Source organism: Cuculus canorus, chromosome 3 (assembly GCF_017976375.1).
Source record: "Cuculus canorus isolate bCucCan1 chromosome 3, bCucCan1.pri, whole genome shotgun sequence".
Lineage (NCBI taxonomy): Eukaryota > Metazoa > Chordata > Aves > Cuculiformes > Cuculidae > Cuculus > Cuculus canorus.
In genome coordinates this window covers 74,033,153-74,091,430 of record NC_071403.1, presented here as the reverse complement: position 1 = coordinate 74,091,430, position 58,278 = coordinate 74,033,153, and the positions used below count along the sequence as shown (strand labels likewise).

The following is a 58,278-nucleotide window of genomic DNA, read 5'->3' as shown; positions in this document are numbered from 1 at the left end:
ACCAAGAACTAGGACCATGTCTGTTAGGATGGTTCCTAGTGGGGCTTCAGCCCGTGATAAGTAGCTTCATTCTGCAGGTATCCCAGATCTGGTAGACTATGAGGGCCAGACAGCACTTCCAGCAGGCAGCATAGACGTGGCCATCCTGTTCTGAAGGGAATTTAATTACATATGCACTTGGCCAAACCCTACTGCAGAATGCTCCAGCATACCTGTAACTTCCCTACAGCAACATAGCCCTCTGCATGCTCATTTCTCCATCTGGAGACCTCAGGATAAGAACCCTGGGGTGAGTAGACTCTCTTTCATTCCAGTGTTGCAGTTTCACTCATGAATTCCTCTTTGATGACCTTAGCAGCCATCCAAAGCATCTGGCCAATTTCTTGGGGTTTCTCCTTTTTCCAAGGCTGGAAACCAAATTGTGGTCATGAACAGAATGTGGGCCAGGGAAGCAAAGCCTGCTTTTGATGCTTAACAGGGAGAATTTCACCCTGCCTTGCCTCAGAAAAGGAGAATATTCCTCCCAGATTTACAGCAGGACCCTGTAGTATGGAAAAACACGTTAGAACAAATCTCTCCTACCCATTGTAGTGTCCTTGTCACAGCCGATCACCCTAAGCTTTTCATTCCCCAGCCTAGTGCTACACACTAGAAGAAGTACCTCACTGAAACATGCCAGGTTATTTTTCCAGTTTCTCTCCCTACCAGCCCCAGGAAATCTGCTGCGATATTGCTTTCACATATCAGATTTCTGGCCTCGCTCATTCATGGCAACAAAAAACATATGGTGAGAACACATCCTGCACAGCCCAACAGGGAGGCACCCGGAACAGCTGGGCAGAGACATAGGCTATGGTGGAGCCCACGGGGAGGTTCAAGGCAGAGCAAAGGTTTTCTTTACCCTCTCCCTCCCACTAAGCAACACAAGCCTGTCCTCCATATGGGCACCAAGTGGCTAGCACATGGACACTACTCATCAGCAAATATGAAGGTCACTGATACACTAATGCTGCATTCAGTCCTGTGTTCATTTCCTAGCACAGGAAGGACATGGATCTGTTAGAGCAAGTCCAGAGGAGACCACAAAGATGATCCAAGAGCTGGAGCACCTCGCATGACAGGCTGAGAGTCAGGGTTGTTCAGCCTGGAGAAGAGAAGGCTGTGGGGAGACCTTATAGCAGACTTCCAGTACTGAAAGGGGCTACAGGAAAGCTGGGGAGGGGCTCGTGATCAGGGAGTGCAGGCATAGGATTACGTGGAACAGTTTTAAGCTGAAAGAGTGGAGATTTAGATGAGATCTTAGGAAGAAATGTTTTCCTGTAAGGGTGGTGAGGCACTGGCACAGGTTGCCCAGAGAAGTCGTGGATGCCCCATCCCTGAAGGTGTTAAGATCAGGCTGGATGAGGCTTTGAGAAACCTGATACAGTGGAAGGTGTCCCTGCCCACGGCAGAGGGGCTGGAACTGGATCGGCTTTAAGGTCCCAAACCATTCTATGATTCTACGTTGCTGTGATTCTGTATGGAGACATTCACCTCTAAATACTTCAGTGGAATGGCTTAAGACACATTATTCCTGCAGCCCGAGGATCCTTGATTCATTCCAGCATAGTGTGCAGCACTGGCTGTCTCTCTTCCCTCCATTCCCCGCCTTTCGATTTGTACTTGTTCACTGCAGCACGGCAACTCTTGCCTTTAAGCATCTCTACAATTCCAGGCCAAGGGGATAAACCTGTTTTCTCTGGCCCAGCTCTGCAGAAGTCTCGCCCATAACTAGCACAGAGACTGTCTGAAGGCAGCTGGAACCCTGGTGGAGCCTCCTCCTTTCCTTACCATTCAGCACGTATCTGGCTACAGAGCCCTGGAAAGCAAAGAGCCCTGAAGGTTCCAAGGGCTTGGAAAGAACTGGGATCAGCTGTCCTCCATGCAAGGCATTACACAAACACTAGCAAAGGCCATTACCTGTCTTGGGCAGCTTTGCCCCTGAGACTGCTGATCAGGAAAAGGAGCTTTTCGTAAAGCCAGTGATGTATCTGTGCTGTGCAATACATCCAAGTTATAGGGACAGAAAATGCCTCTTCTGTAGAGATCAGCAGGATTCAACCTGCTCCCAAACCTGCTGATCTGCCAGGGCATTGACTCATTGCTCAATTCCCCACTGCATGCCCTGAGCAAAGTAGCTCAGACAACCTTTGCCTGCACGTTGATGTGTCTGTCCTACACAGCACCTTCCTTGCCTCTTTAGGACAGCAAAGGAAACCATTTCTCACGTGACTGTACTGCTGGGGAGTGCTGAAACTGGGGGGCACTGCCACAGCTCTGCCCAAATTTGTGAGGATCCAGCATTCCATGTCCCACAGCAGCATCCTTCCACCTCTCTCTCACCTTTTAATGCCTTTCCAGAGCTGCACAACAGCCACTTGAACAAGGATTGTGTCATTTCCGTGCAGATCTCAGTTACTCATTTGGCAAATACTTCTCCTTGCAGGACTGCCTTATCTTGCAGCTTTGGTAGGCATGGGGTATGCACACAGTGGCACAGCGGGGCAGAAAGAGGGTGCCCTCACGGCTCTCATTTCCTTCTCTCTGTTGTGCTTTCAAAAGAATTTGTCCCTTTTCATAACTCCTGGATTGTCTCTGAAAGTGCCCTACCTGTCCAGCCTGCAGAGGAGCCGCCATAACACCGCAGACCCCATTGCTCCAGAAGGAAGGAGGAGATGGGCTACCTGCTTTAATGTGCTCCCCAAGCCACACTGCATGCCTCTGCTTACCCACACAACCCACCATATAGCAGGTTACCAGGCAGGAATATTCAATGGCACAATGCTAACGCAGGCATGATTCCTACATCCTTCTTGCCATGGGTGAAGCTGGGAGAGGAAAGAGGGGAGGAGGCTGCCACCATCTCGTCTTTCACCAACGCAATCCATCTCTTATCAGCCAGTAGTCAGGGAACGTGTCCTCCCCAGTGCCCTTGCTCCTTTTCTACCTCCTCTGTAACCAAACAGAGCCAGGTGGTTTGCTTACAAAGATATCTCCACTAAGACACAGGGATGTTTGTCTCCCACAGAGTACTCCCTCTTTGCATTGTACCTCCCTTTGGATGCGTGCACTGCTTTGGCAGTTGAAGTCTTGCATACTCAGGCACCACACTGCTTCTACAATTAACCAGTTTTGTAGACTGAATTACCCTGCCAGAGGAAAGCTTTTCAGCCAAGCATCATCTTTCTTCCTTCAGCACACACCCTCCAGCTTGCGATTCCACTCAAGCAGGCAAATGTTACATGAACAGTTCCAAGGACACCAAGTAAATGTGTTTTCTCAGTTTCCCTCTGCCCAAGGCTGAGGTACACACAGCATCCAAGTGCCACATCATGTTTTACACTGGGTTTAATCAAGTCAAAAGGATTTTCTAAGTCACCTTCTCTAGAGCTCTTTGAAGAGTCTGACAAAGGAGGGCTTATAAGTTTGTGCATCCATAATGCAAAAGATGGGCAAACTTGCATCCATCCATCCTTTTTCTGGATCACTGGCTCCATTGCATTTCCCTCCTTCCTCCTGCAGAAGGCCAAATTCTGGCTGTACTTTTTGTTAGTCCTTGCCACAGAAGGAGACACTGTCCTGAGCCTGACACGAGAGGTGATTCACCCACTCTCCCCTGAGCCATGTTCTTTAGCCCCTTCTTTTAGCAAAAGGATTACCTGGTCCCTCTATAAAATGAAAGACAGACTCCATGCTGCACAGAATGGTTGTCATCGACAACCAAATTGAAAATCAGCAAGACCATCTCTGTTTTCATTCATTGACTTAAATTCCTCCCATTTCTTTCTCCCTCTGCATACACGTAAGGGACAAGCAGGATTTTTCTTTTTCATGTTGTACTTGTTGACATCAGTGACTCGTCTCCATATCACCTTGCATGTTTAACAAGTTTAGAAGCTTCATGAGGACCAAGCAGTCTTAAAGAAACCCAGACAGGTCCTACACCAATGGGCCAAATGGCACCGGTCTAAATCCAGCCCCAGGATTGAAGTAGACTTTCCACGACAGACGGATGCAAAGGCTAAAAAGCTCAGTCTCACATCAGTGCAGAAGAACCACGTCATATCAAGGTGAAGACATCTAACACACACACCATCAGCTATCAATGGGAAAATAAAGCAACATGGAGGGTGAGACATGACTTGTGTAAATATACCTAGGGCGGGCTGGTATACAAAGTAGGAGGTGGCACTCTGCGGTCAGTCATAAAAGGAAGATGTGAATCAAGTCGCTGCGTATTGACTCCAAACAGACATTCACAACCTGCCCTATTCAGGGCTAGGCAAACACAGCCGGAGAGCCCTGTCGGTGTAAATCAGCCTGGCATTCACGCAAGTCAACACAATGATGCAAAGTTACGTCAGAAAGCACTCTCCCAACATGAGAGGAAGCGCAAGAGGGCTGTTTGAACTAGGATTGCATCATTATGCACTGCATAAAAGCTGGGCTGTGGCAAGTCCAGAAACAGCTGCCAGGGAAATCCTGGAGTAGCTTCAGAGAGGATCCATGAGTTTAACCCCCACAATCACAGCCCTGGGATTTTGATGATGTTTCCATTACATTGAGTGCCAAAGGTGCCTTCAGTTCACCCACACCATCCCTATGAGCAGGTCCCGAGAGGTGTCCCTAGAGACCTCACTGCTGATTTAACAGCATGCAGTGTTAGGACAACTCATCTCAGTTAAAGATAAAGCAAGTACCACACCACAGTAAATGCAACAACAACTGGTGCACAATAAGAAGTTGAAGAGCACAGCTGCCTTTCCTCTCCAGCCAGGAGACCTCCCATAACACCATGGTCTACAAGCAGGAGTATCTTCTGGACCCTTGAAACTGCAAGTTCAGCTCCATGAATGTCAGTGCAAAAACCTGGCCCAGAAAACATTGCCAAGCAGAGGTTAAAGCTAACCTAGTCGCGCAGAGCTTTCTCTGTTTCTGTTTCAGCACCTAACCCAATTCAGAACTGCAACAGTGCACACAGGACAGCAGTGGGAAAGAACCCAAACAATTAGACAATTGTCTACTGTCTTAGAACCTGTCTCTGGAGGAAGAAAAAGTCCTGATCCAGTGGTCCATCTACTACTGGTGTGCATCAGTGGTAATCTGTTCATCTAGCCTCTGAAGTAGACCACAGGGAAGGACAGCTACTGGTGACGGGTTAGGTATTCATGCCTGGTAGCAATCAAGCAGCTCAGCCTTTATACAGCTCAATGATGTTAACAGTGATGGCTTAACAAAGTTGATTAACCCACTGCAGGCTTGTCTGGTCTCAGCTCCTGGGGGAACTGGGTCATCTTGCAGAGCATGCAGTGGAAAGATGGCAACAACATGTCTTGATATATCTTCCTCACCTCTTCCCCACCTCACAAGGACAGGCCGGCCCTAAGCATCTGGGTATTTGCAGAAGCACACAGCCAGCTGCTAGCACTGCACACATGGGCTGAGATGCTGTTCCCAACTCCAGCAACAGCAGGCAGGATACATCCTGGATTGCCAGATGGAGAGCACAGACCCACCACAGCAGAGATGCCTCCATGGTCCAAGACGTGGTTCAACACAGCAGAGATGCTTCAAGATGTCCAAGGAAAGAAAAGACAAACAGGAGAGGGGAACAGGAATAATACGAGCTGCAGGGTTAAAAGGAGAGGCAGGTACTGTAAATTTGCTAAGTATCTTAGCCCCAAGTGAAAATCCCTCCTGCTTCTTACATTAATCAGGGCACTTAAAACTCATCCTAACCAGCTGCTCCCACATCCTTTGTCCAGCTCCTCTCCAAACGCCCAAGCAGCCCACTAGGAAACAGAGCAAATATGTGCAAAGATTTGCAGACAAAACCAGAGACCTTTGGAAAACACCACATAAGAAGCAAGCACCCCTCTCCCAGTACGGAGGCAGCTGTGCTTTACAGTAGGACAGTTTCCAATGTTTTCCTTCTCCGTGCAGACAGGGGATTTCCTGTCCTCCATGGCAACCACCTCGCATTTACTGAAGGAGGCTGTGCCAATAATCTCCACAGCAGAATAAAAAATCTTAAAGTGGCACTGCCTGTTAGCTCAGGGCTTCCAACTTGCAGATGTTTTCCACACCAACGCTCCAAACCCACCTAAAATTTGTGAGTGGGGCTAAATCTCCAGTGCCATATCACCCACCAAAGGGTGGTCCAGTGCTGGTCCAACAGTTTCAAAATGCAGCTAAGCTGAGCCTGCCCAGTGGAACAGGAACTTGGGGTACTGATCAACAGCCAGGTGAACATGAGCCAGCTGTACACCCAGGTGGGCAAGGCAGCCAACAGCATCCTGGCTCGGATCAGCAATGGTGTAGCCAGCAGGAGTTAGGAAGAGATTGTGTCCCCCTATTCAACACTGGTGAAGTCACATATCAAATCCTGAGTTCATTTTTGGGGCCCTCAGTACAAGAAAGACATTGAGGGGCAGGAGCTTGTCCAGGGGAGGGTAATAGAGCTGGGGAAGAGTCTGGGGCACAAATCTTATTAGGAGTGGCTGAGGGAACTGGCATTGTTTAGCCTGGAGAAGAGGAGGTTGAGGGGAGACGTCATCACTCTACAGCTCTCTGAAAGGAGAGTGTAGTGAGGTGGGCACTGGTCTCTTCTCCAAAGTAACAAATGATAGGATGAGAAGAAATGGCCTCAAGTTGCTCCAGGAGAGGTTTAGATTGGGTATTAGGGAAAATTTGTTCACCAAAAGGGTTAGCGGTCATTGGGATGGTGATTCAACCACTTCCGTTGGCAGCCCATGCCTGGAGATATTTAAAAAACTGGTAAATGAGGTGCTCAGAGATATGGTTTAGTAGTGGACTGGTATGGTTGGACTCTACCTTGAAGGTTTTTTTCAACCAAATGATTCTGTGAAAGTCCTCCCCTTTCCATCTCCCTTGCACAGGCCTGTGTGCTCTTCTGCTCCAGGAACACAGCTACAGTGAGCTGACTTGGCAAAAAGTCCATCTTTGTTTTGGCCCATTTCCATTTTGGCCCATCTCGTGCCATTTTAGCGAGTTACATCAGCTTGGCACGAGGCCATGCGAACATCAGGACCAGCCCAAGGGATGCAAGAGGAACAAAACAGAAGGGGAAGCGAATCCATTCCCTTCCAGTGGCAGCAAGAACGTATTGAAACTACATCTGTCGTTGTCTCAAATTCAGCTAGAGAAGTTAACAATACTAGTACTTCTCTGCTAACCTGTTCATTGCCTCTTATGACTAGAGAGGTTTGGTTCAGCAAGGCTTTCAAGGAGGAGCAGCTCAAGAAAGAACTGCAAGCCCCCAGTGACACCAAACCTGCATTACATATTTGGCTTAGGCTAAACCAGACACAACGAAGCCGTATATTATTCTGAAGAGAGGTAGTGGTCTAGCATTAAATAGGAACCTTAAATGTCATTACTTCTCATGCTTTATACCAGTGAATCAGACTCTGGGGTGTTTCCCCACACAGAATAGGCTTAGGAAAAAGTCTTTAAGTAACAGCAAAGCAGCATTAAACACAGGAAACAGTGAATGAGAATTCCTTTACTGATGGGGAAGACTTGTACATCCTTACCTAAAAGACCTTATCGCTCTCTGCAGCTCCCTGAAAGTAGATTTTAGTGAGGTGGGTGTTTGCTTCTCCCAAGTAACAAGCAACAGGACAAGAGGAAACGGCCTCAAGTTGTCCCATGGGAGGTTTAGATTGGATATCAGGAAAAAATTCTTCACTGGAGGAGTGGAGAAACATTGGACTCGGCTATCCAGGGCAGTAGCGGAGTCTCCTTCTCTGGAGGTGGTAAAAAAGCATGTAGACATGGTGCTTTGGGACATGGCTTTGGAGGCATGGCAGTGTTGGGCTGACACTTGGACTGGATGATCTTAGAAGTCTTTTCCAACCTTAATGATTCTATGATAACGTCTATGAACAGAAGTCATGGTGCTGCAAGCAGTGAAGTGCACACAATCTGGACACTGTGCTCTACCTTTGAGTGCTGACATGAAGCTAAAGCATCAGCAAAGAAGCACTCACAATGCTTTTCTACCTGCCCAGGACTCTACCACCCTCTCTTGCAGAAAGTGACCTTGAATTCCATTGCCAAGTAAAACAGTCATGCAGAAAAGAGCACTAAAAGTCATCGGAAAGGACACATTCCACTGCATTGGAGCAGAAGCAGAACAGTCACACCAGCAGTTACCACCTCTCCACAGAAGAGCAGTAAACCACAGCCTAGGGACAGCCAGACTAAAATCACAAGCACTCATTTGACCGCTTCCAACAGCAGCCAATCAAGACAGCAGGAACCCTGGAGTGGAATTTCTGATCCAAGTTAAATTTCTCTGTCTGACAAAAACCTTCCGGTATAACAACAGGCAAGTCCCCTTTCCACACTCTACCTGAATCCCTCTGTAAAACAGGCACTGTTCTTGCTTGCCTGTTCAAGTTACAGAGCAGTCCTAGCAGGGATTATTTTTAGCATGCAAGCACGAAACCCCAGCTGAGCCAGACTCTGATCTCAGCTGGGCTTTCTCATTGGCTTCGGAATATAAAAAGTAAACAAAAAGCAAGGCTAAGCCCACACGACAGCATTTGATAACAGATGAACCATAATTTTGAGAAAACAGTGAGCTGCAGGTCCAAGCTGGAGCCAGGCAACAATCTGAGGGATTAAAGTGGATCACCAGTGCTTGCATTAATTCATCAGTGACCAGTGAGCTGCAGACAGACAGATTTCAAATCCATTTTAGATACTGCACTGTCACCCAGCGATGACGCAGGTGTTTAAGAGCACAAGGTGAAATAACTCCTAATTGCACTCCAGACATAACAGCAAGTGCTGGGATAGCAGGAAAGCACTGAAAGCTACATCGAAGAGTGGGAACTCTGCAGAGCTCTGCTTCACAGCATAAACAAGTGGCTCCTCCCAATCTTTTCAGAGAAATTGCAAGTGCAATACTCATAATACCTGCCGAGAACAGCTCCCCAGCTCCTTGTTTTGAGAAGCTAGCATTTGCTGCTATCAGAAGCACAGCACAAGGCTACAAAACTGCTAAAAGGCAGGGCTTCAGATTAGAGCTCCCTTACAGAGCGTGCTATCAGGAAGAAACAAGATGAAATGGAGAAGAGCTGAATGCATTGGGAACACATTTCCAAAAATAAAAAATAAAAACTAGTCATGATGAATCTAATTAAAACATCAGTAATCATCCCAAGATAAATCTTCAGGCTGCAGCTGAATTTCTGCCCCCAGTCTAAACACCCCAGTCAGGATGTTTAGAAGTGTCTCACGCTTGCAAAGCTGCGGAACCACTGTAGGAAGCAGAGAGCCAACATCAATTCGCCCAAAGAGTCCATGCTAGCTCTTCAAAGATTTCTGTATCCCAAAGACATAGGTACAACTCTCTGCTTGGCTTACCAGCCTTAGCATCAGTGATCTGTCTTCCTAGGACTATGAGTACTTGCATAAGCCATGGCAAGACAGCTTCCTTAAAGTACACTGAACTCAATCATTCCCCTTCTACAGCTGCAAAACTGTTTTATTACACCACCTAGAATCACAAACTTGTGCAGAAGGACGCATTTATGAGCCTCTCTTACCCAACCAGCTAGGTTCCGATCTGCACTTTTCCAATACCCAGATCCTGACAACTCCCTGAGTACAATTGCCACCTGTTTCACCCACCCCAAGGATGCTCTTATTTTAGTGTGCCCAATCTGCTGCAAGCACCGTACCAAGACTGCAGCCTGCTGCATCCAGCTATCCTGCTGCTAGCCTCTCCCGGGTTTGCACTGGGATCCAGATCCACTGCTCTGTGCCCATCCTAACAATTAGCTCTGCTCCACTAAAAACAGCCAAACAGACACCAGCAGCACCGAAGGAACTTGACTGTAGCACACCTTCCCTGTACCATCCCAACAGTCACTGCCACTTCTCTGTGAGCAGACACATGCTACTGCCTTCCAAGGACATGAATCACTTTACTCCATCACTGAGCACACAGCCGAACTCCTCAGGATCTATGCTTCTGTTGGGAGGATAAGAAACATCTGCTCCTCCCCAAGATGGAAGAGAAAAAGCTAGACCCCAAACTTACAACACTGAGAAAGGAGTACTGTGTCCTGTAACATCCCACGCAGCCCGGTGGCTGCATGCCAGTAGAAACATTCTCCCTGGGAGGGCAGTTTCTCAGGGCTATCTCCCATAACATAGGCCACAAGCACAGCACCAGGGCACAAGAAGATGCACCTCTTATCAGCCATGTTATAAGAATACATCCTTGACTCCAGGCTGAAGAGCTGCTACTGAGAGAACCCCTTGCCTGTTTCAGTCAAGGCAAGCTGGATCAATGGAGAGCTCTTGGAAGAAATACTGCTGAAAGGGATTGCAGAAAACCAACCTAAGCATTTGTGCTGCAGGCCAGTGGCACACTTACCTCCATCTGCCTTCATCAACAACTCGCAATTAGAGCTGTTTCCTAACACTTAGGAAACTCATCTAAACATTTGTTTTCCCTCTGATCTTGTTCGAATCCTAGAACAGTTTGGGTTAGAAGGGACCTTAAGGATCATACAGTTCCAACCCCCCTGCCTTTGGCAGGGACACCTTCCACTTGATCATGTTGCTTAAAGCCCCATCCAACCTGGCCTTGAACAACTACAGGGATGGAGCAACTACGAGTTCTCTGGGCAACCTGTGCCAGTGTCTCACAACCCACACACTTAAAAATTTCTTCCTAATACTTAATCTAAATCTCCCCTCTTTCAGTTCAAAACCCTTCCCTCCCATCCTATCCCTGCACGCCCTGATAAAGAGCCCCTCCCCAGCTTTCCTGTAAGCAAGACAGAAGAACTGACATGGAACATGAAGAGCCATGCATCACAGCTGCCATCACACCCATGCCTGTTCTCTAAAGCCAATTTGCAATCCATAAACCAGAGCAACAAGCTTGTAAAGGTAAACATACTCTAGAGTCAACCAGCCTTTTAAATGTAGTTTCAGAAACGTTTCTAAAAGTTTATTTTCATATTGACTATAGTCTGCCTTGTCACACTGACTGGCCAGTGCCGACCTTTGTTCTGCTAAGGCTTTATTCAAGACTCTGCTACAATGGAAGCCAGGTCCAGTCACATTACATGGGTTAAAGAAAGATTTCTGTCCTTCCTTACAAGCAGACTGCTCATGTACAGCTAATATCTCTATCAACACACATCCAGCTGCCAGGTAAGATACTGGGTATGCAGCAGCCTTTCCAGGGCTTCATTACAACTCGGCCTGAGGGTAAGCGTGGTGCAATTCGCCACCAGCAACTGTCCCAGTCTGCCACCCACTGGCCTCCAGGAAATTCATCTATGACTGTGACTCGTATTTTCCAAGTCAACGCGTTCCAGACATGGAAGCTCACTGCAGTGCCATCTACTGGCATAGCTGAGACAATACAGCTTCCTTCAGAGCAACAGTGTTATTGGCAGATATTGCTTCATAGCTACCGTTTCTTGCAGTTACTGTAAATCAACTACATCAGTATAATCCCATAACTACATACAGTCTTTTGCATACTTTTAATCTGATCAGATTAGTATTTTAATACAAGTTAAATTCCGTCAAGAATTTAGAGCACAAACATCTCATGGAAAAGCTCTAAAAACACTTTAAAAAGCATGTCTCACTTAAAGCTTCAAATATCATCACTGGCAGTACCTGAAGACCGCCACAGTCTAGACTGCTGCTGGAGTAGGGACACAGTGTTGTCAGATCAGTATTAGTGTAGCTGCAGCCGTCCTCTGAGCAAAATAAGAAAAGCCTCTGAGCAAAATAAGAAAAGCCTTTGAAGCGAATTGAAGAAGTTCAGCATAAACGGAATCAAAGCTAAGCTTCTTCAGACTCAGCTGAAAGTTGGGTGTATAGGCTGCAAGTTCCTCACTACCGACTTTAATTCCCAAAGACCACTCAGCTACTGGCAGTGGTTTCATAAGGAAACCACTTATTGTTCTAGTATAGAACAATATCTTACTGTAAAAACAGAAAAAAAAAATGCATAAACAAGATGCTATTTCTCCTGTGCCACAGGCAATAGGTGCAAAAGGGCATGAAGCAAACATGACTTCCAAGAGCCACAGGAAACCAGAAACTCACCCTGGCACAGCTGACATAGCAGCAGAGTCTAGGATGAAGCAGCTAGAATTTAAGGCAAGAGGCACACTGTGCACATCTAGGAACAAGCCAAAGCTCTGTCAGCATTTTGTCACTGCTCACTGAGGGAGGGTTTGACTAAATGACCTTCATGGTGCCTTTCAACTCAGACCATTCTATGACTCTACAGACTGTTCAGCTTGGGACCACCAGGAGAAGTGGCTAGGAATCTACACGCTCGCTGTCACAGGTTGTCACAGGTGACAGTGATACTACCTACCAGCTCTCTTCATCTTAGAGTGAGTCCAGAGGAGGCCACAAACAGATCCATACCCTTTCTGTGCTGAGGACTCCAGAACTGAACACAGGACTCCGGGTGAGGTTCATGAGAGCAGAGCAGAGAGGGAGAAGTTGACAGGATTTCATGTCAACGATCATTCCAAGAACAAACATATTGAGCCAAATATTTATCTCTAGAGCTCCGAATGAAAATATCCAGGTGATGAGAAATTTGTGATAGGTCTGTGCCTGAAAACTCAGTCTATCATTTCACATCCCACACAAAATCTTGCCATACAACAACAGCTTCTGTATCAGACATTTTTATTCACTGTATTGCCCAAGTGTACAAATACTGAATGTAGTTATAGAAATCCAAAATATATTGTAGTAGAAATCTGTCTGGGAAGTGGAATGTTAAGATATTTACTTTATAAAATTACTACACTTGCATAAGTCACTCCCATTTGCAAGTTTTAAATATATTTGGGCTATGAAGAGACAGATTACTTTATGATCCTGCAAAAAAGGAGTCTTCAGAAAACATTTTCTGCTATATTAAGTCAGTCAACAGCAAATTGATTTCTTACATTTGACTCATTTTGAGTTATCAGCCAGCAGGATGTTAGCTACATCCAGACAATTAATACGCAATTCAGCTCTCATCTATACCAGGAAAGTCAATGTATCACTACCAACATATTTAAGTATTAGTCAAACAGAATCTCAGTGACAATATTTAAGCTAATGAAATCAAGCCAATAAGTTTCCCCTGGTCATTGAGTGCAATTGGTGGTTTTTTTCACATTTTCAGAATAAGGCGCCTTAGTTCTTCAATAAATCAATGCAGCTTTGCAGAAGAGAGACATTGTTCTGGAAAGGAAGAGAATTAGTTTCAAATAAGTACATCTGATAACTTAAATTCTGCCTTCCACAACGAAATAGCTTCCAAAACAGCAGGTCCCTCCCAGGATTTTGTACCCTGTGACAATGCTAAAGAGCTTATATTGCAAAGAAAAGCATTTAAACAGTAAAGCATCAAAACCAGATGAGAGTCTGCAATTGCCTCTTCCTATGAGCTGGTATCCATGACTTGGTTTGTGGGAAAGAGGGGCAAGGGATAGAGTAGTAGGTTTTAAAGTCTGCCAAACTATGCAGCACTGTCAAGCCTTTTAAGTCACACAAGTTCAGCAGTGAAGTAGCTACCTGCAGTGAAATCCAGGACTTTCAGGGAGCAGGAAATTAGACTTTTCTTCAAAAGAAGCTGAGGATGCAGTTACCTCTTCCCGCAGCTTCCTGCTTTGTTCTCTACACTAAATTAGCAGGCCCCATAACCTGCATACAGTTTTCCTGGCTCAAGTTGGCAGCACACAGTGTGGTCTCCACAGCCTACTTTAATCCTGCTCAAACTTTCTGCATGGGAGGGATAAGACCATCCACATTTCTTCTGGGTATGCGCTACACCTACAGATTTGCAGTTCTTCTCCTTCCCCTCTTCAGATTTCCGCTAAGGAGCCCAACTGTTCTGTTTTATAGTTTCTAGTTTTAAAGGGAACCCAGCAAATCCTCCAAGTCGCATACTACTCACTTCTCTCAAGCGGTGCCTGCTAAATTCCAAAAAGAACGCACCTTTGCATGTTTTATTTCCAGTTCTGCCATTTCAATTAGGTTTTTGCGGAATGCTGCTATTCTCTTCTGTTTGAAGCTCATCAATTCTGTAGGAAAGAAAGAACAAAGACAAGACAGATGTGCAAAGTGTGACTGAATGTTCAGTAATGCCCCTTATGTTTCCAGAGTTCTGTTGCATAGTTCTAGTTACAGCATTTGACCATAAAAGATTCAGGAGTTAAGTCTATGTTTCTAGCCAGAAGATGCATCCATCATGTGACACTGACATCTCAGTAAGGACACAGACAGCTTGTCTAAGACAAAGGCTCTGTAGGAAGAAAACTGGAATTAAATCAAAAGCAAGCCACCCAAGCTCTAGAGAACATTTAGAAAACAAGAACATTAAGGGAGCAGAGCGTGTATCATGAAAGCATGCTTCCTGTTCTATATTGTGGTTCTTACTGTAGATGCCTTTGCAGTGAAACTGAGGCTCTCTGCTGTACTGGGACAGAGCAAAAGCCTGTTTGCATAGTTTTAATGGAGATAACTGAAAGCCTGAATAGTTATCTTCAGGTGGAGGCCAAGAACAAGAGTTCAGTCTGGAAAGCAGAGACTAGGGGCTTATAATTAAAGCTGGTCTAGTAGCAACATTGCTCTGTTCCAATTAATCATTCTTAATGTTTAGCTGCATTAATTTTACAGGCATCTAGACTGCCCTAGGGATGTCCAGACTATTTGCTTTAGGAGAGTGTTCAGAAGCCTTTGGTAGCTGAAGGTCAGATGGAGACCTGGATCTCCCTTCAGCATAAACACAGCAAAGCCTGGTTTTACCTTGTTTTGCAGATTCTGAAATCTTTTCAAACTTCTGACAACATTCCTGCTGATGTGCCTCAGCCAGCCTGACATCCTTGCTCTTTAGCCTAGCTTTATCCAGAGCTTTGTTCGAGTTTTCATAGTTGATAAGTGCCTTTGTGCGTCTATGCAGAAGATCCTGAAAGCAGACAGGAAGAGCATATCAAAGCCTTAAGAGGACCACTTCCCAAACTGAGGTTACAACTACCCTTGAAGCAGGAGATTTCACTTTCAGCACCAGATTCTGCTGCTTCCAACAAGCTATTTATCCTGCTCTGCTCTCAACATAGCAACAGCCCCTCTTCACCACTGCAGTATCAAATATTCAGGACAGCCACTTGCACCTTAGTCAGGGAATTCTGAGAGCTATTGGAGGCATTGCTGCCTCCCTTGAAATAGCTTTATCCTATAAAGTGGGCCTCTCAACCCAGGAGTAATAGCGCTTTCTTAATTCCCACAGTCTACTTCCAGTAAGGGACATGCTATCGTTTATTTCTTCGGAGACTTGGCAGGTTGACTGAAGCACTATACAAACCTAGACACAAGAAGCAGTACAGCTCTCTGTGCCAATTCCTTTCTAATCTAGCCACAGTAGTTTCGATGTCTAAATAGCAGTGAACCACAGAGGGCGCCTGCAGTGAATGTTCCAGAGTATATGGCATTAGAGTTACAACACTAGATGAAGAGTCCCATCAGGTTACGCCTAGATACCATTTCTCAGCATTGTGACCCCCTTGCCAAAGCAAGTGTAAGTTAGACAAAAGCTGCTGGGCAAGGCTTTTACAGTCACATCCACTTAAACTCCTCTTGGAAGCCCAGACTCCAACAGCCTTCACACATTATCGTATATCCATGATAAAGTATTTAAGTCATTGGGATTCACATCAGGATTTTTCATCAGTCACCATTGGTTTTACTGACAAGTCATGAGTACCTAGCCAGGGAAAGGGTCAGAATGATGCTGCAGACTCAAATTCAATTTGCTCTCTCTTACTTACAGAAATCTATTGAGTTCTTCTTCTCTACATGCCAAAGAAACTTGTCAGAGGTCTTAAACAGCCCTTCTGTAAGTAGGCTAGACTGCAGCTATCCTATATTCTGTTGTGATTTAGCAGTGCCGGGTTTGTTAAGTAGAGACAGGTCTGTCTTCTTAAGGCACAAGGAATACCACAAGAGAGTCATGATGCCTGAAATAAAACTCAACGTCAAAAAAAAAACCAAAAAACAACCCATTCTCACCTTTGCAGCTTCTATATTGAGCATGTAGTATCTCAGCAGTTCAGAGAGCTTTAGATCTTCATCAGATGAAACTCTACTCTCTACTTTCTGCAGAAGAGATAAGATAGTTTGTGTGTAACAGGATACTGCAACATCCAGATTCAGAGATTCTTTTTCCCCTCCCAAAGCTTCTCTTACCCTGAGTTTCTCAAAGAGCTCAGCAACTTTCAACAAGTACCTACGGGAAAAATTGCAGAAATAAGTTTTAGATACTTCTAGTCTGATAAATGCCAGGATCTAATCCCAGGAAACTAAAAAGCTGAAGGCTGGAGTTTACTTCTCCATACAGACCCAGACAACCACTTGTGGTGGAAAAGAAACCCAGTCTAGGCAAAGACCTGTACAAAAGGTTCAGTGTAAGTTGTGCTGATTCCAGCCTAACAGACTAATGGTTGAGCAGCTAGGCACCATTTAAAGTAACACTGATCTCCAGATCAGAAAGGTCTTGCAGAGAATTACCCTGCTGTTGCTTTCCAAGAGGGATGAACAGCCTTGTTTCTTCAGCTATACACTTTGTTTTAACAAGGTCTTGGTAAACTGACAGCAAAGTTTAGGAAGGTGGAAAAATTCATCTCAGGTGACGAGGCTTCCATAGCTTTAAAAAACCCTACTATCTTCTGGACCTTCGAAGTTCCAGAAGATAATACAGGCTTAGCTAAGCTGTGGTTGTACTCAACAGCACATTAGAATACAGGCTCATAGCCCCTTTCTCCCATATTCTCAGGGACTTTGTGACCTGAACAAAAAAGGAGACTTCTGCTTAGAAGGAGCTTTGATGACCAGCACAATTCAGCTCCAGGGCACAATTGGCAGAAGATCAGATATTAAAGTGGGATCCAACTGGTAGTTTTAGGTCTGTCACACGAGGAAAGGAGGAAAGAGTTTCAATACCACTCATTGGAAATTAAAGAAACTCAAAACAGCTATTTCTCAATCTCTTGGATTTTACAGGAGGAACTTGATATTCCCAGACTCAGGATATGTTTATGAGCAGGTAGAATTGCTTACCTTTTGATAACTGTAGGTTCTTCTAGTGCCAGGCTATTCAAGCAAGCTGAAGTATAAATATAGTCATCTGCAACATCTGCAAGAACAAGACAAGGTTTTCAGGCTGAAACCAGCAAGACTGCGAGGTCTTTAGAAAGGTCTTTGAAAAGATTCACTTTTATGAGATCTTGTCATCTTATCTGCTTTTGCACATGCATCCTTGATTCTGCTGTAGTAGATTACAAGAAAAATCTTCTCTTGCTCAAAAAAGTCTTCTACTTCCTGAAAGAGAGTATGACCTGTTAAGTCAGCTCCATTACTGCAGAATACCAGCTCTTCCCTATTTAGTGAAGGGCTAAATAACCATAGCTACCTGAGCTTTATGCCAAATCTCTACTGAAGAACAGCATTCAAGACGAGACCCTGAGCCAAGGCTTTGGAAAGCTAAGCTGTTTGGCAAGTTTCTTCATAATGTGAAGACAGACTTGACACTCAACTATTCAACACTGCAGGTTGTCTGAAGCAACCAGTAAATTAGTATCAGAGGGCTACCAACTGCTGAAATTTTATTTCCCAGGCCTGCTGCAACGCTAGCTAAATAGCGAGCGGTTTACAAGCTTGCTTCACATCCACAGACAGTATACATACTGTGACATTTCAAGACATTGCGTTTAGGACAGCAAGTCTATTAGAAAGAGCTAACATGAGAACATGATAGAAAAGCTGAAGCTGGACCAACTACAGCAGTCTTTGGTATTTGATTTCATCTAATGCAAGCAGAAACCTATAAATCATGTTTGTACAGAGCTTCAAAGTAGACAAAAGCCACAAGCACATCTGCTGAAGGTGTAATTCCTCCCTCCCCACCAGTATTGGCTGTTTAGACAGTTCTTGTGCATCCACCAGAAGCTTTACATATACACTTAAATTTTTAAGCTGCCTATAGCTTCAATGCCTTATTTCTGTAGGAGTTGAAGTTAACACAGGCTACTCCACCCAACTTGGGAGAGCAGCAACAAGGAAGGTTAGCATTAGTAATAGCCTCACACACAGTGAGCCCGAGGCAGACAACTTCCCTGGAGCAGGAAGCAAGAAACCATCAAGATTAGGCTAAATAAGAGGTAAACCAGGCACCTTACCTTGACTCCAGAGAAGAGAACTTCATCAGCGCTCTTTACCACGCTTTTTAAAAAGCCACCAAACACCTCTTTTGTGTTTTTCCTCCGAACACTCAGCTGCAACAGAGAGACCAGGACAGCTTTAAAGTCAACCCAAGGTGGGGGGGAAAAAAAACCAAACTATTTTGACACTCAGTTTTGTAACTTCACTCATATCTAGCATACAACAGAGAAGCCCAATTTCCAAGCTCTCCGCAACACCCACATGACCCATACAAAGAAGGCTCATGTAGCCAATAGCTTGACTTGTTCAACTATTCTGTGCCACAGATTTTCCCCATTCCCAGACAAAACAGTTCAGTCCTTCCTTACTTATCTTGGATCAGAATCCACCACTCAATTAGTTGTAACAAAACAGATGCAGCACTACCTTTATTACACCTCCATTCTTCCATTTTAGAACTATGAAACACTGCACAGGTACATCTGGATCATAGTTTCCTAACCAACCTGACTAGGATTAAGAAACACCAAGATCAATAGCAGAAAGAGGTCTAAAGGTCAGGTTTTCCTCCTTTACTCATCTCACAAAAGCACTGGCAATACCTGCTGGCTGGCACTGCACATAGATTTACCTAACATCCTGACTGTACCTAGAAAAGGGACAGCACTCCGAATCCCTTGCATCACTGAAAGGGAAAAAAAAAAAAAAAAAAAGAGTCTTACATCCTGATCATACTCCAGGAAAACATGAAAATTGCGATCTTTGCTAAGCACAGGATGAGAAGCAACCCGCTGAAGGAAGATTTCATGTGACGATACAGTCTTCTTGAAGACAGCGAGGTATTCACTGAAAGGAAAGAACAGACTGAGATCCTCTTGTACTGCCTTCTTCTGAATACAAAGAACTGCTTTAAGTTTATCCAGTGAAAATACTCAACAGCATACTTCACTAACAGCCAGCTAGTGAGAAAGAAGCAGTTTTCAATCTCTTTAAGTAGGAAGTTTTCCATTTTGAGAGAAACTTCAGGGAATACCCCAGCTTCAGGATTTTAAAGATGATGCAGAAGTAAACACCCTTCCAAACAGTCACACTCAAGATCAGTCACCACCAATTAAGCTGCTCTCCCAAAAGGCTTCTCTACATCCTGCTTTTGGCAGCACACTCATTTTACTTACGCTTCTAGCTCTTGCTTCATTTTGGCAAACTCTTCTTTTGTCATAGACACTTCTCCTTCCCCTAACTTCTGCATCTTCTCTCTGGGACCGTCGAAGTCCGGCTTTGAAGGTGCTGGAGGTATCTAGCAAAAGAATTGGTTAGTGATAGATGCTACCAAATTAGGTTTTCCAAAATCACTTCTAGCCTTCTCTAGGAGGGCCTTTTGCCTAATCATGGCAAGCCAGCAAGGCTCTACACCCAGGAATTCTACAGGCATGTTTGGTCCCTGTATGTCTCTCCCAGATCTGTGCTAGCTCTGCCCCAGCAGTGAAACAAACTGAGAGGAACAGCCTTAGTAGTCCACTCCACAGCCAGCCATCTTCTGTGGCCCACAGGGCCTTCTAAAGAACCAGGATATAAAAGCAACTATACTTAGAGCGTTTCACTGTATTATCTATGTGCAGATAATAATTTCACCACAGAACAGGGAACTCACAGAGCATCAAGTCTTTTTTGCTGCTCCAAGCTATATGGAAAGCTAAGATAGAGCCATACCACTGAGGCTGTCTGGGAATTAAGACAAAAGGAAGCATAGGGAATACCCAGGTCATGAAATACTAACGTTGGTAAAGCCAACTTCACCCCCTTGCTAGTCTTCACTTTAAATCACCAGTTTTTCATTTAGAATTATGTGGTTTTTAGGAAGTACTTACAATGAGTCCTGCATACTCTTCGGTTTCAATGAGTGTGTCATGCAGCCACACAAAGTCTTCATGCTGCCTTGTAACAGAAAACTCAGGGCTCTGAAAAGCTGGCAGTGTAGTCTGGAAGAGAAGATATAGAAGCCCTACTGTTTTGTAAATTAGTGCTTTTAGAAACACTTCTGTCCGTTCCCAAAGGAAACTATTTTGCCTAGTAAGAGCCTCGCCTACTCCCTTTTAGCTGAGCTGCCACTTGTTTGACAGCCTTACTAGTAAGAAGGCTATTTTAAGAAAAGGCACTATTGTGAAACAGCATTAATGCAGTTTATTTTGTCAAGTTTCATAGTAGCTGGTTTCCCCACCCCTTCCCTCAGCCTTCTGGTGTAAAGTTAGGATTCCTCAGCAAAGTCAGCCTAGTGTATCAGCTACTTTGGCTCTAAATAGAGAGTGTCGAAGTCTCACGAAATCTGAAGTTTCTGTGTATATACATATGTACACACACACCCTCCAGCGACCTTTAAGTGGAAAAGCTTCATCTAATTAGATTTCCTTCATTACCAAGCCCATCTTTACAGGTATGTATATTGCAGATACAGAAAATACTTGCATTAACACTTATAAAGACCACTTTCTACCCCGTGATCTTACCTTAGTGTGCACAGTGAACTTCACTCTGTCCTTTTCACTCAGAGCATCAGGAATATCAATTTGGAGAGAAGGATCAACATTCAGGTCTACAGATACAGACCTTAGCTGCAATAGAATTCAGAGCATAAGCCATGTCAAGCATCAGGTAGGTTTAGTGAAGCTAGACTGATCATCAGCTGTCAACTAGAACCATACTGCACAAAAACACTGCCTTCAGGAACAGTGCTTATGGACGAGCACAACAGCCTTGACGTCACGTGTGCATCACTGACAAACCTTCTCTTCCAAACTCAGGAAAAGAAAAAGGCTTACTAGCTTAAAGTCTAAAGAACCAACAGTTAAGAGTTCACACTAGAGGTATTTGGGAAGTCTTCTGTCCAAAGAAGCATTCTCCTCCCAGTGCTTCTCCAGTTGGTTTACTTGGAGCACATTAAGACAAAGCCTTTTATGCCGCTTAGATGATACCAACAACCCTAGTAGTTCTCTTTTCATTATTCTGTGCCTCCACAATGTGGCAGAACAACTGCCCTCAAGGAAAAATGGGAAACAAAGTCTTTTTAGGCTCCCAACAAGTCTAAGTACCAACTGTTTTCCAGAAACAGGACCAAAACGCAACAACACTGTGGCACTGGTGTGTGCACCTGGTTAGTCTTATTTTCGGGACACCTGGCATCAGGTTATTCATTGCTGCTGGAATGCACATTCACTGTTATAGAATGCTCCAGTGAGGTGTTACAAGAACTAGCCTCAAGGGTATCTGAACTTTCCCTTATTGTTTGTAATTGCAAGCCTCTTCCTCTCCTATATCCAGGTCTTGTCTTATCCTTTCTAGACAGAGCTTTGCATGGCAACAATTTAATGTTATTTGTTTCCACTTAGAGCAGCTGGGAAGACGTTTCTGAGCATGGAGCATGCTGTGAGATGGGCTCTTTACAGGAGGCCTCAGAGCACACCAGGTTCAATAAAGACCAGACTCGCCTTCCCAGCGCTTCAGACAGCCGTTGAACGGAGCCAACATCTTCCTTCAGGGACTTATTTCTTCATCCCAACAGCTTACTCCCCAAACACAATTTCAACCGTACTTAAAACTTTTCTAGAGCAGTGAAATAACCCTCTCCGTTGAAGACGTTCTTGGTTACGCTCCAGTATCCTCACTGGATGTCCCTCACAAGGATAGCACTCTGACTCAGAGCAGACAAGGCCTTGAAATTCAGCATGTTGCCCTGTTCTGAGAAGCCAGGGAATTGCCTAGGCTTTATTTACAAGCAGTAAGATTCAGCACAGTCACCAGCTCATTTCTCCCTCTGGTTTACAATTTGAACTTCCTTTATCAAGCTGTACTTCACTGCTTATGGCCAACCACTGAAGACAAATGGCTTCATTTCCCTACAGGACCTCAGAAGCAAGCAAAAAAAATTAGGCATATCCAGCAGAAATTAGAATTAATGCATGCATCTAGTTCTTACATCATGTAAAAGTCAATTCCTTGGTAGCTATGGATTCTATGAGCTGCTAGACACTAGCAACAGCCAGCTTTAGCCATTCGTATTCCAGAAACATGCAGGAAACTTATCACACCACATTATGGTGGTTCCTGTGCTACAAAACCTGACTTCTAAGAGGTCCTCCCTTCAACACTGTAGCCTCACAAATCACTTCTCTTTTCTGCACAGGAGAGAAACTGCAAGAGAACAAGGTCACAATACAAGAAATTTGCTGAAGGGTAACCATCAGAGCCAGGTGGAATCTTGAGCTTATCCTTTACAAAGACAATTCCAAGTGCCATCCCAGGAAAGCAAGCATGAGAACTGGGCCACGACTGATGCTGTTTCACCATCCTGCAGCACAAGAGTGCACAGACCCCACCAACCAGGAACTTGCTCTGACCACTGGCTAAGCACAAGTTTCAGCCACAAAGCCAATAAGCGAACAGTGCCAGACAGCATCTGAGCAGCCCTGCACATCACAGACAGCTCTTACACTGCCTTAAGCTTCTGTAAAGCTGCATAAGAACTGCTGAGAGGTTGCCCTTTATCAGGTGAAGCTTCACTTCCAAAAGCTTTGGAGACTCCCTCCCACTAGCTTGGCCATCTGTGTACTCAAGCCTCAATCCAGCAGACAAGCCTCTCTGGCTGCCTGCGGAGGACCATGGCTGTCAGGGCAGCATACATTTCTGGCTATCCAGCCTGTCCCTGTCTGGATTCCCACTGCCACTGGTGGTTACTGCTACAACAGGCCCTGAAGCACCCTGGTCACTGTACCCTTGTCCTTCTAACCACACTAAAGACTGCTGCACACTAGCTGTTAGCCAGAGTTAGAAGGTACTTCAGCTGAGATAGTCATAAGGTTTAAAAAGAAGCATGGAAAGACCTTCTACACATCACATTGAGCTTCCCATTCTCACTTCTGTAGGACTGAAGGCTTTTACGTCACCCCGGGTGCTGCCTTCAGCAGGCAAGGACATTGAGCTTACAGTGTACCCTGGAACACAGTTCGCCATTCCAGCACTGCTCACATGCAGATGGACATGGTGGAACTTGTACAGGACGGCAGCTTCTCTCCAGCCACCTTATAGAACAGATTACATGCCCCTATGGGTGTGCAATCTGAGGACTTGCTAGGAAGCCTCAGACCAAACGGCACAAGATGCATGGTTCAGAGGTCATCAACACTGGTTTAGGCAGAGGCTGCCCTATTCAAGCACCAGTAGAAGGATAAACAGAAGGGCATCATTGGTTCCACTGGGAGCACAGCTGCCTGTCTGTTAACTAAAAAGGCAAGTCAGTCAGTGTTTCCCAGCCAGATAACACCAGCAGCCAAAGCAGAGAGATGCAGATGCCAGTGTTTTGCATCCTGCTTACTTATCTTTACTGTCCAAACAGGATCAGCAGTGCTAACAATATGAACTGCTGAGTCTGGAAAGTACGATAAGCCAAAGGAAACTGCTTCCTTTCAGCTAAACCAAGGAAAGGATTACACAAATCATCCAGTCCTTAATTTGTGAACTTTTAGAGTGTGTGAAGAAAGCAACCTGTGATTAGATCCTGTCTACACACCATGCTTGGTAGTTGCCTGCACAAGGGATGGGCATGTACGGACACAGGATGGTACTGCTCTGTTGGATTAAAGCAGTTCACATGTCTTGAAACTCCTGTATCTCTTTTACCTTAAACACCTGCTGCAACTGTACGTGATTCAGCCTATACTTAAAGGTCACTGCAAGCTCAAACATCAAGCGTACCACTGTCTGAAGACAGTATAGGGTTACCACCTCTATTCTTCAGGATTCTGGTCTTTAGGGAAGGACCGGGAGCCATGTGAAACAGAGGATTATAAAGTCACTGTTGTGCTGAAGTCCTACGAAGGTCACTGTGGGCTCCTAACTCTAGGCCAGAGACCTTTAGAATTGCACAATTACAGCAGCATGGCTCAGACTACAAAGAGAGCATTCACACTGCCTTCAGGAGGACAGAGAGCTTTGCTGCCCTTAAAGGAAGTGCTAGGGCAGCATTTCTCCAGTGAACTGGAAGCAAGAAGCCCCCCTCTTGTTATCACAGCTCTAAGAGTGCACCTAGAGCAGACATTCCTCATCAGCCCTTGGTTAACACAAGCATCTGCTCCAGCAGCAGTAACAGCTCATCATTCAGGATCTTCCATTTCACCATCCCTCCTACAAGCAGGAATGAAGACTAACTTGCTTATGGTCCCATGAAGGCTGTGCAGAGCAGAGGAATTACATTTTCACCTTCAGGGCCCAGGCTTGTTCTTTTATCACAGGAAGCACCCAGCCCAAGACCTTCCCAGGAAGCTAGTCCAGCTCAGCTCTCTAGCCTGCCATGCCCGGACATCATTGCTTCGTCCCCGCACTCAAAGTCGTGGGCAGGAAAACTGAAGCTTCACTATCCCAGCTACCAGAAACTGTCCCAAACATCCTCAGGGCAAGGATATAATCCAAGCTCAGCAGCTGGTGAAATATTATTCCTTACTTGCAGCACATGCCCACTGGAGCAGCACAGTCAGGAAGCAGCTGAGTTGGGATGCAAAATGAAACCCTCATCCAAACCCAGCAGCGTTGCTACTTTCACCTGTCATTTCCCCTTCTCAGAAAACAACTTAAAGGCTGCTGCGCTGCAGTGACTACAGCAACTGTTACAGCTGCTGTCATGCCCTCCAATTCTGTGCTCATGCCTCTTCAGTCACTTGGATTGGGATCCCTGGAGTTTCTTGAAGATCCAGCAGAAACTCTTCCCTGTTCAGTAACAATACTGCCCACAACTGTCTGACCTGGAAAGTAGAACAAGACAGCAAGCAGAGCCCTCCAGAGTAATACAGTCATCACATTGATTAATGTTTCTAGGTGTCATAATCAGAAGACTAAAAATATATATTACAGTACTAATTAGGAAAGTATGATAACCACCTGATCTGGAAGTCCAAGAGAAGATACATCAGAGATCATTACTGTGACCAATCCCAGGTAGACTTTTATAGCACTTGCTGAGAGATGTCAAAAAAAAAAACAAACAAAAAGATTTGGACTATTTAAGTACAACTCAATGATGACCATCAGCTACCCAGAAGCTTCAGCTTGACAGACAAAAGCTTCTGGTCAGGCCTCAACCAATGCAAACACATCTTCACAGTTGCAAGCACCCACTGGAAAGAAATGCCTTCGACTACTGCAGCCACTGAGTTCTGCTGCATGGTCTGAACTGCTTTTACAATTCTGCCTTTTAGCAACAGTTCTGGATGACTCTCTGTTACTTTTGCATCCTAACAAAAAAATCTGCCATTTCAGCAACTGCGTACAACATTCAATTGCCAGCAAAATAAGAATTTATTTGTTCTCTAAATTAGGTTAATCCAAGGGTTTTCCACACAGCTGGGCTCCCAGAAGGACCAAGGAGTCATTCCACATGGGCATCCCTTACTTTTTAAGAAGTGGTCTTTCTAATTAAGCCAGTTTAAGTGTTCTCCAGAGAGCATTAAAAGATCATGATATTTTCTGGCAGTTCATACAGAACCCTCAGTTCCAGAGGGCCTCATTTCAGCACCCAGGAGTTAATCAGCAGGCTTTCAGAGTACCTGGCCAGTAGATATAAGTGGCATTAGTTGCTGGAACTATGTTTCAGTCATATTCAGCACAAGTAGCTTAAGTTCCCTTTAATCAAGATACTAAAAATACATCTGGAAGAGCCCAGCACACATGCAGCAGTGAAGAGCCAGTACAGTAGACATGAAGCTTTGATTTCTGCAGCCTCCATGACAGACTTGCTGTTAGCTCTGACACTAAGCTAGAAAAGCCTTGAAGTAGTCAGAGTTACAAACATCCAGGAAAATCAAACCAGTCTTCTTGCACATAGTCTTCATATTGCTACTTATGCTACAGAAAATGCTTTCCCAAATCTGTGCCTTTGGACTGTAGAACTCCAGTGATGCAATGGTTTAATTATTTTGCTTGAAACAAAGATAAAGAGGAAAAACCAGCTCAATTTAACAGCACTGAAATGGCATTCCTCACCAAGTGCAGCACCTGCCAAGTGAGCAGAAGGCAGTCGCTACAGCCAGAGCACCTGTGGCCACTGGTTGTGAAATAAGCTGGCCTGATTACTCAGCTCTCCTGTCAGAGCTATCTCTGCATCACTCTGCAGGAAGCAAGCAGTTACACATCTTACAGAGGGCAAGCACCATGGGAAGGACACTATCAACATTCAAAGATCCCACATTCCCAGCAAAAGCCTTTCTTGCTCTACCTCACAGCACAAAGGACACCTCCACCCAACCCACCGCTCACTCAGATTGAGTGGTCAAGCAAGAGCCTTGGCAGCGCAGGTCAAACCCTCCCTGCCTGCAGAGCACAGCCTACAGCTAAGTGCTTTTAGCCTGAATGCCATCTGTAATGTGAAGCCTGCCCAGCTAAAGTGGAAATTGCAACAGAAATGAGCCCCTAAGTCACAGTCAGCATCTACAAAAATGTTTTGCTGACTTCCTGCAGTGAGGCCGGAGCTAGTGGTGAGGAGTCTCAGCAATACAGCCTCACCATGAGCTCTTCACCTCCCGTGGATCTGAAATGGTGTCATCAGCACAAACCACTGTTCCAGCTTTATGGAGGCTGTACATCCTTGACAGTGTATTATCCCTACTCAGTTGATTCCACCTTGCTAGCAGCTCATCTCCCTATGTGTTTTTGGGCCCAGCAGCATGCAAAAGCTGTTTTCGTGCAAAGCATAAGCAAGATCTAGCAGTTTATTTTTTCCAGAGCACGTCACAGTTGTCCAGTGGTGAGAACCACTGTTCAGGAATGATAACAGCAAGTCCCAGGGTTTGACAGACTACGTAGTCCTCCAGTGACTGTTCTGAGAAAGAGAGGCTACAATACTCTCAGTATTTTGATCCAGAACAGTTGAACTGCAGACTGGAGCCATCACAATACTACTGAGCCACTGACATTAAAAAATAGCAGGGGATTTGCACAAGCTTAGCTTGGCAGTCCCACTACTTGCCTTGCTTTCTGAAGTCCCTTTTCCTTCCCATGACAGATTATACCATCTTTCCCACTGCACTTCCAATAACCCTCATCCCACCCTCCCACCCTCCCTTCCTCTTCCTACAAATCCTGATCCTCTCTGGCTTCACCACCTCAGGGTCAGTTTTCAGTTTATACTTACCAAAGATTCCTACTCAAGGCTAACTGCTAACAAAGCTTTCCTTACAGGCATCAGCTTTATCTACTGGCCACACACCAATTCCATGTTGCTGTTTCCTTATGTAAACAGGAACAGACAAGATAGGAGTATTTCTATCCTCCTCCCTGCTGCTGGAATCCTAAAACATCCCTACAACCTGAGACAAGCTAGTTAATCTTTGGCCATTTAGCATTAGAGTTTAAGGCTACTCCACTCTCACCATGGGAATATTTTCCCCTCCTCCCAATATTCCCGTCTGCTAAGTGAGAAAGGGCACATAAACAATTAGTTACCAACTGCTGCAAGACAGCTAATTTTTTACCTTCCCCTCCACCTGCAGATTCCACAGGACTATAGAGACCTTCACTCCGTATTCTTAAACAACAGATAATTGAACACTAACAGTTTCACACACAGCAGAAAGGTTAAAGCACCAGCTAGTCCACAATTAAAAGCAAGTAACTAGAAAACACCCGTTCAATAAACTTTTTCCAGTTCTACAGGATTGTTTTAGAATATTTATATGCAAGAGAAACAGATTAAAGGAAGGAATCTAAAAAGAGTTATCCAAGCAGGTATATTTACAGCCCTCCGCTCAGCTAAAATACATCCTCCAAAAGGCTGGACAAGGAGTAATGGTTTTAAACTAAGGAAGAATGGATTTAGACTGGATATAAGGAAGACATTTTTACAATAAGGGTGTTGATACACTGGCACAGGTCACCCAGGGAGGCAATGGAGGCCCCATCCCTAGAAACATTTGACATCAGGTTGGAAGGGGCTCTGCACAACCTGATCTGGTTAAAGACGTCCCTGCTCCTACAGAGGGGGTGGACTGGATGACTTGTAAAGTTTCCTTCCAACCCAAAGCATTCTACAATTCTAAAAGGTTGGAGGAACCACAGACTGAAAAGACTTAGGCATCCTTAACAGCTTAAAACACAGGTTAAAACTTCCTGCAAGTGCTTAGTCACAGTGCAAAACTACATTCAGGTACAACAGTATGAAAACAAACAGGCAGCTCAGACAGTTACAGGACTGTCTTACCCTATGCAAGACAGCTATCAAACCAGGTAGACTAGGTAGACTGAGCCAGGGAGCTTGTCCTACAGGAGAAATAATCCCAAGCACCGTCTACATACACACATATTCATTCACAAAGTTCCTGTTTCAGCATTTGATTTGCATTTCCTCAGAGAAGTTGAGAGACTTAATATTAGACAACAACCCATGCTCCCTCAAAGACAAGACAGCCTCCTCAGCACTTCAAGCTTCGACACTGCTACAGAGAAAGCAAAACCAAGTCAGGTACCTATAAGACAGTGAAAGGAAAGAAGTGTCACAGCTGAAGTGACAGCTGACAGCCTAATGAACACAGGCCACACAGCCAGGAAGGCTGGTCCGGCACAGCAGGCAGCCAACCCGCTGAGGAAGAACGCATTTAAATGCACACGCAAAAGCACCTACGATGCCTCATCACTACCCTGAGCCGCAGGTCCTGAGGAGCAGGCTAGGCTCCCACAGGCCCCACATCCAGGCGCAGTTCCCGCACCCCCTAAGCCCCTGCCCCACAGCCAGGCACGGCTCCCGCACCCCCTAAGCCCCATATCCAGGCACAGCCCCTGCCCCACACGCCCCCCAACCCCCAGGCCCTGCTCCCCACCTACCCTCCCCACTGCTAGCCCTTCCTTTCTCCTCCTCCTCACCTCGTTTTTCCTTCGTTTTCCCCCTCTCCCTCCGCCAGGCTGCTCTTCCCTCAGGGCAGCGCCCCACACCCCCCACAGCGCCCTAATCCGGTGCTAAGAAACTAAACACCGATGATAAACACGCTAAAGCAGAGAATCCCGAGAGGGCGAAGAGTCCCCCCCCCTCACAGCTCTCACCTTGCCGTGCACGTCCTCCCGGAGCAGAGCCATCGCGCCCGGGCTCAGCACCTACAACTACCCAGCGCCCGCCCCGTCGCCTCCTCATAGAGCGCGGGGCGGAGCCGCCGGCGGCACACCCCCACCGTCCCGGCAGCCCCCGCATCTGAGGCCGCCGCCACCATTTTGGGAGAGGGCAGGGCCCTGCTTGCCCTTATTCAGAGCAGTCATGGAAGGGTTTGGCGTGAAAAGGACCTCGAAGCCCATCTAGTTCTAACTCCCTTGCCATGGGCAAGGACACCTTCTACCGGATCAGGTTGCTCAAAGCCTTATCCAGCCTGGCCTTGAACACTGCCAGGGTTGGGGCAGCCACAACTTCTCTTCAGCCTGGAGAAGAGAGGGCTCTGGGGAGACCTTATCACTCCCCGCAGCTCCCTGGAAGGAGGTTGTTGTGAGGTGGGTGTTGGTCTCTTGTCCCAAGTGAAAAGTGATAGGATGAGAGGAAATGGCCTCAAGTTACACTGAGGGAGGTTTAGGCTGAATATCAAGAAAAATTTCTTCACACAGAGACTGGTAAAACATTTGAAGATATTTCATCTCAGTCTCCCTCTTTCAGCTTAAAACCATTCTTTCAGCTTAAAACTCTCATCCTATCCCTCCACTTCCTGATAAAGACCCCCTGCTGACGATTCCAGAGCTGAATGGAGGACTCCAGGTGAGGTCTCACAAGAATGGAAAAGAGGGGAGAATCCACTCCCTTGCTTTAGATGCAGCCCAGGATACAGTTGTCTTTCTGGGCTGCAAGCACACATCACTAGCTCATGCTGTGCTCTTCTACCAGCACTGCAAAGTCCTCTTCAGGGCTGCTCTCAATCCATTCTCTGCCCAGCCTGTATTTGTGTTTGGAATTGCCCTGACAAGATCATGGAATCATAGAACCATTTGGTTGGAAAAGACCTTTGAGATCTTCAACTCCAGCCATACCTGTCTACTGCTAAATGATATCCCTGAGCACCTCGTTTACCCACCTTTTAAACCTCCAGGAATGGAGATACTACCACTTCTCCAGGCAGCTTCTTCGAGTGCCTGGTAGCCCTTTGAGTAAAGAAATTTTTCCTAATAATCAATCTAAACCTTTCCCTGGTGCAACTTGAAGCCGTTTTCTCCCATCTCTCACTTGCTACTTGGGAGAAGAGACCAACACCCACCTTGATACACCTCCTTTCTGGGAGCTGTAGAGAGTTCTTAGATGTCCTCTCTGCAACCTTCTCTTTTCCATGCTAAACAGCCCTGGTTCCCTCAGCTGCCTCTCAAAAGACTTGTTGTCCCGACCTTTCACCAGCTCTGTCCTCCTCCTCTGGACATGCTCCAGCCCCTCAAGGTCCTTCTTGTAGTGAGGGACCCAAACCTGAACATAGGATTCGAGATGCAGCATAACCAGCGCTGAGTACAGGGGGACGATCCCTTCCCTGCTCCTGCTGGACACGCCATTTCCAATAGAAGCCAGGATGCTGTTGGCCTCCTTGGCCACCTGGGCGCACTGCTGGCTCATGTTCAGCCGCTATCGACCAGCACCCCCAGGTCCTTTTCCACCAGGCAGCTTTCCAGCCACTCTCCCGCAAGCCTGTAGCGCTGCATGGGTTGTTGTGACCCAAGCGCAGGACCCAGCACTTGTGTTGAACCCCATCCCGTTGGCCGCAGCCCATTGATCCAGCCTGGCCAGATCCCTCTGCAGAGCCTCCCTACCCTCGAGCAGATGATGGCGTAACGTTTCTTTTTTTTTTTTCATTTCCTTGTTTTTAAACGTTAGAAGTTTAAAAGAACTGTCAAAAAGCCACAGAAAGACCTCCCGCAGCCCCAGCACGGGACAGAACTACAAATCCCAGCATGCCGGGGGGGGCGCATGCGCAGAAGCGAAGAAAGGCGGGGTGCGCATGCGCGGAGGCTGTGGGGCGAAACGAGCATGGCGAGGCGAGAGGAGCGTGCTTGTGGGCGGAGCTTTCATGAGGGGGGCGGGAGCCTGCGTCGGGGAGGCGGAGCGCGCACGCGCCGAGGCGGTTGCAGCGGTGGCGGCGGGAAAGGGGGTGCAGAGGGACAGTTTGTCTCGCGTTTCGCCGTTCGGGGCCGCCGCCCGTGAGGAGCTGGAGCGGACACTGCGGTGGGGACTGGGGAAGAAGAAGGGAGTGGGAGAGGGAGTCGGGATGGGAGTGGGAGAAGGAAGAGGAAAGTGTGAGTGGGACAGGGGAGAGGAAAGTGTGAGTGGGACAGGGGAGAGGAGAGAGAGTGGGACAGGGAGGAGGGAGAGGTGAGGAGGGAGAGAGAATGGGAGAGGAGAAGAAGTGGAACGAGGGAGAAGGGATTGGGAAGGGGGAGAAGAGTGTGGGGGAGGGGAGAAGAGATTGGGAGAGGGAATGGGAGGGGAGAGGAAGTGGGAGAGGGGAGAAGGGAGGGGAAGGGGGTGTGAGAAAAGAGAGAGGAGAGGGAGAAGAGATTAGGAGTGGGATTGGGAGAGGGAGAAGGGAATGGGATTGGGATTGAGAGAGGGAGAGGGGGTGGGTGAGGACGAGGGCTGGGACTGTGGGTTGAGCTGTGGAGGTGAGGTGAAATGTCACTCCCGCAGCCCCTGCCCCACTAGGCCTGGGTGAGCTGAGGAGGAGCAGGTGGTTGCTGGGTCTGCAGCTCCCTCCTCCCCTGGTAAGCGTGTGCCCATGCCTGCCAGCCCCAGGTCTGTAACTGAGGGGCTTACCCGGGGCTGCGTGGCCATGCCAAGGGCAGCGGTAGGGTCCCCATCCCTAGAAGGGATTTTAAAGACTGGTAGATGAGGTGCTCATGGATATGGTTTAGTAGTGGACAGGTACGGCTGGGCTCAATGATCTCAAATGTCTTTCCAACCAAATGATTCTGTGATTGAGGCCATCTTCAGCAAGTGAAGCTCGTGAGTCCTCATGTGGAGTATTGCGTCTAGTTCTGGAATCCTTGACACATTAGAAGGATAAGGAACTGCTGGAACATGTCCAGAGGAGGGCTACAAAGATGATCAGAGGGCTGGAGCACCTCCCATACAAGGACAGGCTGAGTTGGGCTTGTTCAGCCTGCAGAAGGCTCCGAGGAGATCTTATAGCAGCCTTCCAGTACTGAAAGGGGCTACAGGAAAGCTGGGGAGGCACTGTTCAGAAAGGCTTGTAGTGACAGGACTTGGGGCAATGGGTGTAAAATTAAGAGAGGCAGATTTAGACTAGACGTAAGGAAGAATTTCTTCACCATGAGAGTGGTGAGGCACTAGTACAGGTTGCCCAGGGAAGTTGTGGATGCCCCATCCCTGGAGGTGTTCAAGGCCAGGTTGGATGGGGCCTTCGGCAGCCTGATTTAGTGGGATACCCCTGCCCATGGCAGGGGGTTGGAACTGGATGACCTTTAAGGTCCCTATCAACCCTAACTATTCTATGATTTTGTTATGCTGGGTAAGGGTCTAGGGCACAAGTCTTATCAGGAACAGCTAAGGAAACTAGGATTGTTTAGCTTGGAGAAAAGAGGCCGAGGGGAGACCTCATCGCTACAGCTCCCTGAAAGGAGGTTGTGGCAAGGTTGGCGCTGGTCTCTTCTCCCAAGTAACAAGTAATAGAATGTGAGGGAATGGCCTCACGTTGCACCAGGAAAAGTTTAGATTGGATATTAGAAAAAATGTCTTTACTGAAAGAGTGGTGAAGCACTGGAACAGGCTGCCTGAGGAGGTGGTGGAGTCTCCATCCATTGAGATATTTAACAGACGAGGTGCTCAAGAGATACGGTTTAGTAGACAGGTACAGTTGGAGTCGATGACCTCGTATATCTTTTCCAACCAAAAAGTTCCTTGAATGAGGCTTCTTGTCCAGAATGGCTTATCCCTGAGTGAGTGGAATCCCAGCGATACTCAGGATTTTCAAGCACCTGATGTCTGTGCAGAAAGGTTTTGTCTGCTCATGCTAGTCACCAAGCTTAGTTAATACTTCTTCAAATAACCCTTTTTTTTTGTTTCCCTCACTTAAGCCACTCATTCCTATCTTGTAAAAACCTTCTCAGTTGTATCAGTGCAGTTGTTGTTGGAGCTGCAAAGTCAACTTGCCTGGGAAACGTAAGCAAAGTCCTCCTCCTTTTTTGGTTGTTTTCTTTCACTGGGTTATTTTATTTTTATTCTGTTCTTTATGCACGAGAGTAGATCCAGACCACTCCAAATCTGTTTCTTTCTTGTATATGTAACTTAACTTGCACAGAAATGCCTCTGTGATTTATTGAAAAACACAATTCTTTATTCTGCTAGATACAAGTGGTCTTTATTTCTTAGTGTTTCTAGAACCTCTTTCCTTTTGTAGAGCAGCGTAGCAGCGGACACTTTCCTGTTCCTGGTGGCTCGGTTCATAGAGCGCACAGACACTTCCATAGATATCACTCCAGAACAATATAGGCTGCTAATATAAATTCACTCTAGATGTTGCTGAAACCCTATGTCAGTGTTGTGGTAAATTAACTCCAGGGCTTGTAACACTGCACATTTGAATAGCACCACAATTCAGAGCGCTGATCTGGTATAAACATATTGCTTAAAAAACGTTGAGGGGGCAGCTGACTCCCTGTGAGCTTTATGCTGAATCAGGTGTGCTCTTGCTTTCTGTAGCTGACACAAAGCCGAGATGGACTTTTACTTCTGTGCTCTGGCTAATGGAACAAATATGCAGTCAGTAACCCAGCGTGTATTCTATTCTCATTAATACACTTGGGTAAGTGTGTTAATGGTCATCACACTAACCTGAGAAACAACAAGCTTGGATACCATTAAATCAGAAGAAGAGTATTGTTTTACTTGTTTTATTTTAATTCAGAGCTTCAGCATCTCTGTTTAGAGGCAAACCCCAAGAGAGGAGAGATTACTTCTTCTGCACTGCTTTTTATGATGAAAAAATATGTGAAACAATTTGCTTATGTTATTAAAGTCTGACCTTTATGTATCCCTTTGCTGCTTTTACTGGTTTTTGCTGCCTTGTGCAGCAAACTGTTATCTGTTGCAATACCCTGACATCTTTCATTGATTCTTTTTCAGCCAGGGGCAAATTCTGTAAGGTAACTGACCCCTTTCCAAGACTGAAAAAGACTATTTAAATAAGTCATCATCTTCTGAGAAGAATTAGTTGGTGTAAATGCTGGCAGAGAAGTTTTGCAGAAGCGAGCTGCTCTAGGATATTCAAAAGACAAAAAGGGAAGAACTCCTTAAAAATGAATTTATTAGAACAATTAGTAGTAATAGTGAAGACATAAAATTCCCCTGCTGAACACCCAAGGGGAACTGAGAAATTTAAACATGCTTCATAAAAAGTACCTCTTTATGCTGTTAGAATTTTTTAGTGAGCTGTGGAAACAGCTTCTTGGCCTCAAATAAAAAATGGGAAGTAACATAAAATTTGGTTATGCAAAGCTTCCTTACCTGTCCATGAAAAGAAGCAGGGCAGAACTTAAATTACAGAACATGGCTTGTCCAATTTCTTGCAGCTGTGTAACCTCTCAGCTTATTCTATTTTTTTTTCTTTTTTTGACAAAACTTAAACACTTTTGTGGCAATAAAATGGTCAAAGTTGTCTGGTTTATTCTTTTGTGAGGCACCTGTGCTTCTCTTGTGTGCAGGGGGGAGAGTCATTTTGAGAGGAATCTGAAATGCTCAGAGGGTCATGTCCATTCTTGTTATTAAACACTGGAAAATGAGAAAACGGGTGCAACTTGATCCAGTTCTGCTGGATAAGAAAAGCAGAAGATTTGGTTCAGTATTAAGCATAATGTAATTATTGAAAAAGGGAAGTGACATATTCAAATTATCTTAAATGGTAAGGTTTTCCCTGTAAGGCAGCTTGCTTGGTATCTAATCAGACTGCAGGAAGTTGGTAGCAGAATTAACCAGTTAGTACCTTCATTATTTTCCTCTACTGCTCTCTTACAGACCACAAAGCAGTTTTAGAATCGTTAACTAGCTTGATATGCATTGTAGTTGTAGGAGACCCTTACTAAAGAGCGAGTGAGCCCTTTTAACAATGGTGTGCCAAATCTGGCTGCAGGGCACCTGGTACTGGGTCAGAAATTCCACTGCTACATGACACAAAGTTCAGATTCAACCCAATTTTGCTTTCCTAGTTCAGGTTTGCTTTTGACAGGTTATTTTGCATTGGGTTACATGCCCTTGGGTTACAGAACAGTTGTTATTTGCCTAAACCATAGGAAGATACCTCAAAGTGTAAAGCTGGTCAAGAAAAAAGCGGCGTCTCTGCCTGCTCCTGATTAAACATCTACAGATGAAGGGGTTTGTCCTTCAAAGATGAAGAGCAATATTTTCGGAAGCAGAGTCCAAGGTCTCAGCCTGGTCTTCCAAGGTGCTTTAATCTCATCAGCTGCAGCCAACATAGCCCCGTTATTGCAAACTGCTCTGTGTGACAGATGCGTGCGCCAACACATTGGTGTCACTGCAGTTCTGCACGAGCTTGGGATCTGTGTGTACAAAATAACTCCTCCTGTGGATTTGTTTTCTGTGATGCCTGCAGTTTGTGCAGTGTGTGAAGTGCTGCGTAAGGAGTGTGAGGAAAGAAAAGAGTAACGTTGAAACGCTTTCAGGAACAAAATGCTGATGTCAGTGGGCAATGTGCATTGCTTGTGTTCTTTGCAGTGGAGGAAAGCGAACTTTGTAAGGGTGAGCAAATAACTTCAATAGGAGAACAGAGTCTCGAATTCTGCAAGAACTTAATGTTGCTTTAAAGCCGATATGCAAGTATTTACATGTTATCCATGTGCAGAAGCTTTCATAGGACTTAGGGCTGCTCACAGTGTAGTTTTGAAAGTTCTACTGGTAGCAGTAATTCTTGTACACTGATTTTGCTTTTAAACATCCTAAGTGTCTTAGAAGACAGCTATGTTTGCAACTTTTATCTTATACTCTGATCTTTAAAAGATTTATTTGAATTGAAAGATACCTGCAACACACCTAGTTTCTCTTTGGCTTTCCCAGTCTCAGATCTCCCACTTTCAGCACGTGGATACTGCTGCTGCCTGCTTTCTCCAGGTGTGCAAAAGGAAAACATGGGTTTGTCCCCATAATCCCCTTATGAATATCCACCATAAACTTGCATGGTTTTAGTACCTCACAGCGATGATTTGCTTCATTTTCTTCTGCATAGCTGCCCTCTTTTTTGGGGGGGGGAGTGTTTGTTGAGATCAGTTTGTGTCTACTTTCCTGACGGTTCCAATACTGTTCTTGTAAGAGCATCCTCTGCTGCAGTGTTTGCTACTTGCAACATCTTCGTATGTTTTTCCTCTCTCAGAGCTTGTTTGTGGACTGGCGCTGGTTCTTTCCAAGGTCGTTTGCACCTTTCATTGTCTGTTCGTTCTTCCTTTTACTGTATTATTTACCTATAGGAATTCTGGTGGCATGAAATGTGCAAAAGGCGCTGTGTGACCACAGCAGTTTTTTGTTCAGCAAGGGGGAAAAACAGATTGTTGGTAGACTTTTATGACTCTGGAAATCACAAATTTCTCTTTCCACAGGGGGAAAATATGCAAACCTAAAGACTGTTCCTAACCGAAGAAAGAATACTCTAACTACTCACAAATGCTTGTCAGAATGAAATTCCTACAGCTACTGTCCAGGAAACATGGAAAACTGGAAATGCTTTTTCAAACACCTTTTTGCCAAAAGCAATTCCCATATTTGTCTCTGACCACCTCCACTTGTCTGTATAGTAAGAAGAAAAAAGGGAACGGTTATGAACAAGTTGACCAGGAAAAGTACAAGAACTTGGTCTACTCTGTTACTTCTTACAAAACCAGTGCCCAGACACCAGAGACGATATTTGAAGAAGATAATTTGTTATATGGGCCACCAGAAAAATGCAGACCTCCACCTCGAGCTGAAACAAAAACTCCCAGGAAATGGGTTCCTTTGATAAACTCCAACAAGAAAATTCCCCCTCTCAACAGCGATTCCAGCCTGCCCATGAAAATCCCCTTGCAAAAGCCAAAAATGCCCAGTGTTACCCGTATTCTTCAACAGACAATATCTCCACAGCAAGCCTTTTATCTAGAAAGGTGGAAACAGAAAATGATACTGGAGCTTGGAAAAGGTGGTTTTGAAGAGTATACTAAAAGTAAGTTTAACCAGAGTGTCATTTAGACTAGACATAAAGAAGAATTTCTTCACTGTAGGAGTGGTGAGGCACTAGAACAGGTTGCCCAGGGAAGTTGTGGATGCCCTGTCCCTGGAGATGATTGAGCCCAGGTTGGATGGGGCCTTGGGCAGCCTGATCTAGTGGGAGGTGTCCTTGCCCATGGCAAGGGATTAGAACTAGATGATCTTTAAGGTCCCTTCCAACCCAAGCTATTCTATGATTCTGTGATTACAAAGTAGAAGCAGCAGTCTGAGTTGCTGGCTAGGGTGTGTGGGCATCGCTACAGTATCAGACCCTACAAACCAAGTGTTTTGGAGATCCCTTAAGATGTTTTACAGAATCATGGAATGGTTTGGTTTGGAAGGGACCTTAAAGGTCATCTAGTTCCAACCCCCTGGCCATGGGCAGGGACATCTTCTACTGCATAATGCTCAAAGCCCCATCCAACCTGGTCTTGAAAATCTCCAGGGTCGGGGCATCCACCACTTCTCTGGGCAACCTATGCCAGTGCCTCACCACCCTCACAGGAAAACATTTCTTTCTATGATCTCGTCTTGATCTCCCCCCTTTCCATTTCAAGCGGTGAGACCATATTATGAGTTATCAATGAATCTAAGTTCTGATCCTTGTTCTAGGACTGCTAAAGTGGGTTCAGAAATGAGAAACATTGAGACTGTAGGCATTCTGTGCTCTGTCCTATCTGCCTTTCCTTTGTTTCTCTTTTTGCTGGTATCTATTTACAAATAGGTATTTTCCAGCTGGTGTTATTGAGCCTATTTGCAGAGAGTAAGCTGGTTTATAATGGGATGTATCCTCTTGAGTCTTCAAAATGTTGTTTTTGTTGAAGTTCTTCAGTAACTGTTTAGTTTATCTGTTATATGTAGTTTCTTCATATGAAGTTGCCATGCATTTAGAGTTTATCATTTTGTAACACTTAAAAAGGTGACTTCCCCCAAGCTGTAGAACTGATAGGGATCTGGGAAGACCTGGGGGATAGTAGACAGCCTCTTGTAGCAAGGGTTATGGACACTGAGCACTCCTTTGAATCACAGTCATACAATCATTGAGGTTGGAAAAGACCTCTAAGATCATCCAGTCCCACTGTCAGCCAAGCACCACTGTGCCTACTAAACCATGTCCTCAAGTGCCACATCTACATGATTTTTGAACATCTCAAGGGATGGAGACTCCACCGCTTCCCTGGGGCAGCTTCTGCCAGTGCTTTACCACTCTTTCAGTAAAGAAATTATTCCTGATATTCAATCTAAACCTCCCCTGGTGGAGCATGAGGCCATTTCCTCTTTGTCCCATTGCTAATCCTTACATGAATTATTGTGCTATGTCAAACTGAATAGCCTTTGTTTACGTTTTTTAAGTTACGAAGCACTTTGGTGGCCTAACAAACCTTACACAGTTATTGAAAATTGATCTTTCTTGGAATCATTTTGAAGATAGGTCCTTGCTCCTAGAACTATGCCCAGCCATTTCAGGAGGAGTTTAGCTGCATTCAGATGAACCAGTACAGCAGAAGAAGCAAATGCAGCAAAAAGCAGCCTAGAGTAATATTTTTAATTCATAGAAATTCACAAATGCCTTTGAATAAACAATAAATGAAAAATCATATTTTGTTTCTGAGTAAGTAGTGAGACCAAAGCAGTAAGCGTTAATATAAGATATTAATTCCACTGTTGACACTTAACTGATTTTTCTGTCTTATTCCCTCCTCTTCCCTACATCCTCAGCTTTCAGTAAAAAAAACAGGGCTGGTTTAGAAGCTATGTAGTACAATATCTACAATGTAAGTCCTTCAGGTATTATGTGTAGTGTCTAAATGTGGGGGGTCTTTTATCTTCCTTAGATCTTTTTCTTCAAGGAGAGCTCTTCCATGCAGCTTTGGAATCTATATTCCTGTCTGAAGAGAGAGCAGCAAAGGAGCAGAGAGAAGATGCTGCTATTTCTGGCTACTTATCAAGTGTGCAGCATGTCTTAGAAGATATCAGTGATGTGAAAGCTCTGGAAAGTGCCGTTCAGCATGAGACTCTTCAGTATCTGGGCCTGGTAGACTGCGTGGCTAAGTATCGGTGAGGTACTGGTTCTGTAAGAAACCTGATAAGCTCGTAGTGCTTTGCAGTGCCTGGGATGCTGTGTCCCGGCTGGAGCAGGTGTGTTGCAGGAGGAGCTGGACAGATCTCTCAGAGCAGCAAAATAGATAAACTTGGAGGTGAACCTGATGACAGAAATGCTGTTGTTCCATGTGGGGAATTCCTTACTGGAGCAGGGTGTGAGCAGGGCAGGGCTAAGTGCTCCTCTGCAGTTGCCAGGAACTGCAATGGATAACAGTGCATATTGATTTTTGAGATCAAAACTGCCAGTGTGGAAGAGACTTGCTTAGACATAATAACAACTGACATGACATCAGGGTGAAACAGGCCGAGAGTGATTCACCTTTCTTTGCTGTCTCATCCCCGATTTCCTACTTAGGACTATACTTCAGTTTAAAATGTTGTCCCGTCTTGCTCTCTTATGCAGAGGCCAGTTGTGTGTGGTTGACTGGAAAACTTCGGAGAAACCAAAGCCACTGCTGAAGAACACTTTTGACAACCCATTACAGGTTGCGGCATATATTGGAGCCATAAATCACGATGCCAATTACAACTTCCAGGTCAGTAGGTCTGCTGCCTGCCAAGACAGGCAGCTGCAGACATGTTGTTTTCCTATTTCCTGGTTTTAGCACCTGCTGTCCGTAGTAGAACTTTGTGTAGGATTTGTAACAAAACAACCCAGTCCTAGGTCAGGTTAAGCTGACACACTGTGAAATAACTCCACTACTCTTGCTAAATCCTGCTGCCTTTGCCTGTCAGCAGGATTTCATTGGTTTTAAGGAAACTCCTGCTCGGTGGGACTGAAGGGATGCTCAGCGTCTTAGGAGGGCAGATAAACTCCATGACTTGGCATCTGGGCAACTCCCAGTGCTTTGTTCTGTGTGGGTTTTGCTTGTGTCAGGAGTAGGAAGAGAGGAAGTGAAGCAAAAGATCCTGCAAACAGGGAAATGGAGTAGGAGGGCACTGTGTGCATCATGAAATCATAGAATCGTAGGGTCATTAAGACTGTAAAAGACCTCTAAGATCATCCAGTCTAACCATCAGCCCAACACCACTGTGCCTACTAAACCATGTTCATGGGGTTTTAACACCTCCAGGAATGGACACTCCACCATTTCCCTGGGCAGCCTTTTCCAGTGTTTCACCACCTTTCAGAAAAGAAATTTTTCCTAACAGCCAATCTAAGGCTACCCTGGCACAACTTGAGGCCATTTCCTCTCATCCTATCACTTGTTCCTTGGAAGAAGTAGCACTAACAAACGAGGGACTAAGTGATTTGCTTAGAGCATTTGGAAACTGCACAGTGTTTTTTCAAAGGAAAGCGGTGTTGTCAATCACTTAATCAGTGGAACAATGTTTGTAAAGACTCTAAACATGATTCTAGCCGGGCCTGCTTGGCCTGAAGGATTGTTATTTCAATACAAAGCATTAAAGGGAGAAAATATAAAGCAGAAGTGAGCAGGGTAATTAATAGGTTCTTCAGGTGACTTTCTAGATTATTGTACAGATCAGAAAACACAGACACTTAACAGGCATGGCCCTCGCAGAGTGAAATAGAGTTAGTAATTAGAATTCTGCTATTAGCCTCCTGCTTCTCACTGCTTTCTCCTTACCCTAGTAGCTGGTTTGATACAGAGCTGTTTGTCAAGTATGAAAGATGTCAGAACACCCCTAAGTAACCATTTCACGCAGACTAATGCTGGAAAATGGCATCAATCCGGTCATCTGAGCCCATGCAAAACCTCATCTGTGACTGGGAATTTCACCAGTATCTGCAAAGTGTAAATAGACCCTGTTGCTCTGCTCAGAGCTGGAGTCTCTCCAGATTTCACCAAAGTCAGTCGAATCTTTGAACTCTCAGAGTTTAAATGTTATTATCCATGGTAAATTATTTCTCTCTTTGTTCTCCATTCTGTATTTAAGGTATGCATATATTAAGGCTGATGTTTTACAGTGAGGTGTAGCATTCAGAATTGCTGATTGAAGTTGCATATTAACACTGAATTGCTGACAGCCATCTGTTTTCAACTGCAGGTCAGCTGTGGACTCATTGTGGTTGCCTATAAGAATGGCTCCCCTGCGCATCCACATTTCATGGATCCTGGTCTGTGCTCACAGTACTGGAATAAGTGGCTTTTGCGCCTTGAAGAGTACATGGACAAAAACTGACCCAGACTAAGATATGCAGTGGCAAGTGGGCAAGCTCAGAGCCAGAGCAAGAATCCTCTGTTTAAATCTCCCATTTGAATTTGTATTCTTTTTTGAGTAGTTTTAGCTCATTTCTCAATATCAAGTTTTCTCCTCCCTAAAAAGAAAGAAAAATTGGAGTGAGGAATGTGTATTTGCTTACATTGTAGGTGACTTAAGTGGACCTAGTGGGACGAAGCCAACTTAATTTATTTTTCTCCATGCTGTTTATACTATCTAAGGTTGATAGAAAAGTTTCTATTTTCAAGTAAAGTCTTTGCAATCAAATCAGCTTTCTTTTGTCATTTTTGAGAAAAAAAACTTGTTGCAGAACTGAGACTTTGGAAATGAAGTTTGTGTACTAAAGCAAAATGACATTTGCATTGTCTGAGCTGAGAGACATGCAAAAGATAAACAAATAGAGACAGCAAACTGGATTTCATTGAGCTTAGTTCTTGCTCCTCTCAAAGGTGTCTGTTAAGAGGTTTGTTTGTGAGTTTCCTGACAGCAACAACTGGAAAAACTGCAATAAGAATTATAACCACAATTTTCATAAGCACTTGTTTAAAGCACCGAGGCAAAGGTATCATTTAACAGAAGCTGCTTAGCAAAAGAGGAGCAGAATTGTAACTGGTGCACTTAAAAATTTCCGGTGAGTACTCTGAAAGGTGGGAAGTTTTACCGCTTATAGTGGCTCCTCCTGCAGGTTTCTTAACAGGCTGAGCAGCCCACATGAAAGAGCTGTGAGAATGTAAACGAGCTTTGTACCTTTGGTTGTGAGGCTCTGTGCAGGCTGAATCTGCAGCTGCATTAAGCTTCCTGACTGCGTTATGGGTCTGAGCAGATGAGGAGCCTGCCCATAGCAATCTCTAGTGACAGGTTGTGGCATTTGCCAGGGCAAGTAAATTCCTTTATAAAAGCAGCCTTGTGACTTTGAAGCCGGGCCTTCTGAAGAATAAGGAGCTGCTGATAGGGGTTGGGGCGGGCGGGGGAATGTGGGTTTTTTCAAATAAGTTTGTAAGCATTCTAAACATAAGTTATTTTTGGAGCTTGTTTCTCTGTCTATAGGCTTAATTTTATAAATAAGCCTTAACGATGTCAGGTGCTATTGCTTTGTGTTGTGCACTTGGAAAGCTTTTTTCCTTATTCTCCTCAATTTCTCTAAATTGTACGTATGAGTTTTCCTAACACCACCGCAGACTACCGATAAAAATGCAACCAAGCCAAAAGCTTCAAGAAAATCAGCCAGAACCATACCTAAAAACCCAAATGGGCAGGCTTGCTGCTGAAGAAACCCCTCTGTAGTGCTCAATTTTTGCTCCTTCAGAGCACTGAACTGTGGAAACCTGCGCAATGAAACTTTATTACGGTGGTACTTGCTTATTCAAACCTGCTCTGGTGATGGTACGATAACTGCACTTTACGAATAGATTTCTATCTAAAAAGACAAAGCATGGAGACTGAGAAATTGGGATGACTAACCAGGACGACGCTGTGTGAACACTCAGAAGTTCTACCTGTTCAGCAAGTACGTTCCCACATCACAAAGCTTTAGAAAGTGGGTTGTTTGACACCAGTAAACACAATCGGTTTTCTGTGGATACAAAGAGGGCAAGCAGAAAGAAGAGGTAGGATGCTCTGGGCAGAAGCAGGAGGTGGTAAAATCGTGCTGAGTTTCCTGTGGTTGAGATTGGATACAGCAAGAGGGTACAGAGCAGTTGGGCAATGTTTGGGTGCGATTGCCACCTTCATCAGCTCATTGTGCAGACATTCGATGTCTCTGAACGATTCAGCCTCATCCTGCCACCTGGTAAATAAGGACAAGTCTGGAGCCTTGTGCTCCAGAGGGCGGTGCGGGCACATGTTGGCTTCGCCTGTGTTCATTTCACAGAAGCCTTGCGCCTGAACAAAACTGCCAGCTTCACCATCAACATTCATTTGTAAACCTGTCTAAGTCTCAGAGGAGTCTGTACCACCAGAGAGCCAGAAGGTGGGCAGCCTTCAGAGGCGATAGCAGTAGAAGTTACTGGTGTCTCACACTTGTGAGAGGCTTGCTGCCTCCAGCATCCCTGCATGAGCTCTGGAACATCTCTTGGAGGCACAAAATGGTGCCACAACAGAACTGTCAGATAGCTGTTGCCAGTCTAATGCCAACACAAAACCACTTTGTGACCGGTTTAAAACTAAGTTGCCAGATGGTTAAATTGACGTGGCCAGGGCATCTGGTATGGGATGAGCCTGATCCCTGCAGAAAAAACAGCCAAACAGACAGGGCAGTTACTCCAGCTGTAGCATCCCACTCCTCAGAGCTTTGCTGTCTCTCTGAGGGGGTTTCTTCTGTATACTGTTACCTGCTGCTTTTTTGTTCTTGTGGGTGTTTTTTTTTGACTGAGATCACATAGATGGACCACCTTAGAGCGTCAGTAGTTCTCTCTGCAGGAATGTTCTTTGACAGTGATAACTGGAAGGAAATCACACGCCGTGTGTGCTACAGTAGGTGAAAAACCCATCTGCACACAGACACACACACACACACAAAATGTGTCTCCAGCTCAATAGAGAGGGGTTTAGCCGCACCTCCAACGTAAAGGCTGAGGTTACATTGAATGGTTTGGGTTCAAGGGACCTTAAAGCCCATCCAGTTCCAACTTCCCTGCCATGGGCAGGGACACCTCCCACTGGATCAGGCTGGCCTTGAAACACCTCCAGGGGTGGGGCATCCGTGACTTCTCTGGGTAACCTGTGCCAGTGCCTCACCACTCTCACAGGAAAACATTTCTTTCTACAATCTCATCTAAATCTCCCCTCTTACAGCTTAAAATGATTCCTCCTTGTCCTATCCCTGCACTGCCTGATAAAGAGCCCCTCCCCAGCTTTCCTGTAGCCCCTTTCAGTACTGGAAGGCTGCTATAAGGTCTACCCAGAGCCTTCTCCAGACTGAACAACCCAAACTCTCTCAGCTTGTCCTCATATGGGAGATGCTCTAACCCTTGGATCATCTTTGTGGCTTCCTTTGGACTCGCTCTAACAAATCCATGTCCTTCCTGTGCTTAGGGCTTCGGAACTGAGTGCAGGACTCCAGGTGAAGTCTCACTAGAGTGGAGTGGCAGAATCCCCTCCCTCACCCTGCTGGTCACACTGCTTTGGATCCAGCCCAGGATACAGTTGGCTTTCTGGGCTGCAAGCACACATTGCCAACTCATCTTGAGCTTCTCATCCACCAATACCCCCAAGTCCTTCTCTTCAGAGCTGCTTTCAATCCATTCTCCACCCAGTCTTTGGTTTGGGATTTTGCAGAGCAAACCATGCAAATCCCGTGCAGTTAGGTGATTGCTTGTCACTTTGCTCAGAGGGACTCCCTGAATGGCTCCACCTGGGCACGGAACTCAACTTAAGTTTCATGGCTGAGAGCACACCTGTGGGTGACAGGGCAGCATCACCAGTGCAATTGGCTGAACCAACTGTGAACGCTTTCCATAGCCGGGTAATTTTGGCAGTGCATTTGCAAGCACACAAGCTTTGCTCAGTGAGAGCAACCTTCTGTTTATGCTTTTCAGTGATAAGGGGATGAGCTCAGAAGAAGATGGAGTCAGTGCATAAGTTTCAGCTCTTTGCAAAGCAAGGATCCTCTAATTTACCTCAGATTTTTCCCCACAGACTTCCCATTTATTGAAGTATTCTGCGGACATTCCCGTTACATAGGATGACAGGTTTGCTCTTTACACAGTAGCATCACTTTATTATCCTCATTTTCAAGGTCCCAGGTCCATTTTCAAGCACTGACAGTTCTGCTGAATAATGTATTAATATGGTTAGAAATGCTTTAAAACCCCTAGAAGCTTTTCCCCACAAAAACCCTAAGCAGATGCCTGTACAAAATCGAGGAAAACTGAAGATTCTTACAGAGACACTCAGAATCGATCATTTTAGTGGTAACAATTATGAAGATCCCGGCTATGACTCTGTTTTAGGCAGGTTACTTTTCAGCTGATGTGTAAATGTCTATAGAATACAGCATATTCTCCCCAAGTGTACAGCTTTATTTTGAGTTTGAAATGAATTTTTTGATTTTACAAATGAAATCCATTAATTGTTATGCATTTAAATTGATGCAAAACCTGCTTAGCCGCTGTGTCCATTAAATTAGGAGGCAGATGAATAACATGCGCTTGGTCTTGTGGTTGCTGAGGACATTACCACCCCACCCTGCAGCTCCTCTGTAGACACCTAAATGCCCACTAAGGGCTGCAGCAGAGTCATAAAGTGACAGGTGGTTTCAGCAACACAAGTTATATGGGGATCCCTCTCCCAAAATCCCTAACTTCACACTCAATAGTACCTACAAGCTGCCCTCTTGGTTGTCTTAGTCCCACAGGAGCTGCAAGCAGGACTATAGGGAAGTCCTAAATGCACAGAGATGTAATGCTAGACCCTCATAATCATTACCACCTCCTTCCCTTGCAGCATCAGTCTCCCCAGGAGCCTTCTAGTGGTTACAGAACAGAGGCTGGATCCGTGCCTACATTTTCACACTGATGTCATGAGGCAGGGACCAGCTAAGTCCCCCTCTTACACAGCTGCTCTGCTCTAGGAGTGAACAGGCACTTGATCATTAAAAAGAAAAAGAAATCCTAAAATGAACACGCACACACACACACACACCATAAAATACACACAAAATTGCATTTCATCATGACAGAAAATACATATCTTCAAGTCATTACAGTGGTTTTTTTGGGTTTCTGGACTGATATTGGTGGATGTTAAAAAGGATGTGGTAATAATCCCCAAAGTGAGAACAGCAAGTCCAAGAATGTCAGAGTTAAGGTTACACTCGAATCTAAATATTTAAGTTCACAGCTTAAAGTACCTAAAACATGCCCATAGGTCTGCCCTGGAATGATGCAATTCACTAGCAGAGAAAATTTGGGAGGAGAAAGTTCTGTATCCTTTAAAACCAGTTTCATCTCACCTTGGACGATGCTTCCATAAATCATTGTTTTGCTGCACGGAGGGGCAGAATAAAGGTTATTTGTACATTTTAACTAATGTACTGATACAGTGTGCTGTTCTTCAGACCATTTTAATTCATTTTGCATAGGACAAGGCACCAGTAGCTGCTCTTACACTGCACTTTCCACCCAAACCTCTCAAATGTCATTTTCACGGGAAGTAACTGTTATTACCTATACAAAATACAAAGGTGAACTTGTCAGTGGCCGCTCGGACGTGTGGTAGAGCTGGAATAGAAAACAGGTTGACTGAATGTCAGTTCAGTAAATATTCCATCCAAGAGGTGACAGCCTCTTCCAAGCCTTCCTTTTCTTTTTGGCCAGATAAAGAGGTCTTATGTTTCATTCCTATACAGGAATACTTCTTTCAAGTTGAGGTTCTACCAACATCAAGAGAGTCCTATTAACAAACATATCCCTTTTATTTCAGGAGTTTGTTTCAAAATTGCATTTAAAAAAATAATATACGGAGAGTCTGACATGTAAACTTCATTCCTGGAGACCACTGTAATCCACCATGTCACTCGTCCTTGTCCTCCTCTTTGGTGTTCCTCTGCAGGACGGGGCTCAGTTTGTTTTGCAAAACTGCTGCAAGTTTTTTTGAGGTCTTTTTCAGGAAAGCACTCCCAGGGTGAACGTTACTGACGTGCAGGTACAGGTCCTCCTGCGTGGGGCCTGTGTAGCCACAGTCTTCGCACACATAGAGTTTGTCTCGCCTTTGTTTGTAGGCATATTGCTGCTGCACACCGTGAATCTTCTTCAGGTGGGACTCCAGGGAACAGCGCTGGGTGAAGGCTTTGTTGCAAACCTCACACTTGTAAGGACGAATTCCTGCAACATTAAAAGACAGGGACTGCTGTTTGATTTACTATGGAACCACCTAAGAGCAAGGCTCTGGAATATCAGCTACTGAACAAATGCCTGGGCAATGAAGCTAGTGAAGAAGTTGGAGAACAAGCCTTATGAGAGGCAGCTGAGGGACCTGGGGTTGTTTAGCCTGGAGAAGAGAGGCTGAGACGAGAACTCATCACCCTCTGCAGCTCCCCGAAAGGAGGTTGTAGTAAGGTAGATGCTGGTCTCTTCTCCCAAGTAACAAGTGATAGGACAAGAGGAAATGGCCTCAAGTTGCACCAGGGGAGGTTCAGGTTGGATATTAGGAAAAATTTCTCATGGAAAGTGTTATCAGCCACTAGAAGAGGCTGCCCAAGGAAGTGGTGGGGTCACCATCCCTGGAAGTATTTAAAAGATGAGGTGCTCAGAGATATGGTTTAGTAGTGGACAGGTACAGTTGGGCTTGATGACCTCAAAGATCTTTTCCAACCAAATGATTATATGATTCTATGAAATACCTAGCAGCAGGGAGTGACTAGCCTGAGGAACTATCTGCCCAACTAAAACATCTTACTTCCAGGCTAAAATTCTCATGAATTTGTTGATGTATTTAGGAACAGAAAACCTAGAAAAGCTCATAGAATCATAGAATGTCCCAAGTTGGAAGGGACCCACAAGGATGAAGACCAACTCTTGTCCCTGCATAGGACAATCCCAACATTCATACCATGTGTCTGAGGGTATTATCCAAAAGCTTCTTGAACATTCTTAGGCTTGGCACCATGACTGCTTCCCTGGGGACCCTGTTCCAGTGCTCCACCACCCTCTGGGTGAGGAAGCTTTTCCTAATGTCCAGCCTAAAACCTCCCCTGGCACGTCTTCCAGTCATGCCCTCTGGTTCTGTTGCTGGTTGCCAGAGAGAAGAGATCAGCTTGTTGGTCCTAAAGAAGAAGGCACCACCAACTCTTGCCAAACTGCCTCCCTTAGAGCCCCGACTTTTTTAAGTCCCATGATTAGGTAAAACTATCAGTTTCAGCTAACCTTTCATTTTGGTTTGTGTAATGAATGAAATCTTATATCTCAGCAAGGTGTTAATTTTTCTCTTTTAGTAAGCCAAGCTAAATGAGGCTTCAGTGAACGGCAGCCCAGTGTGAACACATAGCGATCACAGTGCTTCAAAGGAGTGAGAGCGCTTTTGTGGAATACAAATGTGACAAGATCACAAGCTCAAGTTCTAGAGAAGCGGATGAAGATGAAAGAAATACATGTGTGTGTCTCCAGAGGAGGGACTGGCATGCAATCTGAATGCCTGAGCAGTTCCCTTCAGTAGGAACAACGACGTTTATGAAGATACTGAGCAGTAGTGTCCATTTTACCACCTATCAACACCAATTTAACATTGGCTTCCCAGCACCTGAATGAGAAATAGCTCAAAAAACCCCTAAAACAGCTGTGATTTTACTTAGACTGGCTCAGAGAGTTTCCAAGCAAAGACCAACCTTAAAACTGATACAAGGAGCTACCCAAACCTCTCTCTTCCCAAATAAAGGTGAATTGCTAGCGTGTGGAAGATCAGATTGATGGGAATAACCAGGCGAAAAAAGGGAAACACACCCACGTCCATACAGACAGGTGTAACCTTGTCATCACATCGTGTCAAGTTCACCACTCGGTCATCGATCTTTCTACCTGAAATCCAAACTAATCAGGAGTTCAAATAAGCCGCATCTTGACTGCATTTTTGCAAAATGCAGAAGGTTATCCCAGTGCACGAGCTTAAACGATCAAGACTAAAGTTTCCTAATGCTTACTACTGTGAGACCGCTTTAGTTACATAAACCCTAAGTAGAGAGAAACTCCACATCTTCATTAGAGCTCACACAGACAAATATATCTTTTACAAACGGCACTTTGGGTGCTGTATCATGCTCATCTGAAGGCAATTTAAACCTTCCCCATGCTTGCTTCCTAATGCCAACAGCACTCCACAGGTATGACTACAAGCACAAGAGGAGTCATGCATCATGGTGGTGGGAACCTCGTCATTAGAATCATAGAATGCTTTGGGTTGGAAGGGACCTTTACAGATCATCCAGTCCAACCCCCTGAAGGAGCAGGGACATCTTTGAACTAGATCAGGTTGCTCAAAGCCCCATCCAACCTGACCTTAAATGTCCCCAGGGATGTGGCCTCCACCAACTTCCTCGGCAACCTGTTTCACCACCCTCATTGTAAAACAATTTACTTAGGAAAAAAATTTACCTAGAAATCATTTTAAAATTCAGTTTTGCTGTGTATATTAATTACTTCTTAATGTTTATATCTGCTTATACCATGAAGGTAGACTGGGACACTTGGCTTTCACATCCTCTGACACAAACTCACTATTGCATACTGTTTACAAACACTGCACAATTCCCACCAGAACATCAAAACTCCATAAAGCACATGTAGATGAGCACCTGTACCTACAAAATAAGGCCCACACCACCCCTTCCAGCCCATTTCTTTTTAACATTCAAATATAGCCCAGTTTTCACTAACAGCAACCAACTTTGACATGAAAAAGGCCACTCCTGCACAGCGACTTCAACCCTACCTACCACAGCATATATATACATATATATAGATATATATTCAGCTTCCAAACAGAGTCCTCTTGGATTTAGTTTCTGAATCTCAAAGGTTGAGGGGACAGATTGAAAAAGCACTTCCAGAAGCACTGACTCTGCACTTCAGCCATATCTCAGTAGCAGCTTCCCGCTCACAGCCAGCAGCTTTCCTTTCCATGTGAAAGGTTTGAAAACAAAGCAAAACAGCCCAAAACATCAGCTCTGGCCAATGCTTTCCATCAAAACCGGCAGCATTGTTTTTGTGAGCTCCACTGCTAAGAAACAACCCCTGCCCACCATCTCTAGAGGTTAGTGCTGCCTAAGCCAAAAGAAGGGACAATGCAGAATGAGCCCAACTAGTCAACAGTTCCTGTAAGTAACCATAAATTTGGGAAGTTGGAACATGCCTGGGAGATGTCAGCGGAGACACCTTCCAGGTGCCCTACAGTGTGAATTCAAAGCCTCTAGAGCAAAGACATCTTGGCTCCCAGAAAGCATCATGTTTGTGATGACAGGGTTGGTGATAGTTATTGAAGATACCACTTCCACTAAGAAAAAGAACAGAGAGAAACAACAAGTTGATCTTCTCCATGCTCCAGGCTAGGATAAGCGCTTCTGTGACCAGTGAACTGGATTTGAGGCAACTGATCAGATCCAAAGAAACATAACTGCTGCTGCTTGGAGTGAGCTGAGGAACCGACCCCACTGCAGAGCATCTCTCCAGCCCAGTGAGCGATACAGGAGCAAGATCGAACAGAGAAAGGAAAGGGACTGTTTTTCTTTCTTCCAGTGCCAACATAAGCTTAAACCACAGCATCCTCAATTATGCCTGTATGTCTGACGAAGAAGGAGGAGGAGGGAAGTAACCCAGGTTAAAAGCAACTTTTCTACCTCACCTCAATCCAGGGCAGGAGCTGCTGTCAGAAGATTTTCAACCTACTGCTCCTGATTTTCTATTCACTGCTCCTGATTTTCAACCCATGCTGTGACCCACAGTGAGTAGAGACAGTTCAGGCCAGTGGCCAAACTGGTCTGGAAGGCTGCACATGCAGAAGGAAATGGTTCCAAAAGGGGCCTGAAAGAGCCAGTAGCCTGAAGCAGGCAGAGATGCAGCATGCAGGTTTAGCAGAAGTCAAATGTTTTGTATAGTTTCCCTAAAAAAGCTGGAGGCACAGCACGAACCACACTTGGGTTTATCCAAACAGTGCCAAAATCAAGCCATAACCTCATCCCACAGGACAGCCGTCGGGGCTGGTTTGCAAAAAAAAAAAAAAACCACCAAGAAACTGCTGCTTGTTGCCTCTAGAGGGCAAAGCATTTTCAAGCACTGCCTGCCCGTCACCAGCACAGGGTGGGCCAGCCACAACGTGCGGCGAGTTATCCCAGGTGGGTTAACCCAGCTGGATTACCTAGGGTGGGTTATCCTGGTTTTGCTGACCCAGGCACAGCAGCACATGGCCGTGTCTACACCAGATCTGCATGGCAGCTCCTGCACCCACACTACTTCACACAGATTTCAGTTTTTCTCAGATCTCATTAGTCCCAGAACTTTTTTTTTTATCTGTCCACACTCATTCCCTTACCTTTCCTCCACCGCATCCCTGGTATTTTTTGCATGTTGTTTTCCTGGGTTTTGTATTTTTGTCTTGCTGGGTTACCCTCAACCCCTACCCTTGTCCCATCTCACTTCTTCCCCCGCCTCCTTCTACCCAGCACCATCTGCAAGCTCCCAGGGAAGGTGTACTCACCAGTATGGGTCCGGACGTGTCTTTTCAGATCGAAAGTGTCATTGAAGCCTTTCCCACAGAACGTGCACAAGTGTCTCTTCACCTGGCTGTGACACTTGATGTGCCGGTTGAGCATCCGCTGCAAGCGAAAGCCTTTGCCGCACAGTTCGCAGCTATGCACCATTGTGTCGTTACAGGTGCCGGTGGTGAACTACGGAATGAAAGAGGACAGGGTGAGTATGCATCAAAGACCAACAGAAAAGAAACAAAATAAGGAGGGATGGACTGTTGTTGCATTCAAAAAACTCTTGGGATATATTCAAAATGAAGAGTAAAAGCATTTGGGAGATTCTTTCTGGGTGAAATCTTCACGCTTCCCTTGCAAGGGAGTGGGTGACTTAAGGTGCATGGTTTGGGACTGATGCAATGCTGGCCAGCTTGGCTTCAGGGGTTAAAATGAAGCATTTATGCCGGATACCTTCCAGAGGCAGGGACCCTCATCCAGCCACGTGTGCTCAGGCCATGAGAGCCTCTCCATGGGGCCGCAGGTGTGTTTGCTTCTGCACTCAGCTGATATTCTGGATGGAGACGGGAGGCCCACCCTGGTGTAACAAAGTCTTATCCATGAGGTGCGTGTGCTAATCACACTTCCAGCTGCTGTGCGTCCCTCAAAAAACAGCCAGCAGGGAAAAGAAGCAGGTTTGCCAAGAGAACCCAAAGGCACACTGTGCTGACTCAGCAGAGGCTGAAGCAATGACACTAATCTCCTAGCGTTGGTCTCCCTGGCTCATTATTTAACAGCAGAGCATCATTAGGGGTTAATCTCCGCGTTCCCACTCCTCACACCAACATTATTGCGCCAACACCATGACCTGACTTGACTAAGGGAGACACTGATGATTCAGCTCTCGGTAAGAGCATTCCTCAGAGGGAAAGCTTAGTGTCTGGAAGACGCAAACAAATCGCTATGAGTTTAATTATTGGCGGGGGAGCAGACGTGCTCGCCACTGGTTGCTCAGGCAAGGGAAAAGCCAGTGGAGCAGGCGGCACCACGCACACACATCCATTGGCTCTTGTGGTGCTTTTGGTGAGTTTCTGTGGCACACTGAGAAAACTCGACTCTGCTGAAATGAGGTTTCGCTGTGACTGTTGCTAATCATAGAATCATGAAGGTTGGAAAAGACCTCTAAGATCATCAAGACTAACCATAAATAGCCCAGGTGAAATTAGACAAAGTAGTTTAAAGTCAAAAAGTGGCGGGACAAGCTCTTCACAAAGAAAGGAATACGTCCGGGGTTCCTTTTTCCTGGACACCTACTTATTTTTCCCCATCCTCCTCCTTCATTCATTACCTGAAATTGTAAATAAGGATGAAAAAGTAAAGGCAGCTGGGGACCCACGAGGTGTGAAACCAGAGGGGGAGCCGGCTGGGGAGTATCTGTTGAGCAACAGGTAGGGCTCCACCTCATGCAACCCCATATAAGCAGGATGAAAACCTAGCATTAATTGTGCTACTAATTAAACACGGTGACTGAATGGCTGTCATCTCAGCAGAGGCAATGCGAAGTCTTACAGCTCCAACTGGCAAAGCGGCAGGCAAGTTTTAATGAGGTGTTAACTGGCCACCAGTAAACACATCTCCCCTTTCCTAGCTCTGGGGTGGCTTGGCTCCACCTCTACTGATGTTCAGAGATGGATGTGTCCTTCCACCCCCACCTGCAACACTACCAGCTTTGGAAGTGGTCCTTGCACCCTATCTTCCCACCTTCCCAGCCTGGGGACTGCAATCACCGCTCTGCTCTGCTGGCTTTGCCCAGGGGACACCCAGCTCCTGTCCCAGCACTCTTCCGCAAAGTTAACCGACAGATAATTGCTTTATTCCACCCAAGCCTGCAGGTCCACCTCATGGTGACAATGGCCTTTTCACAGCTTCCAAGGAGGACCTTTTCCTAGCTGCTATCCTGATAATTAAAGGGGGTAGGGGATGTTAGGAAGATTCACCACAGCCACCTCGGTGAAGGCTTGACTGCAGCTTAGCAAGCAGCCTCTTAAGGAGGCCCCGCGTTAAGGAACGAGATCCACCACCCACGCACCGTGGGGCATGACTCCTCGCTGCCAGGGCTGGTCCTTCCTGGCTGGGTTCAGAGCTCCTGCAGGCCTCGAGCCAAGCAGGTCAGGGGCAGCAGGTCCCAGGCACGGATAAGCGAAGGCAAAGGGCACTAGAAAATTATGGTACATCGCTTACGAGCCTTGCCCTGCCACTGCCATCCCAAGGCCAGCTGCTCTCACCAGCCACCATCACAGTGCATGGGATGGGTGCCGCCACCTCTAGCATAAAGAGCCCAAGGGATCATAGAATCATTTAGGTTGGAAAAGACCTTTAAGATCATCAAGGCCAACTCTAAACCTAACACTGCCAACTCCACCACTAAACCATGTCCCTAAACACCATATCTACATGGTTTTTAAATACCTCCAGGGATGGCGACTCCACCACCACCCCAGGTAAGCACACAGCATGTTGCAGGGAAATACAACAATCTGACAAAATCACCTCATCTCTTCATGAGATTAGGGTGTCATTAGAACTAAGGAGGATGTGGAAAAAAATGGGAGAGGGGATGCTTGCAGTGCATGGAACGGATCCTGTCACCTCTATCAGAGAGAGCCCAGGGGGATGCTGTCACACAGTGTCCCCCAGGTGCTGCCCTGGAAGCGGGGTCACCCCATCATCAGGGCGGACACAGTGCAAGTGCAAGCCCTTACCTTGATTTTTGACCTGACAACAGGGCGCTTGACAGCCAGGTCCAGCAGCATCCCTCCAGTCGATCCCAGGTCTCCAGGGGCTGGCTGGGGTGTTGGGGGATCGCTGGGCTCCACATCACGGGTCCCGCTGCTCCCACTGCTCTCCAGGCTGCAGCTATCCTCATAGCCCAGCACCACGCAGCCAATCCCACCTGCATTGGGAACGGGGATGTGATAAAGAGGCGTACCGGGAAGCCACAGTGGGGAAGGGGAGGGTAAAGAGGAGTCTCAGGAATGGGAGGAAAAAGAGGGGTCCTGGGTAGGATAAAGAGAGTTCCCAGGCAGCCTTGGGAGGGAAAGAGATATAGAGTGATCCCGAGGAGTGACAGTTGGGAATGGGTGGAAAAAGAGGGGTCCTGGGATAAGGAGGATAAAGACGGGTCTTGGGAAGACACAGTTGTGAATGAGAAGAAGGGTCCTGGGCAGCCATGGGAGGGAAGGATCAAGAGGGGTCTCAGGGAGACACAGTCAGGAACGGGAGGATAAAGAGACGTCTTGGGAATGGGAGGAAAAAGAGGGGTCCTGGAGAGGGGAGGATAAAGAGGGGTCTTGGGGAGACAGTCGGGAATGGGAGGAAAAGAGGGGTCTCGAGAGTCGGGAATAGCAGCAAAGAGGGATCCCGAGGAGCCAGAGTCGGGAATAGGAGGATAGAGGGGTCCGGAGGAGGAGACACAGCGGGGTCCCGACAGCCGCGGGATGGAGGTGGGAGCGGGGCGGGAGCCTCGGGCCCCGCTGTTCAACCTGCGGGCGGGGGGAGGAACCGCGGCTCACGCTGCAATCGGAAACTCAAACACGAACGGTCCCAAAGTTCAAACAAGCCAGCTCCGCCGCCTTCCCGTTATACCCCGGGCAAGGGCAGGAGGAGGGAGGAGAAGGAGGAGGGGGAGGCCAGGAGGACATCATCCCCCCCACACACCCAAGTCCTTTCTTCTCCTTCCCTCCCGCCACTTTTCTCATGCAAACGACGTTTCCCACCTTCCCAACACCACCCTCCCACCCTCCTACCCCCCCCCTCACCCCTCGCCCGGGGGCTTCCAGGGGTGGGAGATGGTGCCAGGCATGGCAGAGGCATCTCCCGGTGGAGTCGGCACACGGGGGATCCCCGAACCCCCCCCTATTTAGCACAGACCTCCCCATCCCCACCTTCCCACCCCTTCGGGGCTCCCCCAGCCCGGCGAAGCCCCTCGCCTCCCCAAGCTGGGAGCCGGGAAGAAGGCTAGAGACCGGGGCGAGGGCTGGGGTCCGGCGGGGAGCCCGCTGTTCCCTCCCTTCCCTTCCAATTTCCCGTCGCTCCCGTACCTGGGATGTAGGTATCGGCTCTCTCCTCGTCGGGCAGCCCATCCCAGCTGCGCACCGCGGGCTGCGGGCTCCGGCGCTTCACCAGGAAAGCTCTGGGCATGGCGAGGGGGTTCGGAGAGGTGTTGGGAAAGGCTGGGAAGGATGGGTCGGGCTGGGCAGGGAGCGGGGGCTCAGCCCGCCCTGCCCGCCCGCAGCCCGGCCAGCGGGACCGCACGCACCGGGCAGAGGCGCCGAGGAGCGGGGAGGGGAAGGGGAGGGGAGCGCAGGGGGGAGGAAAGTTTCATAAGGTGGAATAGAAAAATGCACCAGGAAACTTGGGAAGGAGCATGCGTGCTGCAAACATAACGGTGTCAACAAGTCTGCTTACCTGTCCGACCGGTTGGAGCAGCTGAGCTTTGTTCCAGCCCTTCCTAAGGCATGAATGTTTGCAAAAGAATTTAACGTCTGAAAATTAAGGAAAAAAAAAAGAGAGAGAGAGGGGAGAGGAGCCCTGCCTGCTGCCTGGCCACCCCCATCCTCCCCGCGGCCGGCCGGGATGCTGCCGGGTGCAGGGATGCTGCGGGGTGGCAGGATGCAGCGGGGGGACCGGGATGCTGCAAGGGGCAGGGATGCTGTGGGGGGACAAGGATGCTGTGGGGGTGCTGAGAAGTTGATGGGGTGTCGGGATGCTGTGGGATGGCCAGGATGCTGCGGGGAGGCGGGGGGGGGGGGGGGGGGGGTGCTGTGAGCAGGAGGGTAGTTGAGGGGAGTGGGGATGTAGTTGGGTGCCGGGATGCTGTGAGGAGATACCGTGGGGTGCCAGGATGCTGGGAGGTGCAGGGATGCTGGGGGAATGGCAGGATGCTGTGGGAGGACAGGGATGCTGCAAGTGGCAAGGATGCTGTGGAGGTGCTGAGAAGTTGATGGGGTGCTGGGATACTGCGGGCAGGACAGTTGCTAAGGGGTGCGAGGATGTAGATGGGTACCGGGATGCTGCAGTGTGCAGGGATGCTGTGGGGGCAGTGGTATGCTGCGGGGGTGCCAGGATACCACGGACAATCAGGGATGTTGAAGGGGGTTGCTGGCGGGTGCTGTGTTGCTACAGAGAAACCAGGACGCTGATGGGGTACTCGAATGCTGCCGGTGGGCATGGATGTTGAGGGGTGCCGGGATGCTGCAGGTGGGCAGGGATGTTGAGGCGTGCTGGGATGCTGCGAGGGGCAAGAATTCTGTGGGGACAGTGGGATGCTGCAGGCAGGCAGGGACGTTGAGAGATGCAGGGATGCTGCAAGGGGCAAGGATGTTGAAGGGTCTCAGGAAGCTGCAGGCAAGCAGAGATGCTAGGGGATGCTGGAATGCTGCTGGGGTGGCAAGGATGCTGTGGGGGTGCTGGGGTGCTGCGGGTGGGCAGAGATGTTGCGGGATGCCTGAGTGCTGTGGGCACCAGGACTGCTCCCCATCTGGGGGTACTGGTCCCACCACCACGGGGGCTGTGCTGAAGGGGGGTCCCCGGGAAGACTGCGGAGGGTAGGACTTGCACTGCCCTCGGGGCAGCAGCAGGCAGGGAAAGTTGTTCTTATTTTTCTTAATGACAAGCCTTTCTTCTGCTAAAAAAAAAAAAAAAAAAGGCTTTATTTTGTTTCAGTCATTAAAATAAAAAATGTGTTGCCGCGACAGCCTTTTCTCCCCTCACACCCTCTTTTTTATTTGCCTCTTTTCCACTCCTCCTCTTCTCAAAGTGGAAGTGAAACAAAAGACAAGAATACAGGGTGCTGGTGGGAAGGATGTAAAAGAAATAGAAGGTAACCCACAAAACTGCACTAAAAATTTTCCTAGACCAGTGAAGTGCGAGCATGGTGCATCCTTAGCTGTTTAACAGCATCTAGGGGTGTGTTCGGCCATCTCGCACCCACTACCACAAGGACATGGATCTGTTGAAGTGAGTCCAGAGGAGGCCACGAAGATGACCCAGTGCTGGAACACCTCCCATACAAGGAGAGACGGAGAGAGTTGGGGTTGTTCAGCCCGGAGAAGAGAAAGTTCTGGGGAGACCTTATAGTAGCCTTCCAGTACTGAAAGGGGCTCCAGGAAAGCTGAGGAGGGGCTCCTGATCAGGGAGTGCAGGGATAGGATGAGAGGTAATGGTTTCAAGCTGAAAGAGGGGAGATTTAGATTAGATATTGGGAAGAAATTCATTACTGTTAGGGTGTTGAGGCACTGGC

At 46.4% G+C, this 58,278-nt stretch overlaps 3 protein-coding genes across 5 annotated transcripts; 1 reads left to right on the top strand and 2 right to left on the bottom strand.

Moving 5' to 3' along the window:
- Nucleotides 1–12,739: 12,739 nt before the first annotated feature.
- Nucleotides 12,740–29,451, bottom strand: SNX5 (sorting nexin 5). Of its 2 annotated transcripts, XM_054063851.1 has the most exons (13): nt 29,350–29,451; nt 20,781–20,885; nt 20,145–20,255; nt 19,452–19,573; nt 18,999–19,122; nt 18,294–18,389; nt 17,331–17,436; nt 17,176–17,251; nt 16,306–16,345; nt 16,129–16,215; nt 14,869–15,028; nt 14,059–14,144; nt 12,740–13,302 (listed from the first exon to the last, which is right to left on the bottom strand). In XM_054063851.1, exons 1-13 carry the CDS (start codon nt 29,380–29,382, stop codon nt 13,255–13,257), a joined length of 1,194 nt encoding a protein of 397 aa, XP_053919826.1. In that variant the 5' UTR covers nt 29,383–29,451; the 3' UTR covers nt 12,740–13,254. The 2 variants fall into 2 exon arrangements, with proteins under 2 accessions (XP_053919826.1, XP_053919827.1); XM_054063852.1 differs by lacking the exon at nt 29,350–29,451 and having other exon boundaries at nt 20,145–20,278.
- A 2,440-nt stretch (nt 29,452–31,891) lies between these two features.
- MGME1 (mitochondrial genome maintenance exonuclease 1) lies at nt 31,892–42,057 on the top strand. Of its 2 annotated transcripts, XM_054063903.1 has the most exons (6): nt 31,892–33,439; nt 36,347–36,400; nt 36,883–37,481; nt 39,361–39,583; nt 40,032–40,164; nt 41,639–42,057. In XM_054063903.1, the coding sequence occupies exons 3-6, from the start codon at nt 36,947–36,949 to the stop codon at nt 41,771–41,773; spliced, it is 1,026 nt and encodes a 341-aa protein (XP_053919878.1). In that variant the 5' UTR covers nt 31,892–33,439; nt 36,347–36,400; nt 36,883–36,946; the 3' UTR covers nt 41,774–42,057. The 2 variants fall into 2 exon arrangements, with proteins under 2 accessions (XP_053919878.1, XP_009560828.2); XM_009562533.2 differs by lacking the exon at nt 36,347–36,400 and having other exon boundaries at nt 41,639–42,056.
- Nucleotides 42,058–45,497: 3,440 nt separating this feature from the next.
- Nucleotides 45,498–56,344, bottom strand: OVOL2 (ovo like zinc finger 2). The gene is made up of 4 exons (XM_009562534.2): nt 56,078–56,344; nt 54,740–54,930; nt 51,995–52,184; nt 45,498–47,634 (listed from the first exon to the last, which is right to left on the bottom strand). Exons 1-4 carry the CDS (start codon nt 56,175–56,177, stop codon nt 47,324–47,326), a joined length of 792 nt encoding a protein of 263 aa, XP_009560829.1. The 5' UTR covers nt 56,178–56,344; the 3' UTR covers nt 45,498–47,323.
- Between the last annotated feature and the right edge of the window lie 1,934 nt (nt 56,345–58,278).

Bases quoted from the DNA above. Each gene is read 5' to 3' on its own strand.
- MGME1 (XM_054063903.1), top strand. From the start codon at position 36,947: ATGCTTGTCAGAATGAAATTCCTACAGCTACTGTCCAGGAAACATGGA. The intron at 37,482-39,360 runs GTAAGTTTAACC...TATCTTCCTTAG, and splicing joins TTTTGAAGAGTATACTAAAA to ATCTTTTTCTTCAAGGAGAG. The intron at 39,584-40,031 runs GTGAGGTACTGG...TCTCTTATGCAG, and splicing joins GACTGCGTGGCTAAGTATCG to AGGCCAGTTGTGTGTGGTTG.
- SNX5 (XM_054063851.1), bottom strand. From the start codon at position 29,382: ATGGCTCTGCTCCGGGAGGACGTGCACGGCAAG. The intron at 16,346-17,175 runs GTAAGCAATTCT...TTTTTCCCGTAG, and splicing joins GAACCTACAGTTATCAAAAG to GTACTTGTTGAAAGTTGCTG. The intron at 14,145-14,868 runs GTAAAACCAGGC...TCTTTCCTACAG, and splicing joins TTCAGAATCTGCAAAACAAG to AATTGATGAGCTTCAAACAG.
- OVOL2 (XM_009562534.2), bottom strand. From the start codon at position 56,177: ATGCCCAGAGCTTTCCTGGTGAAGCGCCGGAGCCCGCAGCCCGCGGTG. The intron at 54,931-56,077 runs GTACGGGAGCGA...TTCCCAATGCAG, and splicing joins AGCCGATACCTACATCCCAG to GTGGGATTGGCTGCGTGGTG. The intron at 52,185-54,739 runs GTAAGGGCTTGC...TTCATTCCGTAG, and splicing joins TTGTCAGGTCAAAAATCAAG to TTCACCACCGGCACCTGTAA.